The sequence below is a fragment of the Mytilus galloprovincialis genome, chromosome 7 (assembly GCF_965363235.1).
Source record: "Mytilus galloprovincialis chromosome 7, xbMytGall1.hap1.1, whole genome shotgun sequence".
In the NCBI taxonomy this organism is placed as follows: domain Eukaryota; kingdom Metazoa; phylum Mollusca; class Bivalvia; order Mytilida; family Mytilidae; genus Mytilus; species Mytilus galloprovincialis.
The window spans coordinates 45,995,929-46,047,012 of NC_134844.1; the positions used below are offsets into that span (position 1 = coordinate 45,995,929).

The window sequence follows — 51,084 nt, forward strand, 5'->3', positions numbered from 1 at the left end:
TCTTCGTAAATATAACTCTGCATTTAATTCAAGTAAATTTAATCTTAATTTACCTTGTTTGCCTTGGATTTACATTCATGATTTAAGATTCTGTTTTGACAAATGTTCAAACGAAAATTGTACAGTGGATGCCGGAATTATGGGATATCATAGTAATGAACACAGTGTTATTAAACGCAAGAAAACTATGTACATTTGCACTGAGGTCTCATATTTGCATTATCTCGTTGCCAAACTTATCCATAACGATAATGAATAATATCTGGGAGTCTGGTACGTCAGAAAAATATACTCGATCTGAACATGAATGAAATATTTGCCACTGTACGTAAGGCTACAAACAAAACCAATCATTTTCCTTCTTCAAATTATATTAACAGTTTAGTCAGTATACCTTTCCAAGAAGAGAACTTCTCATACATGTACTTTTCATTTTAAAATAAAGTATATGAATCAGTGATGTGAGTGTTGGATGATGCCGTTAAATAGTTTTGTTTAAACAAAAACCATCATGAACTACTGACTTAAAAAGTAACTTTTTGTGACGGTTCATTATTCAATAATTTAAGTTTGGATGTAACGGGTCTTCTGTCGTTATTGTGTTATCAGCGCCCATAGACATAAGTTAGTCATGTGACCGTAATGTCATCATCGTTTTTTATGGTTTGGCAAGGTTTAAAATGGAATTTAGAATTAAATTATAAGAAATTACTTAATCATTTTTTTTCTGTCTATTCGAAATAACATAAAAAATGTGGTGCACACTATTAAAAAACCCGCTTCGCGCATTTTTACATTAAAAAAAGCAAAATGATCAGTGTTGGCTGATGCAGTCATATATGGTCAGATTTGGTTGATGCTGTCAAATATGGTCAGTTTTGATTGATGCAGACACATATTTTTGTTACATGAGTCAGTCTGAGGTATGAAAACTACTGATGTTTGTTCAATTTCCAATATTGCAGTTATTTATATATACTACAGTAAAAAAAAAATATAACTGAAGTACTGTGCAACTATATAGACTCACATAAAAAAAGCAAATATGGTCAGTTTTGGTTGATGCGGTCTAAAGATTTTATTATACAACTCAGTCTGAAGTATGAAAACTACTGATATTTGTTTACGATTCAATACTTTGAATAAAAAGAGGATATACTGGCACTATAAATTCATGCGAACAAAATTTTGAGGTCATTGTTATCCAATATTGCTATAACTTGTACATATTACAGTCCCTCTTGACCTAAAATTATAACTGAATTACTGTACAGCTATATAGATTTGCAGAAAGAAAGAGCAAATAAGGTCAGTCTAGATTGATGCGGTCAAAAGATTTTATTACACGACTCAGTCTGAAGTATGAAAACTACTGATATTTGTTTACGATTCAATACTTTGAATAAAAAGAGGACATGCTGGCAGTATAAATTCATGCGAACAAAATTTTGAGGTCATTGTTTTCCAATATTGCTGTAACTTGTATATTACAGTCCCTCTTGACCTAAAATAATAACTGAATTGCTGTACAGCTATATAGATTTGCAGAAAGAAAGAGCAAATATGGTCAGTTAAGATTGATGCGATCAAAAGATTTTATTACACGACTCAGTCTGAAGTATGAAAACTACTGATATTTGTTTACGATTCAATACTTTGAATAAAAAGAGGATATGCTGGCACTATAAATTCATGCGAACAAAATTTTGAGGTCATTGTTTTCCAATATTGCTATAACTTGTATATATCACAGTCCCTCTTGACCTAAAATTATAACTGAATTACTGTACAGCACCCTTTTTATGGACGATCAATGCATTTGAATGAGGACAATAAATTTTAGTTGGACCCCCCCCCCCTCCTTTTTTTTAAACTGCTGGATCCGTCCCTGGTGGTTTGGGCCGGAATAACGTATAACATTAAGGTCAGATATTTTTGTTATGTAAAACGAGTCATCCTGACTCCCCGAATGACAAATGTAAAATAAATGAAATAATAATGCCCCCCTCCCCCCCAATATTAACGGCTTAATTTATGTTAAAAAAATGAAAGAAAAACAAATAATTTATGTAACACATCAACAAAAGAAAATCACTGAATAACAGGCTCCTGACTTGGAACAGTCACATACATGCAGAATATGGCGGGGTTAGAACCGGCAAAATAGCAAAAATCTTTATAATATTAATCGCTATTTTGCCGAAGCCTTTATATTTAGACAAAGAGTTCTTAAATTTAAACCAAATCAATTCTAGCCGTAGAATTTATAAATCAATTTTAGCTGTAGGATTTATAAATCAATTCTAGCCGTAGAATATATAAATCAATTCTAGCCGTAGAATTTATAAATCAATTCTGGCCGTAGAATTTGTAATCAATTCTAACCGCAGAACTGTTCTAGAAGTAGAACTGACCAAAGATTTGGTCAGTTCTAGGTAGAACTGTCTAAAACTGTTCTAGGGTAGAACTGTCAGGATCAGTTCTAGGTAGAACTGTCCAAATCAGTTCTAGGTAGAACTGACCAAATCCTAGGTAGAACTGACCAAATCAGTTCTAGCTAGAACAGTTCTAACCTAGAACTGAATAAAAGGTGTCAGGCTGACAGTTCTACGTACTGTCCTAGAACAGTTCTCCTGACAGATTCTGACAGATTTAATGAGAGGATAGGAGTGATCTCCACTGTAGCTAGAATATATTGAAAATGTTAATTGATAGCCTACCGTCACTCGGTTAAACGAGGTAGTGGTCGGTTAACGTACCTGCATGTGCTGCTGTATTGTCTGTTGGTATGTTAATCGGGTTGGTAATAACGTCTGTTAAGAGTAACACGCACAATTTAATGTTAAACTCTGTTAAATATACAAATTTATGGCGTATTATTAGAACCAAATCAACAAAAGCAAAGTGTCTGCCAAAATGATATCTATCATAGAATATTTTCAACCTGTAAAAACATTTTATAGTCTGCGCAGTTTACAGCAAAACTAAAATGCGTCGCGCAATTTTGTGTATTTATGCTTATACGCATAAAAAATCTTTATATATAAAACGGAAAAACAAATTTTTGGTTATCATTTAAAGGACGTAAAATAGTACTATGGTTCTCAAAAATACATTGAGATTAGTAAATATGTCATACCTGTAATATAACGTGAAAATTACCACATTTTAGTAAAACAATTAGAAGGAATAAAGTCTGGTAATGGGTTGGACAACTTAAGCTTTGTCAGTTTAGAGTTATTTAGCCACGACAATAATTTTGCTAACTTTTTAGTTTCCCATTTGAAGCGTCACTGATGAGTCTTATGTAGACGAAACGCGCGTCTGGCGTATAAAATTATAATCCTGGTACTTTTGATAACTAATTAAAAGGTTAAGAACAAGATGTACTTGAGTAGAAAAAATGGCAATACCGTGCAACAGTATTTTTCTAGTAAGAGCATTTTAATTTTAACTTTCTGTTCACATTTTATTGGTGGGTGTGTCGCTTCAATATAGCGTGATATGGATTGGCCGCTGGAATATGTTTGAATTCATTATTAACATTTTGAATTAGCCTTATTGTTTGTGTCTATATAAAGTCTGCAACATCTATGAATCTGTCATGTGTTGCAATGCAGCTTGTTAAATCCATCTTTATTTTCTGTAACTGTGATTTTTATATTTTCTCTTAATGCTAAAATTTAAAAAAAAAAAACATCTTACTTACTGATGTTTAGTTATATTACGAAGTTTATCTCTGATTTATATACTGGTTACCAATGAAGAAGACAAATTGGTGTCATTCATAACAATGAAAGAGAGTCCATACGATATATGCGACCATTCGTGGATAAAATCAATATGACTTTAATATTACACTTTTTGAAATAATTTTATAAAATTTCAATTTCCGTTTTCTTAATCTATGTTTCATGGCTCATGTGTTGTTTCTATATTTGTCAGCCACTCGTCTCGAGCCTACCCATTTGTTCCGATAACATACCATATAGCAATCAAATTATACTTTTTTTGCTATTCACAACTCCTAACAGACGAATTAAAAGATTAGGTTTTATATCCAACCCATTAACAGATCAGGTTTTTAATAAAATTGATTTATGTACAGATTTTCATGTTGATTTTTCAAATCATGATACTACTCTGGTTAACAAACATAATGTGTGTCCTTTCTCTATGTTCCAAATATTGCATGCAAGTAAATATAACCAACTTGTCATTTTGTGTACATTTTGTGTTTGTGAAATGTGTATAAATTCATTAATGAGTGACCCACCTTTTCATTTTATTTATCGTTTATCGAAATAAAAACAAAAATAAATTACACCGCTGGATTCAGTAAAATGAATTGTTTTGGCAGACATGAACAGTTTTTATAATAAAAATATATTTTAAAAGTTATACAATTATGCAATGATTTTCACGATAACATCTGAATAACAGACTTTCGCGGACCCGATTAACAGACTACCCGCCCATATAGCCGGATACGCAGGTAGATTCACCGACCAATCTCTATGAGTGACGGCCGTGTATAAGATTTAATTCGGGTTTTTTTCGGGAAATATAGACAGCCTTATCAATAGGATTATGAAACAAACAAAAAAGGGGAAAATACATCAACGAAAATACAAAAAAAAAAGAATTGCAATAGAAAAATTGAATACATTTTTTTTTTACAATTAACATTAATTTTATGATAATGTTCATAAAAATTATCGAGAGAAAAAAGTAAGTAGACTTATTCAAGACGATGATGAGCAAACACTAGTTCTTTACTATCATTTGACTTTGCTATAAATATTCGATTTGTGTTGACGTTATCAACATAATATCCACAGTATATACCTGATCCCAAACACTTCTACATGTGAGGACTGAAAATGATTGTTACATTTCTACAATAATGATAACTTCATGTTTACCAATCAATATTTTCATTTAAAGTATAGTTCAATTTGCAATGTAGTATTCGTGTTTTCAGGTAACAGCTTAGAACCTCACAATGGACACCGTTTCTCAACGAAGGATAATGATAACGATGATTACTCTGGTCACTGTGCTAGATTGTATCCGGGAGCATGGTGGTTTGACGCCTGTATTACATCTGATCTGAATGGTCAGTATTTTCTGAGGACACCAGATTCTGCCCATCGAGGTGTATACTGGCGTAGTTGGAAAGGATACAGCTATTCTTTGAAAAGATCAGTGATGATGATGCGTAGAGTGTTAACTTGAGATACACACACAATTAACATTTCGAATAAATTAAATAATGAGTATTACAATTTAGAAGTATATAGTATGTGCCTCCTTTTTAAGCACAACTCATCAGTAAATCAAAAAGGCTTCAGATAAATTTCTTAAAAGTATACTTTAATTAATGATGGTTTGTCCCCGAGTGTATTACAACGTATCAGCCTAAAAGCTATTACTTCGGTTAAGGACACAAAAAACGAGGAATCTATTCTTTTCAAATTTGCTATTCGAAATCATTCTAAACGTAAGAATGTATCTCCCTCAAGCACATTTCAGATTTCTTTCCCTGGTTTGAATTCATTTTGTGTTTTATCATGAAGTATTATACTCACTTCAGCGACGTTTGTGTTAGGTTTTACACTTTCAAATGGTGAAGAGAAATCAAAATTCCGTATTACAAATTTGATGCAATGAAATAGGTTAATTTGATTATTTTCTATATGAGTGCTACTAAAATGTTCAATTACTGATCTCGAGAAAAGCTTTTACAGACATCTTTTTGTTGTTGGGATGTACACGCAACCGGCCACATCCACTTGTACTTTTGTTCATTTGGTGAGTTAAGCCTTTTTCAACTGATTTTTATAGTTCGTTCTTATGTTGTACTGTTATACTGTCCCATGTTAGGGGGAGGGTGGGGATCCCGCTAACATGTTTAACACACCACATTAATGGAGCCTGTAGTTCAGTGGTTGTTGTTTGTTTATGTGTTACATTTTTGTTTTTCGTTCATTTTTTTTATATAAATAATTCTCGTGTGAATTGTTTTACATTGTCATATCTGGGGCTTTTATAGCTGACTATGCGGTAAGGGCTTTGCTCATGGTTGAAGGCCGTACGGTGACCTATAGTAGTTAATTTCTGTTTTATTTTGGTCTCTTGTGGACAGCTGTCTCATTAGCAATCATACCACATCTTCTTTTTTATATCATCATAATTTCGTTTCATACTATCACGGGTATTTTCCAAATTTTAGTAGCCTCAGTTCCATTCTCTTTATTTGTGTCCGACTGAATTGAAAACAATGATATATCTCACTCTTTACATATCTACATATCAAAGCGCCTGTGTATCAACTTAGGATCTAAGATTCTCCTAATTAAAATTGAGAAGGGAAATGGGGAATTTGTCAAAGAGACAACAACCCGACCACAGAAAAAATAACAGCAGAAGGTCACAAATAAGTCTTCGATGCAGCGAGAAATTCCCGCACCCGGAATACATGTGTCCTGCTGAACTAATTCTTCATGTTATTCTCAAAACTTCAGTTGAAACGGTTAACCAACACGCTAATTAAAGGGGGTTTTGCTCTTTCTTCGTCGACTTATTACGATACTTCATAGTAAAATTAAAACTGGCCAGCTCGACGCTATCACTACCTTTTTAACCTGTTGCACGTTGCTGATACAAATCGGGGTTACCTTGTCAGTATAGTAGCAAATGAGTTTATACACACAAGCAAATGCTGCCGCTTTGAGTTTTAAAAAAGGACGTTCATTTTACCATTGTCTACATAAGAAAATGCATGTTCCAGTTGTTATCTATTCGTTTGATGTGTTTGAGCTATTGAATTTGACATTTGATTAAGGACTTTCCGTTTGGAATTTTTCTCGGATTTCAGCATTTTTAGGCCTTAACTTTTGAACATCAATAATTAATCCACGTATCACAAACATATATCTCTGTTAGACTCAGATTGTCGTACGATTTCTTATCGATGTCTATTCCTCAAATAGACGTCCACATCTGACTTCCAGTTCTATAAACAGTGTCTAGTATGTGTGTACTCTAATCGACGTCCAATATGATGTCATGTATTGCCAAAAAAAGATGTCCGAACGATTGTCGTCTTCTCTTATAAATGTCCAATATCAATGATTATTAAACTACTGCAGATACAAATATATAAACGTAAAATTTATGCCTTTAGATTTCTCCTTTGAATTGTTTTGAATTGTTATTTCGGGGCCTTTGATAACTGACTATGCAGTATTGGCTTTATCCATTGTTGTAGGCCGTACGACGATCTATGGTTATTAATTTCTGTGTCACTTTGGTCTCTTGTGGAGAGTTGTCTCATTGGCAATCATACCACATCTTCTTTTTCTTTTTTCATATGTATGGGATTTTTGATCATTGACAAACGACATAATAGATAATTTTTGGTCTATTTGAAAGGGTTCTTACAACTACTCAATTTTCGTCTTTATGCAAAGCTGTTTGAAGAAACTTACTTTATGCATTACAAATTGTAACGTCTTAGTAGAAAAAGAACAACGAATCAGTGACATCTCTTCAAAAGAATCAACTACAATAAATAAAACAACTTACATTGATAAATGACAAGAAGACAACAACTGGCATCTAATAACATATGAACATGTTTTAGGATATTTATCCTTAACTTGTATGCCATTTTTAATCATATCAATTAATGCCAATCGAGTATACATCAATGTGAAAACAACCCAACACCAAAAAAAAAGACATATAGAGGGCAATATCTAGTCTTCCTTTTGAAGAAGAAAAAACTTTTGTTTTGACAGTATCATAATTCTGTCAGATAGTTTCTAAAGATTTCTAGGTTTTACACATGAAGTGTAAAATTCTATATTGGAAATAATTATATCAAAACTTCTTAACAAATACGATGGACGTAAACCATAGCAACCACTGTATTAACAGCTCTTGCATTGGGACAGCCACATACAACATGTGGCGGGGTGAATCATGTAGATGAGTGTTTAACACTCCCTTAAGCTACGAAAAAGTGGTATAACAGCTCAACATGAAACGGGACTGTATTTTCGGTTCTACCATGACGCCATTTGCAAGTATGGTCTTTAAAAGCGATGATAGTCTGTCGGAAGGTGAACGATAAATAGCTGACCAATGTTCAGGGAGATCAATGTACCTTTCACGTAGAATTCACCCTTGTAGATTCAAATAAAGAGAAGGCTTATGATTTACAAGGCAGCACTTGCACCCGTAAAATTGAAAGGGATTAATATAAGATGTAATCATTTGCTAAAATCTTATGTCGGGTTGTTGTCTCTTTGTCTAAATTGTAATAAAAAATACACAAAACACAGTATAGATTACGAACGAGTATTATATAGAACTATCCATGCACATAAAAAATACAGAGATTATCCGAATATCAATTACGTCCTCTTGAAATCTTTTACTCAAGCTTCTACTACTTACCAAATGGTAATAACACGTCTTCTAAAAAGAACTGACTGGGTTAACAAAGATTTGAATCAGTTTATTTACCATTAATGCTTTGCAGGTTTCATACACAGGCTTGGACTAGATTCTATGTCGCTTTCTGTTGGTGTTAATTAGAATTTTTAAGCAAATTGCATGTCGTTGGCAAAAATCTAACTATACCTTGTAAATAATACTGTGTCATTCCTGGTACAGCTCAGATTATTTGCATTTTTGATTGGCATGTTTATTCCGATGTTCTTGTTACTGTAAGACTTTGATTCAAGCTTGATAGCCATAATTTTCAAACTAAGATATTTCCATTTCACCTTTGGCACCTTCGTTTGTTTACTAGACACATTTTAACATGTTTTAGTAATACGAAAATAGTGGAAAGATACTAAATGGACATTCAAACTAATTAGTCGAAAACTAGGGACAACGCTATGGGTACAAAACGAAAAGCGAAGAACAAAACTCATGTCTGTTTAAAAGGGAATCTTAATAAAAACCGTGTATATGTATTTATAAAGGAAGCTGGTAGATTGTTATTTTCATAAAAGAAATGTTAGGAATACATGCATCTTCACGCTATTATGGTACCTTTTCAAAATTATTGCTTCAATGCTGAACGGTTTACTTATATGTCCTCTTTTAGTGTTGTTTTTTGTCTGTTGTACTGGGCTACATTATTTATTATGCTTTGTGCCCTTTTTCAAGTATCTTCTAATATTGCATCCACTTCTATGTTTTTATTTTCGATGTGATAAAAATTTGACTTTACCATAAAAAAAAAGGTGTGGTATGATTGCCAATAAAACAACTCATCAAAAGAGACCAATTGCCACAGAAATTAACAACTATAGGTCACTGTACGGCCGACAAAAATTGTTAAAGTCCATATCGCATAGTAAACTATACAATGTAAAACAATTCCAACTAACAACTTTATCAATATACAAACATTTAACGAAAAATCAATATTTAACATATCAACAAACGACAATCACTGAATTAAAGGCTGTTGACTTGGGACAGGCACATATATAGTTACAGAATTCGGCGGGGTTAATCATGTTAGCGGGATCACAATCCTCTCCCTAACCTGGGACAGTGGTGAAACAGTACATTCACTATTAAATAAAGAATATACATAATGTAGTAACTTGTAAATTAAAGAAGATGTAAAATATGTACAGTGGGAACCATCTTTCATTATAAACATAGTTTTGTATAAGGATGAGGTTCATGGAAGATAGAATAAAAGGGGCAGAGAAAAGTGAACTAACCAATCTAAAAAATGACATAACAACCATCACAAACTCTAAAAGAGAACAATGGCTAAAATTGAAGAAAAAAAGAACACGCTCTCTCCCATTTAGACTCTTATTAGTCTAAGCGTATTCACATTTCAAAAAAATATTATCACGGAAAAGTGTTAACAAAATGCTTGATATTTTCCTTTTCCAATGATAAATAGATGTCCACAATTTGAAATAATATGTAATATACATTTGAAGTTAAGCTTCATTCAAATAATATGATCAACATGTCTGTATATATATATCGCAAGCAGATAAGATAGTAAAGTATCACGTGATTGTTTTACCTGTTTTATCTTTCTGTTTGATACACCCTATTCAAATAATGAGATATTGATTCTATTCACATTATTCAGGTAATTACATCGTTTCTTTTGTTGTAATTTGATGAGTTAAAATAAGAAAATTTTACTATTCAAACTTTTTTCTGTTCATATCAGAGAATATTTTCTGCAATGAAACATGTTACAAAAAATAACACACAGATAACGATACATTATGATTTTATTTTCAAATAAGTAATCGTTTTTTGCGTTTGGGCTTAATACCCACAGCTTTTGTGTCATTGAAATACAGAATATGATAAATCCTAGGTACTCTCTCATACATAAAAACACTCAATATTAATCGGAATTAAACATGTCATGAAATCAGGTTGTATTGACTTTTTAAAGTGCAAACGTGGACAGACCATAGCATGATACAGAGTTATTTTCAGGTCAAGGAATCCACCATGTAAACCAGCACCTTTGTCTGTCAACATTAACGTCGACTGAACGATGCTTGTTATGCATCTAGATGGAACCATTGCTATATTGACATGATCGGCCACTAATAGAATCAACATCCATTTGTGCATATCATGGTTAATTTATATGTGGTATATATATTTTTTGAAAACTGAAAACAGGGCTTTGCTTTCCTTTGCACCCCCTCGGTGGTCTCGGGGTAGCGCATTATTCTTAATTGCATAAGGTCATGGGTTTCTACCTCAGCCGTGACAATTTAAAATTGTAGCTTACCTCTCAACAAGCTTGAAGCATTACGGAGTAAGAGCATAGTTTGGTCTGCTCGAAGTCGACCCTTGTAACGACTTTTTTTTCTGCAGACTGCTGACTTGTAAGCTAGCACGTTAATTATTCGACTCACAAGGTTGCTGTATAACAAAGCAAGGTAAATTTTCATATTACATAACATGTTTTCGTCCTGAATATCCTTATCAATTTGATGCTGGACATTAAGCATGGCTAATCATCATCTTCATCACATTCCTTTGAAAATTTTGACCATGCAAAAAAAACCGAGTCTTTTCGGGAACCTAATTTGTTCATGATTAATAAAATGTCTTAAATATCCTTATATTTTTAAAAGCAGGAAATATATATAAAAAAAACTTTTGACATACCTTAAGGTTGCATTTCTGTAAATATAGACAATGGTTTCTCATAGGAACTCCCTTTGCGGCTAAAACTGTGCCAAATAAAGTATACAGTTTCGTAAACAAATCATCTCCTAGAATTGAAAGCTGATAAGCACAACTGTTTTTTTTAAAGGTCAAAACATTAGGCTGTGCAGCATATTTTCAACATTTATATGCCCTGAACTTGTAAGAGTTTATATTCATAAAAATATTCTTTACTACTCCGACTACTTCCATTTTTTGACATACTACAGAATCAAATTCTCACCGCAACAATATGTTTTATACTGGTAACAGTCCCAAGTTATATATCTATTATATGAAACATATATACAAAGTCCAACCTTAAACATTAAAAAATATGTATCCTTTTTCTGTAGATGATGGCAACCTCTATACCTTCATGTGGTATATGTGAATATCGACAAATTTTCAAACTAGCCTCCATATGGTGTTCGGATTGCGATGAAGGCCTATGTCTAGACTGCAAGGAGCATCATGGGATTTCTAAAACAACAAGAAAGCACGGTACTGTACCGATATCAGAATATCAAACACTGCCTGATTATATTACAAATATTGAAAATATACATACAGAGCTACAACAAACTATAAACACCATAGCAGACGCCAGAGGATGTTGCTTATTGCCTGATTGTAGGATGGTATTTACCTATCCCGCTCTAAACAAAGTATCCGTTGTTAAACAAGATGGGTCAGTTGATTTTTCTTTGAATGTAACAGCAGCATATGGTGTAGCGTATACCGATGAAGATAACACTGTGGCGATATCATCCTGTTGGAATGATATTGGCAATCAAATAACAATAATTGATTTAACAAAACGAAAGGTAAAGAAAAAGTTTACTCCTAGTGGGCAAACCATGGGAATTGCAGCAACCTATAGAACATTGGTTTATCACATATACAACAACGCGATTCGGGTCATTGATCTTACTAACGAATCAGCACGTGATTTAATTACTGAGAACATGGACACGGAAATCAACATAACAGTATCTGGGCACAAACTTTATTATTGCAGTTGTATTCATCACACAGTAGTGTGTTGCGATCTGAACGGCACAAAGCAATGGTCATTCAAGGATACAAATCTTTTAAAGCATCCATATGGGATATCTATTGATAATGATGGTAATGTGTATGTTGTAGGGCATGGAACGACGAATGTCGTAGTTATCACACACGATGGACAAAAACATAGGGAACTCCTATCATGGAAAGATGGCTTAACATTGCCATATGCAATTAACTTTGGACGTGCAACTAACCATTTATTAGTTACAGCTAATAACTGTACAGTATATCTGTACAAGATATCCAGTGTTTAAGTAAATAAACACGTCATAGATTGTTCAGCTATAATATAAGTGAAGAGTTTCATTTCAATTGCAAAGTATAAATGTTCCGGACCATTTGAGTATTTGGACCATACGTGTGCGGTCATGACCATATGAGTAAATGCGTATGCTCCGTCCGGTCTGTCATATGAGTATATACCCGTTTGGTTATTAACGGGCCAGACCCTGAGAGTATTTGGACCATGAAGGTATTTTACAAATATGCATTACAAACCTTTGAACTTTATTTTTAAAGAAAAAACCACCTTGGTTATATAAAGGTGTATCAATGTTTTGATCCAAAGGTTACATCAACATTAAATAGTGATGCCACAGTTAGTTGTTATCGCTAATTGTATTCATGCATGCTTACTACCACACGGTATCATAGCTTTTCTACATTTGCACGTCCTGGTTGTGTATGATCCTTTGAAAATACACCTCTTGCTTGCAAGTGAACAGATAGCCTTCTTAGCAGCTCCTTGCAGAGATACCGAGGTCTTTGAACATTTTTATGTGTATACGGTGATTTTAAGAAGCTCTAGATCTCCAATATCGTAACATGACTGTAGTATACCATATGCACAAGACAACTTAAATAAACTTTGGTCTTTGTCGATGTCGTCATCTAATTTACACAATAATCGTTGTAAATCAACAGACGCCCTGTCAACTACCGGTATACGTAAAGTAACAAATTAGCCTTTTACAAGATGTGCATTTGATTTTGACATCTTCTTGTGTACTTACATATAGTTTTTTTAATATAGTGTTTATATTTTTTCTCCACAATTTGCCTTATTTTGTCATGTGTTGAGTCGCCATCTGTCAACGATAGTGATTCCGATACCGTGTCAGATTCTTCTGTCAAAGATCATTCAAGATTATGCAATCAATACCTGTGTCTATATCAATCCGCCTACGTTTTGCTTCAAAATTACGAATTCATTATATATAGCTACTTGACCATGATAGTCTATGCTATGAACTATCTATAAAACAATAAATTGGAATCATTGTCCGTCTGAGAGTCTATGTATGTCTGTGAATCAATGTCGGTCTATGAATCGTAGTCCGTCTGTTAGTCTATGTCTGCCTGTGAATCAATGTCGGTCTGTGAATCATTATCCATCTGTGAGTCTATGTATGTCTGTGAATCAGTCGGTCTGTAAATCGTTGTTCGTCAGTGCGTTTATGTCTGTCTGTGAGTCAATGTCGGCATGTGCGCAATTGTCCGTCTGATAGTCATTGTCCTCATGTAAGACACAACTCATTGGTATATCCTCGCTTATTATTGCTATTTATTTTAGGTATTTTTGACATATAGCTCTTCATCGGTTTCGGTACTTATACATCTTCGGACTTCTAATGTTTGCCTTTGAGTGTTCCTTTGAGAAATTATTAAACATGTTGCTTTCAATTTTAATATTAACCCTTCAATGGCTTTTCCGTTCATAAATTCGTCCGTTGCGCTAGTTCCTACAAATACCCCATCGTTTGCCATTTGATCGAAGACCGCCTCATACGGGGTTACTTTTATAAGTACCTGCATGATGTTGCATGTTTAAAGAGCATTGCACTTCGTACAAATGTTTTGCAGCAAGTAATCTATGAAATGAATTATGTACTTGCTCTACAAGAACTTGAGTACGAGGATGTCTAGGCCTACAAGTTATAATCTTGACATTTCCACCGGGCCAAATCGTAATTGTTGCTCTTAAAATATCATTGCAGAATTCACAAACACTGTCATGTTGTACAATGAACGGAATGTCAATGTTAAGAATGATCTCAATCGGCATATATAATAAACAATTTGATATTATCAGAAATTGGTATTATCAAATTTTTACGCGATTTTCATATTTTGTACAATTTGCTAGGACCAATGGAAATAAAATTCATAATCCAATAATTTTGCTGAAATTAAGATTAGACTTTGTGTGAGTAACCTTAATACACCCTTAATTTCACTCGAATGTCGAGCCGCATATTACCTATGACAAAACACTACTTACCCAGAGAGTACAGATCTGAGTGTTTCCAAATGTCAACCCAGACATAACGACCATGTTTTCTTTCTTTCATGAAATGGTCTGTAGGTCAGATCTTTGGTTGTTTTTGGTTTTTATGCCCCACCTACGATAGTAGAGGGGCATTATGTTTTCTGGTCTGTGCGTCCGTTCGTTCGTTCGTTCGTCCGTTCGTTCGTTCGTCCGTCTGTCCCGCTTCAGGTTAAAGTTTTTGGTCGAGGTAGTTTTTGATGAAGTTGAAGTCCAATCGACTTCAAACTTGGTACACATGTTCCCTATGATATGATCTTTCTAATTTTAATACCAAATTAGAGATTTTACCCCAATTTCACGGTCCACTGAACATAGAAAATTATAGTGCGAGTGGGGCATTCGTGTACTGAGGACACATTCTTGTTTCAAAATGTTAAGGTACATGTCTTATTTCCTTGAACTTTTAGAATATTTTCTCTTGATGTTTAATCAATATCTTCTTAATATTTCATTTTCAACCTTCTGGTAGAGAGGAGTGTAAGATTTGAGTCATCATTGTGAATTTGATGTAAAAACAAGATTTGATTAATTTTAAGTTTCCAAGTCTTAGTTATTTACATACAAACACGTGCGAACAATTGAGTAGTGAATAAAAAGATTTTAACTGGGAAATGCTTTTTATTCAATGACATAATCACTCTTAGTGTATGTGAATAAGACACAAAGACACCAGCATACTTGATGGTGGTTAATCAAGAAACACGTAACGTAAGAACATATATCATATCCAGAACAATCTTGTGTCGTTATCGTAGCTGGTTTACAATCATTCAGTTTCAATGGGCTTACTGCTTTGATGCAATATTTTACATTAAGAGTTAATTTTGGATGTAATGAGTCTTCTGATTGGCTGACGTTGTTTTATTTATCAGCTCATAGACATAATGTAGTCATGTGACCGTGACGTAATCAAAGTTTTTTCATGGTTTACTCCGGTTTAAAATGGAATTTAGAATTAAATTATAAGAAATAACTGTTATATCTTTTCTGTCTATTCTGAATAACATAACAAATGTGATGCATACTTTAAAATAACACGCTACGCGGGTTATTCAGTGTGCACCACATGTTTTATGCTTTTTCTTCATAGACAGAAACTATTTTACAGTCGTTCCTTAAATAAATGAAATATTAGTGTGCTAATATGAAGGTCGAACAGTAGAAGATTTACCTATTGGTTATAAGAACTCATCTAAGATTGAATACTTGTTGCATTTGAAACAAACTTCTTGAGAGGTGAAACCAATTACTTAGTTGAACAACTAATTTACATTCAGTAATGCCAAATAGGACTGGTGGTAAAAAAATGGCAATGTATACTTAACGTACATACATAGAATGGTCCGAACTCCTTTTCATATGTATTCGGAATTTCAGTTGTGTTACACGCGTAGTACTAAAACGTAAAATAATAAAAAGCCGAACTCCCAGGAAAACTCTTAACGGATAGTCCCTAAGCAAATAAAAAAATCAAAAGCTCAAACACCCAAAACAAATTGATAACAAATGTCATATTACTGACATGGTGCATACATTTTCTTATGTGGACTAAACCTCGTTGTATAACTAGGTAAACCTCTCACTTGTTTGATAGGTCCTTACAATTCCATAATGTTAACAACCATTTGCGAACAAAACAAACAGACAAAATAGATAAAAATGTCAAAAATAGGGGTAGAGCAATCAACATTGTGTTGTAATTCTAATCACTTCAAAAACAAGCAAAAATGTCAACAAAGACAACCAAAAAGATATAAAGACAAATCAAATTACCAAAAAAGAAAAAATATAATCCCATCGTCATGTCTATGGCATGAAAAACACCTGGTGATTAAACAGCATAAGCATCTCTGTGATTCCTTTCATAGATACAAGAAGATGTTGTATAAGTGCCAATGAGACAACTCTCCATCCAAGTCCTTATTTGTAAAATTAAACCATTATAGGTAAAAGTACGGTCTTCAACACGGAGCACAGGCTCATATCGAACGGCAAGCTATAAAGGACACCCAAATGATAAGAAGAATGATAAAAAAGGTACACCAACGGTCTAATCTATATACAAACAAGAATGTTAGGTTCTGTGAACCGTGAAATTGGGATAAAAACTGTGATTTTGCATTGAAATTAGAAAGATCATATAATAGGGAACATGTGTACCTAGTTTCAAGTTGATTGGACTTCAGCTTCTTCAAAAACTATCTTGACCAAACACTTTAACCTGAAGCGGAACAGACGGACGGCGAACAAACGAACGAACGGACAAACGGACAAACAGACCCTCAGACCAGAAAGCATAATGCCCTCTACTATCGTAGAAGGGGCATAAAAATGAAATCACTTACGAACATCACCAACAAACAACAGCAACTGAATATCAGGTTCCTGACTTAGGACAGGTGCGAACAAATGCAACGGGTTTAAACGTTCTAATAGTTCTAATAATCTCCTTTACCCGAATTAATCGTGTAAGCTCACAACATAGAAAGACACACTATAAAATATCAATTGAAATGGATCAACTCAATTAAAGACATATTAACAAAAACAAGTTAACATACACTGAACGAATAGATTTACACAATGTAGAAACAATAAAAAAAGATGCGAGAGGGTAAACGATATCAAAAAGACAACCATAACCTTGGATAACATGCTGCCAAATAAAATAATGTACACAGATAAATAAAAAGGATATACAGTTACGGAATATGGAAAAATATTTCATAAAATAGATAATTCTGTTGTTCAGAACAGAAGTGAAAATTTGTAGTCATACCAAACTCTTATCTAGCTGGTATATATTTTTAAAATAAGAGACGATAATTGAAGCTAAATAAGTAAACATTAAATAACAAAATACAATACAAATTGTATCAACTGGTCAAATAAACACGAAAGTACGATTTCAGAGTACTCACAATTCCTGAAAGCTAGTTAAAAGCCAAAACCACATGATTTAAAAAATGCATGAATCAGAGACTAAAATCAACTAAAACACATCCAAAAGATTAAGTTTTAACGTCTAAACAGTCAAAGAAGACATAACTTGTGCAATGCCAAAAGTAAAAGTATCAAAAGGCAGTACGATAGTTGGGAGTTAACCATATGGAAATAAGTATAATTTAATACATAGATAGAGTAATCGCTATATACAAAATTAACGTTGATGTGTGTTTATACATCCAAAAAAAATAAACCCCGTATGAAAAGAATACAAATTTAGTTTTATGTTTTAATTTGCTGATGACAAAATCGATATCTGTTCCAATGTAGTCTGTATTCAAAGATCTACTTACAACATTGGTAAGATAACCTTTACTAAAAAGTTTGTTGAAAGGTTTAACACAGATCACAAAGTGATTTCCGCGCTTTTAGTACAATATTACCATAAAATTTAGGATGTGAAATACCGTTTAAATTAGTATCCTACAGGTACAGGCAAAGTAACTATTTATCTTTGAAAACATTTAGTAAAAGTTTTAAGTAATCTATGGTTACGAAATACGTGATTTAATAATTTACTAGCGATGAAGTGATGATGTACATTTCAAATGAATCCTGTAGTCCGATATTGTCTACATATTTGCATATTTAAGAGAAATCAAGCAACAACAATTCGAAAAAAGATGATGGGTTTCAATTATTGATAAAACAAACCAATCAATAAAAGTACGAGTAAAAAAATTACCATGAAGAGTTATATTGCGAGTCCGTACTAGTCACATTACTAAATGGAGATCCAAACCATTAAAATACAAAAAAAACAAAGATATGACTTATGAACAAGGTAATCACACCTTCAGGCATATTTTGTTCAGATGTTGTTAAATAATTGTATTCATTATATTCAAAGCCAGTGAAGGTTCACAGATGGAAATGACATCCTGGTCTTTGTGACGCAATATTGATACCATAGTAACAGCAAATGCATTTTAAACAAACACTTGATGAAGCGTATCAAAGTGGATGTCTTTGAAATGCGGAGGCAAACAGACGGTGTTTTCTTATTATTTTTATTAATAAAAACATGAAGATTAACAGATAAATGTTGGATTGAAAAGACTCGGATAATGAGTGACTATTAAGTGAATGATAAAATTGAGAATGGTAATGACGAATATGTCAAAGAGATAATAAGCCTACCAAAGAGCAAATAACAACCAAAGTCCACCAATGACAAACTAAATGCATTCAACAGAGTATGCATCTAGTTCAAGAACATTGAAATCATCATATTATCAGCCCGAGACAGCTCTGAAGTCAGACGTTATCATACAACTTTTAAAAATTTTAGTCCTCAGTGCTCTTCATCTTCGTCCTTTTTTTTGGAATGCTAGCGTCACTAATGAATCTTTTGTAAACGAAACGCGAGTCTGGCGTAAAAAGAAAATTTAATCCTGGTATCTATGATGAGTTTATATACATTAAAGATTATTATCAACTACGTGCGTATGTATGATTCATCTGCATGAGACTTGTATGTGAAGATTGACTATTATAGTAAAATATCATTCGAAAGGTCACATTTACATTAATAAAGGCTGTATAAAATATCAACACAAAGTGGTGCCTAATATGCTTTTGAATGAAAAGAAACGTACTTTTTCGAAGGATTTTCAAATCATGTTAACAGTGAATTTAGACCGAAAGGACTACTTTAAGTTTCATATCATAAGCAACAATATGTTGACTTATAGGACGATGATATGATTGGAAATGAAGCGTCGACCATTAAAGGTATGCTGCAATAGATAAAATCATCAATTATACCATGCTTCTATTAAACCAAAAACGTCAGACACGAGTCAAATGAAATTATCTTTTACCAGGGCTTAAACCTCGGTTTTAACTTCAAAAGGTTATATTGTAAAATGAAGAAAAAACAAGTACGGACAATATGTTGTTGGTTGCTTTTTGTGTTAATTTTGTAGATTTATTTCTTCAAAGGAGTTGTGTTCTTGTTGTTGTTGTATCTGTTGTGCTATCCGGTATATTGTTTTTTTTACTTTAAGTAACTCGTGATATTCCTTTTTTTGTAGCAAACACATGTCAAATGTAAACAGTAAATATTATCGCCAGTGATATTTTACGTCAGTACCTGAGTTTAAACTACTGAGCTCGTGGACGATGCAGTACGACATTCTGCTACATATTTTAAGGTATATTTACTGTATCATGTGTATATCTGTTTAAAAAAAGCACAGTTGGGCTTTTTCTTTGGTGGCTTTAATGTGAAGGTTTATATAAAAGGGACATATAATTAAATATATAATGGAAAAACTTATGCTGAATATTTTTATTCTACAGGAATATAGTTATTAATTAGTTTCCAGTCGTCTTCGGAGTTATGGTAAGGGGTAGAAAAGAGCAAGTTGTTTTAGTGACAACGTCGGTGAAGTGTCAACTGCCTTTGATAACATATAACGTTTGCATTATCTGGTATATTGATTGCAATATTGATTGTTTGAAAATGCAAATGCATAATTAGGGATATATTAGAATAGGTCTAGACATTGTCATAATATTTGTCTAATATTAGTCAGTATTCAAACTGCTTACACAACAAAAATTTATTGTTTCCCATATGCCATTTTATTTATTTTGCTGTACATAATATTGTTGTAGAAATTGTATTGCCTATCCAATTGTAGACTGTAGATTATAACAATCTAGTTGTTCTTACGTCTGATACCATGGTTAAAACATTCAAATATAATCGCACTGTGTTGCAAAACTTCATGAACAATCTAAAACTCTTGATTCACATACATTGACTTGTGTCCACCTGCCAACAAAAAATGTATAGTTGACATATATGTCCATTTCATAATTGTAAATTTTCATTCGAAATGTTTTAGAATGCTCAAGACAAAACAAAAATCAAAATGGGGGTAGCAAACTCATTTCCTTACCTTATATGCTGTTAAAATTATAAAATATCTTTTATACCACTCGCAATGGTTTCTAAAGTTGCTTGGTTTTTACATAGTAATTGAGGCCATTAATATCATAACTTGAGTATGTATACGCGTTCTCAAACGGTCTGCGATATCTGGCGACTAAGCTATTATACTTTAAGATTTTATTGAACTCGGACAGTATAGATATATGATATTTTGTACAATTTTTGCATCAGAATTTGCTCAATGCTCAGTTATATTATTGACTCGTACATATCTGTATATAAATGCTAGTTGGAAACTTATAGAATTGAGTTGCAGTATAATTGCCTTTTTAGCTCACCTGGCCCGAAGGACCAAGTGAGCTTTTCTCATCACTTTGCGTCCGGCGTCCGGCGTCCGGCGTCCATCGTCGTCCGTCGTTGTTAACTTTTACAAAAATCTTCTCCTCTGAAACTACTGGGCCAAATTAAACCAAACTTGGCCACAATCATCATTGGGGTATCTAGTTGTTTGAAAAATGTGTCCGGTGACCCGGCCATCCAACCAAGATGGCCGCCATGGCTAAAAATAGAACATAGGGGTAAAATGCAGTTTTTGGCTTATAACTCAAAAACCAAAGCATTTAGAGCAAATCTGACTAGGTAAAATTGTTTATCAGGTCAAGATCTATCTGCCCTGAAATTTTCAGATGAATCTTACAACTCGTTGTTGGGTTGCTGCCCCTAAATTTGTAATTTTAAGGAAATTTTACTGTTTTTGGTTTTTATCTTGAATATTATTATAGATAGAGATAAACTGTAAACAGCAATAATGTTCAGCACAGTAAGATTTACAAATAAGTCGACATAACCGAAGTGGTCAGTTGACCCTTTTAGGAGTTATTGCCCTTTATAGTCAATGTTTAACCATTTTTCGTAAATCTTAGTAATCTGTAACAAAAGTCTTCTCCTCTGAAACTACTGGGCCAAATTAATCTAAATTTGGCAACAATCATCTTTGGGGTAACTTATTTAAAAAAATGTGTCTGGTGACCCGGCCATCTAACAAGTTGGCCGCCACGGCTAAAAATAGAACATAGGGGTAAAATGCAGTTTTTGGCTTATAACTCAAAAACCAAAGCATTTAGAGCAAATCTGACATGGGGTAAAATTGTTTATCAGATCAAGATCTATCTGCCCTGAAATTTTCAGATGAATCTTACAACCCATTGTTGGGTTGCTGCCCCTAAATTGGTAATTTTAAGGAGATTTTACTGTTTTTGGTTATTATCTTAAATATTATTATAGATAGAGATAAACTGTAAACAGCAATAATGTTCAGCAAAGTAAGATTTACAAATAAGGCAACATGACCGAAATGGTCATTTGACCCCTTTAGGAGTTATTGCCCTTTTTAGTCAATTTTAACCATTTTTCGTAAATCTTAGTAATTTGTTACAAAAATTTTCTCTTCTGAAACTACTGGGACAAATTAATCCAAACTTGGCCACAATCATCTTTTGGGTATCTTGTTTGAAAAATGTGTCCGATGACCCGGCCATCTAACCAAGATGGCCGTCACGGCTAAAAATAGAACATATGGGGAACATGCAGTTTTTGGCTTTTAACTCAAAAACCAAAGCATTTAGAGCAAATCTGACAAGGGGTAAAATTGTTTATCAGGTCAAGACCTTTCTACCCTGAAATTGTCAGATGAATTGGACAACTTTTTGTTGGGTTGCTGCCCCTGAATTGGTAATTTTAAGGAAATTTTGCTGTTGTTGGTTATTATCTTGAATATTATTATAGATGGAGATAAACTTTAAACAACAATAATGTTCAGCAAAGTAAGATTTACAAATAAGGTTTTCATGACTGAAATGGTCAATTGACCCCATAAGGAGTTATTGTCCTTTATAGTCAATTTTTAACAATTTTCATAAAATTTGTAAATTTTTACTAATATTTTCCACTGAAACTACTGGGGCAAGTTCATTATAGATAGAGATAATTGTAAGCAGCAAGAATGTTCAGTAAAGTAAGATGTACAAACACATCACCATCACCAAAACACAATTTTGTCATGAATCCATCTGCTTCCTTTGTTTAATATTCACATAGACCAAGGTGAGCGACACAGACTCTTTAGGGGCTTCTAGTTTCTTTTCCTTATCTTATCAATCTTCAAAAAGAATATTTGCATTTTAAGAATATATCTAATACGTTTGTTATTTGACGATACTACCAAACAACTTATATGAAAACGGAAACCAACGCAGCACAACCAATCAGGCAGGACACGGGCTGACTTCAATATTTAAAGTATATGAAACTTTAAATTTAACTAAACTGATACATATGTTTTGATAACTAAATGGCTAATTCTTATTATAAAACTTATGTATATCTCTTATATCTGAAGAAAATTCTGTACTCTGACCAAATTTTAAAGACGTTTCCTTTTTTTTTTAATTGTTGGCTTCCAGACACCAGTTCGCCGAGATGTGTTTCGTATGCAGCTACCTCAGCCTAGCCTTTCTCGTAAACATCTGGTGGTGGTAAAAATCAGGTACAAAGGGGAAGATCAAATTGGTAGAGACAATCAATAAACTTTCGCTCCTTCAACGAAATATTTTATTGTTCGTTTTACACACGTGCTTACCTGGACATCCATGCTTCTCTGCTGGGTGTAAACAAATGTGACAATCGGTAAACTTTGGCTTCAAAACACGACCATTAATTAGCTGAATTAATTGACCGTGTGAAATAATGGTCTTATACGTAATGAATTCGTAAAAAATAATAAAACCGTGCACAGAAGACTGAGTATATGACAAATGCATGCATTTTTCCCGCTGCAAATGTTTGCACCTGTCCTAAGTCAGGAATCTGATGTACAGTAGTTGTCGTTTGTTTATGTAATATATACGTGTTTCTTGTTTCTCGTTTTGTTTATATAGATTAGACCGTTGGTTTTCCCGTTTGAATGGTTTTACACTAGTAAATTTGGGGCCCTTTATAGCTTGTTGTTCGGTGTGAGCCAAGGCTCCGTGTTGAAGGCCGTACTTTAACCTATAATGGTTTACTTTTTAAATTGTTATTTGTATGGAGAGTTGTCTCATTGGCACTCACACCACATCTTCCTATATCTATTGGTTCAAAAATTGGATAAATATTATTTTCACCAGTCACTTGTGTCATAGTTTAAATCTAGAAGCCAATTTGAAGACTGGCTGATAATTGTTATTTTTATTTATAGAAAAGCGTAACCTAAACAGAAATTCTGCAACAGGTAATTATATAGGAGTCGCCAATTTGGTAAAATATTTGACCATTACAAAGTAAGGTAAACTATGATTGTAAATTTGAGGTCCGATGACAACAAAAATTAAAGACAAAAGAGATGGTTTGGCTTCTCTATTGTTTACTTACCATTTTTTTAAGCATCAGTTAACCATAGAGTGTATATCTCTAGGTTATTACAACAGTTCAAAGCATGCTTTTCCTTTCATGATTTCATAGATAGCGTGTGTTGCTAACATGGACGCTATTAGACAATTGGAATCAATTTGTAAAAGGGAAGTCGACCCTTTTTAAAGTTTTATGTAGACATTAACAACCTAGACTTGTCACTCAATTTCTACTTAAATGCACAAGACGACAGTTGCAACATATGAATCAGTATCGCACCACGGGTAAATTATCACGTTGGGGTTTGTCTAAATCCGTCACGTGATGACCCCCTATGGATCGTAGGGGGATTGTAAATTTCATACGGGGTTTATGACTACTGTTAAGGGTGACATCATCTATTAATGTTGTTGATATTCATTGTTTATTTTTCTACAAAACGCAGCAGAAAAAGCACCGTGTGCGATAAAGTCGTTATACGGTTCATAACTGACCCCCTACGGACCAGAGAGTGCATAAAAGTCATAGGAGATTCGACCTGCGGCCTCACCCACTACGGATTTTATTAACCCTCTATGGATCCGTATGTGGTCAGTAGCGAACAATATAACATATAGGTACCCTTCATGAGCATCTGCGATCAAATCCGGGGTTTCTTGTACTCAACTTTAATTTTCAATTGTGTTGGTTTATTTTGATATTTGTCTTTTTGTCGTGTCTATTTTTTATTTTTTTTTATTTCTTTTTAAATGACGTTGTCAGTTTTACTTCCGTTCATGATATTGGATATCCTGTTTATATCTCCCGCCTCGTATTGGTACTTACAGCAGAATGAGTGGTTTCCTTAATGTTTATATTTATTAAAGATTATAAATGTTACATTTTGTTTTTTCCTTTTTACCACTAAATATATATCTTAGAATATAGTTTAATACCGTTTTTCTTGTCAAATTGTTCGTGAATTGTAGATTTTGGCTTTAAACTAATAGATTCATAGATTGAGTTTGATGCTTCCGGACTGACATCGTCGTAAACATTTGATTGTCTTTCTCTGGTCCCAGGTGATTCATATGTTTCTTTATATCTACAAAATATGTTTTATGACTTATAATGGTTCTCTTTTACAAATTGTGACTTGGATGGAGATTTGTCTTATTGACATTCATACCACACCTTTTTATGTCTATTTTATTTTTTATTAAGTATTATACACTATAATTTGCGCAGTTTCTGTTTTCAGATAGATTTGCTTTTTTGATTATACACCTGTATATTTTTACTCTTTAATATTAGTCGATACATGTTTTCTATTTTCTAATAGATTTACGAAAAGTAGCTGGAGGAGATGTGTTTAGCCGAATCTTTTTTATCAGTTATTAAATATCTCAACTTGTCGTAAGCACCAGTTCCTTTTGATTATCTGTTACCTGCTTTACTAGATAAGTCTTTAGGCTGCAAAGGAATACTATTTATGCGTATCCTTTAAATGAGTTTTCATTGAGACGACTATCAACAAGCGATGAAAGGACGTGGATGTAAGCAGCTATCGGTCATTTTTCGGTTTTCTTCAAAGAGCAAATCATACACATAAGAGTATGATTTAAAAGGCTCCGACATGCATGACATTGTGATATTCTGATGAATCAATAGTGATAATGCGTAGTTTTTTTTACCACACTCTTTTATATTGTTTGACAGTTAAGTAATCATACGGGGTTTTTTTCTTTCTTAAAATGCCCAGTACCATGTCAGGAACATATCCATTGTTATATTATAGTTCGTTTCTGTGTGTGTTACTTTTTAGTGTTTTGTCCTAGTTCTCTTCGTATATTTGATGTGTTTCCCTAAGTTTTAGCTTGTAACCCGGGTTTGGTTTTTTTTTCTCAATCGATTTATGAATTTCGAACAGCGGTATACTACTGTTGCCTTTATTTATGAGCGTCTTTTTGCAGTTTTTTTTTTTTTTTTCTTGAGCTTTACATACTGTGAAGATACTGTTTAAATACAGTTGATAATTAAGCATACCTGTCAGTTGCTGTTAATTTTTTCTCTGAAACAAAGAAATGAAATAAGATTGATGTTACTGTCGTTTATACTTATATATTCGATGTCGACACCACCTCTGTTTTCCTATTGATATAAAAATATATTATGATATTATTCTATTTTGGCCTTGTTATTGGTCCGAGGCTTGCTGTTCAGCTTGCCGAGGACCAATAACAAGGCCAATACAGAAATACACGTTATAGTATCTTTATTAAATAACTACAGTGTTACAATAATTTTTTTTATTTCATTTCACAAGAGATAAACATCTTTACCTTGAAGTAAAACTATCAAAATCTCAGTTTCTTAATTTTTTTAAGATGCAATATATAATGATATGGTGCCATTTCCAGGTGTCTTCAGCATTTTCTCATCTGATGAATTTTTCTATCCTTTCCAGTCACTATAAAGTGTTACGACTTAAATTCAGACGCAACACATAAATAGTAATTGGAACTGCCATTGCATGTGTTATGCAGAATCAAATTGAATATATATGTGTATTAAAAAAAATAATGTAGGAATTGAAAATGATACAAATATATATCAGCCAACTGACCAAAGAACGAAGATTTGCACAATTACAGAATGCATATGCCTGGTTCGGGTTAAAAAAATAAATGCAACAGTTTTAATACAAAGTAAACAGTAAATCGATTTGTACCATCGTAAAATTATGAGGTCGACACTTTGTGATAATCTACTCGTTCTCCAAACCTGAAACAATTAGACCGTCTGCTTTAAAATGCTTTTTAAATGAATGTGACCGTCTTTAGCCTGGAATATATGCCATACTGAACGTTTCAGCCTGTTTATGACAAAAGAAAACTGCGTCTTCAAAACAACTGTTTACTTTCAGTTTGTGTTTATCGTGACTTTCGTTCTGAAATCCTGTATTGGCCGAATTAGAACTCGGCCAATACAGAACAAAATCTGTATTGGCCGAGTTTTTCTGTATTGGCCGAGTTGACACCTTTATATTGCATATGCAGTTTTCATTATATTGCGTCCAATAACAGTGTAGTTAATTAATAATTTGTAGTATAACTTACCTGTTTTAACTATATTTTAGTATTTCCATATTCGTTTGACTTACCTCCTTTCTGTCCTTTTGATCTAAAGATATATTTTGTAATTTAGCTTACCTGTTAACCTCTTATGTTGTACTATAACAATTCCCAATAACAAAACTATAACAAAAGATAGAATTCCACCAGTTACACCACCTATAATGTAATCATGTGATGTCTCCTTTGTCGGGGTTACTTGAAATATATAAAATACATTACAAAGCAAGCATTATTTATTTTTGTCAGTCTACGATTTATCTCTAATTGAAAAATGTTTGGGTGTGTCTCATTTGTTCATTTCTTATTATGATTATGATATCTCTATAACAACATATTGTTACATAAGAAAATCAACCAAGTCAGGAAAAGACAGTTATTATCCATTCGTTTGTAGTTGGTGTGCTTGAGCTTTTTATTTTACAGTTTGATTAGAAACTTTCCGTTTTGAATTTCCTTCGGAGCTCAGTATTTTTGTGATATTTCTTTTTATAGGTTCCAGAAGTTAAAGGAATATGCAAGTATGAACAAATTATCAACGAAACAACGGTCGGTATCGCCAGCAAACAACCTGTCATGTTCTGCGTTGATTATATCAGTTTTCTTTTGAATTTTAGGTTGTAATCTTATTCCCGTATCCCCAACATTGTTCTTGTATATTCTAAGCTTGAAAAACATCAAGAGGTTATATTTAATTCCGTTATTGCTTCAACTTTAACAAAATCATATGAATTGAAAATGTAATTCAAATCAACAGAAAAAAGACATCCATTTTTTGTATTCGATGTGGTATTATAGCAGATTTAAACATTGGCAGAGAAATGCAGCGTTATGTCCATATGTAAGCATGTGTGTTGACAAAACATCATAGCAAAGACAAACGGAGTTTAAAAGACAAAACATTACAATGCATGACAATCACGTATTGACAAAACATCACAAAGTAGACAAAATGGAGTTTAGAAAGTCAATAACATGGTTTAAAAGATATAACTGAAGTATCCTATAAAACATCATAGCATAGAATAAATAGAGTTTAAAGTCAAATGATATAAGATATGAATATGCTATGCTGACAAGACATCATAACATAGACGAAATGGAGTCAAGAAAGCAAAATATTACAAAAATAACGCATGTGTTAACAAAACATCATGATGTATACAAACTAGAGTGAAGAAAGTCAAATATTACAATTATAACGCATGTGTTTACAAATCATCATGATATATATACACTGGAGTGTCAAAAGTCAAAAAGTACAAGACATAACTTACCTGTGCTAACAAAACATTGAGTCAAATGTATTTAATAAAACTCACGTGTACTAGAAATACATCATAGCATATTCAGAATGGAGTATAGAAAGTAAGATATTATACGACATGACACACGTGTACTGACAAAACATCATAATGTTTACCAAATGGAGTTTGGAAAGTCATGTTTTACAAGAAATCACTAACGTGTACTGACGACAAAACGTGAAAACTCGTAACTCGTGTTGTTTCTTATTTATTATTTATAACTGTTGATGTAAATGTCTTTTGGTTTTGTGAGTCCTTGTTTACTACTTGGTTTTGATTGCTATTGTCTCTATCAAATACATACAAAGGCAATATTCATTATGAATAAATTCTGGTTCAGCTATACTATATTCATTTAGAGCATTTATTGATGGGATTTTATGATTAAAACAAATGTTCGACTTCATTATGTGTACGGTATTATATTATACTTATCTTCAACTTCATTATGTGTATGGTATTATCATATACTATACTTGGTTTCCAAATTTCCAAAATTTTTGTACATCTATCCACTTTCAATAAGTTTTGAAAACAACCGATTCCAAATATTTTTATCATTTGATCGAAAAGTAGACAATTAAGATAACATTTCGTTGTTTGATTGTTTAATAACTAAGTTGCTATTTAGATAACCATGTAGATATTTTCATCTACAATTTAATAGCAAACTTTCATTCCGACACAGTAAGATCTCTAGCATACATTACCTGTTATATGTTTGATGTAGACTGTGACACTATCATTTAAGGTATGATTCATTATATCTTCGACTTTAAGATGGAGGGTAATGATGTCACCATCTTTTATTTCAGATGTAAGACAGACCGACTGGTGCGAAATCTCTTTAAGTTTTCCCGTATAAACGTTTTCACTATTTCTTATGAATGTGAAATAAAAAGCAGTCAATCCATTCACGTTTTCGGTTCCATCAATAGGTAACACTCCTATCTCCTGGTCGTAAATCTCCTTCACTGATGTAGTAGCGACCTCTGGAGTTATTGGACCAAGAAAGTTATTAAATTTAAATTTGTTGTTGAAAAACCTTTTCTGCCAAGAGATGCATAATTGTGAAGAATTATTATGGTTCATGACCTCGGTGATGTTAAATGAATGATCAGGGCTCACAACAATCATAGAGGAATTATCATACAAAACGAATCTTCTGGCTCGCCTTATGTTATTAGCTCTATCCTTCACTGTCAGTAATACAGCATACAACATTGGACTTTTCGATGGTAATTCTAAATTTACATTTGTTGTATTTTCAGATGGATAGATATTTATGATACGGATAACTTTGTTGTCTCTTATCTGGACTATTGGAGATATATGTTTGACCTCATAAACAGCGATTTTGTAGCTCTCTATTCCTGACGCAGTATTAATATTTGGATCCATCCATCCGTTAAACTGGACAGTTATGTTTCTAGACAATGATAATCTTCTCGACAGTATAAGTGGTTCATTTCTGCAAGAATTGTCTTCTGCACAGTGTTTTGGAGGAATGTTATCATAAATGTAGCATAATGTATGAGACGTGTCAGTTTTATCGTAAGGAACCTGTCTTTCTGTGTTTGTTGTCAGGTCTGTCGAAACAAAATATCCACCAGCTTGGACACGAAATGTGAGACATATCCTATAACAAATATCCGTTTAAAATTCATGACTGTGACAAACATTAAAAATGCAACCTTATTAAAGAAAAAGAAAATAAATATGGCAATTAGAAGCAGTTTTGTAGAGCTTAAATTTAGATTTGACGATCAATTTTTTTCTGACACTTTCAACTTGTACTTGCAATTTATGTATACTGTGTGAAATTAAGATAGATAATGTTTGCATGTTAAATCAATAAAAAGGGAAATATGTCTCTGAACAAATAACAATATTTAATTGGTTATCAAAGGTACCAGGATTATAATTGTAGTACGCCAGACGCGTTTCGTCTACATAAGACTAATCAGTAACATTGAATTTTAAAATGCAGTTTTAATAGTAAATGTTAATATACCTTTCTTCATTTTGTAATGATTCCTGTACAAATATTGATGCATTGTCTTTTTCATAAATTGGTTGAGGATATGTTGATAAAGAATCAGATTTATATCTTGTAGTACCTAAATCTTTCTCGTTTCCTATAAATGAGACAAGTTGTGTTTTGTATACAAATAGAATTGTAATGAGTGTTTTTAATGATTCATAACTATCAATTCATAAAGCGCAAACACGAATTGCTTAAGTTTGAAAATTTCTTTCTACAAAAAAAATTAATTTTCCTTATATTTTGTTGTTTCGTACGAACGTGCACATTGTCTGCTGATTATCGATCGGCTGTAAACCTGATCTTCACACCAGAAACTACGTTTATGGTTTTAACATATTGCTGATCTTTTGTTGTTTTTCCTAAAATGCATATCGTATAATTTACTTGGATTTGTTCAAGTATTGTCTTATGATTGTAGTTTATGAGGGTCTTTTGAATAGTTTATGTTGTATAGTTATATATATCATAAACAGTTGGCAGTGATACAGTTTTTTTTATTCGACCATACATTAATTTTAAAATTGGAGAATGGAAGTAGGGAATGTGTCAAAGAGACAACAACCCGACAATAGAGAGGACAACAGCCAAAGGCCACCAATGGGGCTTCATTGCAGCCAGAAACTCCCGCACTAGAAGGTGTACTTCAGCTGGCCCCTGGAGTTATGTCTTGTTATGTTTGACTTTGTTTTATCTACGTTCTCATGTGGACCCTAAACAAATATGTATACTAGTTCATTAATAATGGACGTCATACTTAAACTCCGAATTATACACAAGAAACTAAAATTAAAAATCATACAAGACTAACAAAGACCAGAGGCTCCGGACTTCGGACAGGCGCAACAATGCAGAGGGGTTAAACATGTTTTTTGAGATCTCAGCCCTTCTCCTATACCTCTAGCCAATGTACAAAAAACAAACGCACAACAATACGTGCAGTAAAACGAGTCCGATGTAGTATACTTTGTTGGTTATTTTTATTAATATAACGCTTTTCATTTACGATTCCGTCTATTGCTTCTTACTTTTAATGTGTTTATGCATCCTTGATTTTAAAGTGTTTTGCGTTCCTAATGACTGATACTTACAATATACTCTACAGAATTCTAAACTGACCTGAAACTGTTATCTTCTTCATTGAGATTTCAACATCGGTAACACCAAAAAGTTCCCTGGAGATGAAATTTGGCCTTGAAATAGTTACTTTTATTTTGAAAACTACCTGCAAATTGATTGTAAAATGATCCACTTGAAATCTTCCATAAAAGTCCTTTTGCTGAATACATTGAACTGACCCGCCGTTTGAACTACTTTTAGAACCATCTTTAGCAACTGCTGTTATTTGACAATAATCTAGTGTAGGTTTTATGATTGCTGGAAAAGAATATCAATAAGAGCAAGTATCAGTGTTTAATATTCGAAGACATACGGAAATTATTGCGTCTATTTATTAATGCGATTTTTTGATTTTAGACTACAATGCTATTTTAATTTTTGCGATATTGAGAAAAATCCTGTTTAATTCTTATAAAAAAAATCGAGTTTGAATTATTGGGATTATATTAGTTATTAAAGGTACCAGGTTTATAATTATTTACGCAAGACGGGCGTTTCGTCTTTATAAGAGTCATCATTGATGCTCAGATCAAAATAGTTTTAAAAAAAACAAGTAAAGTTGAATAACAATGAGGACCCAAATTTCAAAAAGTTGTGCCAAATACAGCTACGGTAATCTATGCCTGGGATAAGAACATCCTTAGTATTTCGAATAATTCATTTTATTTGCAGACAGTTAATTTATAAAAATGGCCATATGGTTGGTTATCATGTCAACACAGCATAATCCTGTCGCACAAAACATCGCAATAATTTCCGAATGTACAGTAGTCTTCCACGAAAGTTTTGAAAAGCAGTGTAGCATCTAGAAATTTTGACAACTATGGTGACTGTTAAAAGTGTGGACGGAAAGAGGCTTTGAGAACTAGTGACAGTTAAGTACTGCTCTGTATTTTGCATGGCACACATGCATAGAAACTATCAAATTGGCTTTCGGTCTTTTTTGCTAAGAATTGAAACATCTGTCAACATGCTTTATTCATTAATGTATTGCAGAAAATTGTAGCAGGAATAAGATCGAATAATAAATAATATTAGACAGAATCAAACTAAACATGTAACTGCTACGAGTAAAATACGTACTGAGACCAACAACAACGAACATAAACTGTTCCTGTGAATTTGTTCTGCTGCAACTGGTATTATTTACAAATACCCTTATCGAACATCTTATTGTATTAGTGATGGTCAAGTATAACTATCGGATCTTATTTTCAAAATAACTTTATCGCTATCAAGACGTTTACAAAATATATTCAACTTGAAAGAACAAAGACTTTCAGACGTCCTTTCAAAGGGTATAAAGGGTATATAAGTTTCGGCAAGTACAAAGTACCACGAAAGAAAAGGAAAAACTATCTTCTTGTACACTTGGTGAAAAATATAAGATATGCATCTGATGAAGAAAATATACATGGAGGGCACTTTTTATCAATCAAAAACAAATGCAAATGTTGATACAGTAAAACTGTACCATGGGTAACTGAAAATAGAAATGTGATGGTCTCTCTTAGTTTCCCTTCCCTTGACAACATGGGTTGTCTGTTTGGCTGTGCAGGACGTATTAAAATGCAGCTGTGTACGGTCACAATTTTAGATATTACATCCGATGCCATGTTATGTAAAGAAATTACCACGCTATTTGCTTGCTAAGAACGTTTAGAAAACACTTTGATGGGTACCTAGGTGGCATGATGCAAGGCAATTTCTGTCCATATTCGATACATCTTGCTTTGCCAGACAAAATTTGCCAGACCTTTATCCCCGACGGCCTGTATTGTTATTATTATTGTTAATTTGTTCTCGTCCTGAAAATTCATTGATATTTTAAGCTAGCTATTAAGCATTCAGTGTTGTCAGAATTGTCAATGAAAGTGATACATTATACGTAACAACCTCTTACAATTGGATTAAACGATAAACGTGGATGTCTTTTTTACTTTGTTTATGGTAGGTAAGAACATCATTTAAAAATAGCAATCATTGCCATCACTGTTTGTTAAAGATATATTTATACATTGAATGCTTACGTTGACAATTAGCGGTTAATTCGCTTTTAACTGTTTTAAATCCATTAATGCAGTTACAGTTGGACGCAATTTCATTTCCGCAACTTCCAGGCCAACACCAACGATTTCTAGTGGAGCATTTATCTACAAATACATATAATATATATATGTATCAAATACCAACCTTTTTTTTGCTCTGTCATCTCAGTATTATAGTCCAAGATTCAAATCATAAATATAAGAAAAAATATACAAAACATTTTTTAAACCTTCATTAAACGCGACATGACCTAGGCTGACAACAAACAGGACCAACTGAAAATGCTAATAACTTTTTTATTTATTAAAAGATTTATGTTAAATTTGAAATATAATAAAATTTGATCATTTAATATATAAATTAATGAAAAAATAGAGAAAAAAATAAAAATTCAGAAAACGTGACCTTTCTTACGTTGCCAATAACCTGACCAACAACAGCAATGACCTGACCGATGACATTTCTGTGTTATTTTATATTATTAAAAATAACAGGAAAATATATGTGTTTTGGGGTAAAAACTTGACCTGACCAACATTGACTGTGTCCTCGTCTTTGTACTCCATTACTAGTAATGGACTTCTGGTACTACATAATACTTTTTTATATCTTATAAAATTTGCTTAAAATTTATAAAAAACATTACATTTTAAAACAGTTTAAGGTACTTTTACGAGCACCGGATTATTAAAACTTGTTATGGTATTGAGTTGTATGTTGTATTTAACTGTGTTTTAAATTATGTTGTATATAACCGGTTATAATTTGACACGTTTGATCACAAATATAAAGTAACACACAAAAGGTGTGATTGAAGTAGGCCATAAATACATGTACATTTTTATAGGTTGTTTTTTTTTTTAATATTTTCTTACAGTAAATAATTATTTCTAAGTACTTTTTAAGGCATGCCTGAGGATTATACAGGAAATCTTGGTAGTTTTAAATATTTTCATAAAAAAACAAATAAGCATTTTGCGGACTACTTGAGGTATACCCGAGCCCCTGCATGCACGATATTTTGTCAGTTTAAAAAAAAATGTCATAGGATATAAGTAAACATATTCGAGGACTTAACTTGAGGGTTGCCAAAAACTTGTCTTAGTTTTAAATGTTCCCGAAAGTCAATACATTTATCGTTTACAAATATGATTGTGAAGCATTTTATTTTTTTATTTTTTAAAGAAAGCAACTTGTTTTGCTATTGCTCATAAACTCTCTTAAAAAATCCTGATTGCCGGCTTAAACTTATGGAAACCTTACCTCTGCAGTTGTATCCTATTAACTTGTAGTACAGACTGTCAGTACATCTGACACACCATTTGTTACTGCTAGAAGTACAGTCGATGTCGGCACAATGTGGTGGATACGGTTGTAAAACGCTGCAATCTATTAGTATTCACAGTATAACAAGTACATTTAAACCACGATGTCGTTGAATATAAATTGATAGCCTATATTTGAACAGGTCATGTCTTATTTGACTGTCCATGACATTAATTACTATATTCCTGGGACGTGTTTTAGTTTATTTTCGTCTCTGATGCTTGTTTTTTTAAATTATTTAAGGTTATTGACTTGTAACTAGCTTTCAGTTTTTGCGAGTACTCTCAAATCGTATTTTCGTGTTAAATAGACCTATTGATAAAATTTGTTATGCTTTTTTGTTATCTAATAATTTGTTATTTAGTGTTATATATACCGGTTTTTATAAATATCCCCATGATAAACGATACATTAGAGCAAACAGTTTACAAGTATTTCTTACTTGCCGATAAGGAAGGGGGAAACAACCACATGACATCTATTTTTCCTAAACAACGGCTAAAATGATAAAATATTATATGATATACTGCATTACACTTTACCGGAAAAAAAGCGTATATAGCCAGGCTTATTGAATTAAACTTTCCATCAGACTTGGGGTCAATTACATTGGAATGTAATTAATTAAATTACACATTACATTGCAAATATGGTCAATTACACTAATTACACATTACACAGTTTTTTAAATGTAATTAATTAAATTACAATTACTTTACTAAAGTAATTAATTACATTACACATTACATTTCATCATAATATTTATTAACCAATATTATACATACATGTATGTTTAATGTATGTGTAAAATATTCATGTAAACATAGTATAAGCGTTGCATTTGATAATCATGAGTAATTTTAATGTTTTGTCATTTAGTCTGCATCTCTCTGGTCTGTACACTTTGACAGCCATTCTAAAAAGTATTTCTATAGGAGCTAATGTGGCATATATCGCTTGATTAGAACATGGAGGTATTATACTTCCATAATATGTAGATGTGTTGATAAAAGAGAAAATTAGTTCCTATCAACTTGCCAATACATTAAGGGGTATTTTGACATCTCAGAAATAAAGTTATTTAAATAAAACATAGCATGAATAAAGAAATTATAAATAAATTAAAAAAAATTCACTTAATAATTATTAAAAGGTATGCAAAAATTAAAACTAAAGCTAGTGTATGTTACACAGGTGAACTATGACGTAGGTAAGTACATCTCATGGATGTAATTTTTAATCACCTAGTTAATTGCGATGAGAACATGTTGTGAAAGCAAACATATTCTATATAATATAAATGTAATTTCATGGTAAGTATATTTAACCAAATTCATATAAAATGTATATAATGTCTATATCTAAGCAATATTTTGCTAATTAGATAAAATACATGTAATAGTGGCATTGCCCCTGGACATTTTAATCTGATTAATTGCTGTTTATTTTTACAGCTGTTAATAATTTTTATCTCTATAATCCTTTTGTGTATACTAATTTGACGAAATGATTGTGTGCAGTAAATTTAAATTCTAAATGAACTCTCATAAAGATTTTCACACATTTTTTTGTTTTTGTTTAACATGGTGATTTATTACTTTTCAATCTATTTAGTTAAAGATCTTTCTTAAAAACATATGTATTTTTTTCAAATCATAACACTACTCAGAAAAAAATTATGTTGGTCAAATAAGTAATATAAAAACTTTAGAATAAATTACAGAAAGTATGTGATATCAATATTTGAAAAATAAATATAATTTTACAATTTATATTATTAAACATAAATCCTTATCATTAACACCATAAAAGTACATGTAGTTGAAATGTAATTCAAAAGTAATTGAGCATAACATGCTTTTTTCATTGTAATTAATTAAATTACATTACAAGTAATTAAAAAAATGCTCAATTACACATTACATTCAATTACATGGAAAATTGTAATGCATTACACTTAATTACCATTACATTTTCAATTACCCCATCCCTGCTTTCCATACCTTTATAAATTGATAACCGCCATGGTCCACCGCATGATTCTCGGCTTTGTCCACCACAAGGCAGAGTACAATCACTTTCACTTTGCTTGAAATAACCTGAAATCTTTCTTGGGTCATCACTGCCACAGAAGCAATGCGTCTTAAACTTAATATAATGATATCTAATTATGAACATTAATTAGATTATATATGTTTAGCCAAATATGACTTGGAACTATAAACTTTATCTTGAATTTATCAACTTTAATCTTGAAATTTCCAACTGTAATCTCGTAATTAACAACATTAATTCGTGTGGCATATTGTGGAACTATATCCCTCTTCACTAGTAAAACTTGTAACTTGTATCTTCTCTTTAGAAAGAAACTTCTGATTGACTGGCAGGTGGGTTGCAATTACACTGACACAAATGAAGAAATGTAGAAGTTCATGTACATGTAACGAATGGAAAAGTAAATGTCACAAATCAAGAAATTGCATTTTACGAATTTAGAAATTGCATTTTACAAATTATGAAATTGCATGTTGCTAATTTACAAATTGCATGTTACTAATTAAGAAATTGCATTTTACAGATTAAGAAATTTACCATTAGGGCGGATATTCCCTTTTATATATGTTTACCTCTAATCCGCTGTAAATAAAATTCCGCCTTTTACAGAATCGCAAACATTTGTCAATTGTCTGGTCAGGTTGGTTCCATGAAGGATTTGGAAAATCATACAAACGAGATTCATCATCAGAAAAACATCCAACATAAGCTGTAAAATATGATGCAAATATATCTACTACATAATATCATATCTGAAGTCATTGTGTTTTTTTTTTATCTTACTGAATGATACAAAGAGTGCATTAGATTTTTAAACAACGAATTGACAACAACCCAAGCAGACTTTTGTGGACCTTATGCACGACATCAAAAGTTCAATGACGGATAAAAAGCTTAATTCACATAGTTTTTTCACTGATCCCCCCTCCCCCTTTCTTAACTTAATTTGGGAAAAATTGATTGACCCATATAGATATATGTAAAAATCAATGTCGGATAACCACATGTTGCAGCAGTTCAGCCCCCAACCCCCAAACTATTTGAAGTTTTTTTATCTTACATTGATCTTTTGATGTCGTCCCTTATAACCACATATTATTGATGTTTTGTGTTGTTCATGGTAGTACAAATAAGATTATTAATCGTTATTCTAAAAGTAAGGAGGAATATTTGTCACTTCACGTAGAGTTGATTTTATTTATGATTCTTGTTTGCTAAACATCCTGTTGCCAAATATACAATGTCTCATTTTAAGTTTTGTACATGTAGGACAAGAAAATTAACATGATTACAGGATCGGAAAAATTTGTCGACCAATATTAAAGAAGAAACATTTACACTGTCACATAAAAAGCAGTCTCTTTCCCATACGAATTCTACCTTTTGACCCTTCAGACGTATCAGAGACGATGGTAGTCAACTAAGGTTCAATGCAACTTATTTAATGGACTTATTCAGACACATCATGGCTGAGCGTTTATACATCCAACACAGCCAAACGAGCGATCTTCTTTAAACATGGTTTAGCATCTGAATGTGTGATATTCATATCATAGGGATTTCTTTTGGTGCTAAGTATATTGTTTTAAAACACCCTTGTCTACCCTTTCAAAAACAATCAAATTCGTTTCTTTGAAGAGATTATAACTCAATTGTAAACACTATTACTTTACTCTTTGCAAACGAAAGGGTTGAAAATAAGTAAAAACAATATAACAAATATTTATCCTGTATGAATAAGACAATTAATGTTTCACATTTGAAATAATTTGAACTATATTTTGTGGTAGAAGTCAAGCAATACCTCTCGTCGCCTTGCAAATCTTTATGCACATTTCTGAAAGAAAAATAAATTTGTAATAGAAAGAAAGTATACCTAACGAGTATTACTTATTAATTAGCTAAACATATTTTTTTTTAAGACGTCAAAGGAGAAACTAGAAATAACGGTTTAGTTTACGCCAAATAAAAAAATTTCAATTTTGTAATTATTAACTCTTTTTCGAGATGGCGATTGTCCTCTTGCAGCATATATGGCCATTTAACAACTTGTTTGACTGATTTTAGCCAATGAAGCCTTGTATTAACACAAAAGATAATATAAATAACATGTTAGCAGATCTCACAGACTCTGAAATATTTGTTTGCAAGTGTAATCGTTATCAAAACTATTCTGTACTATAATGTTTCTCGACGAGAAAAAGTATAATACTTAAAGTTTAGTCTTCCTTCTTATTAATATGTAGTCAATAGAACTAACGCAAATGCATATTATGTTATTGAGAGGTTATTGTTGTTATGTCCGTCATATTTGGTTTACATAAATTGTTTTGTTTTAATCAGACCGTAAGTTTTCTCGAGGAAATCGTCAAAACTTTTCTCATTTCGACGCTATTTAAATCTCAATACACTGGCGTAGCACACGGTACGGTTGGTACGGTTCCAATCGTACCAATATTTACTGCAGGTACGGAAAACTGTACCAAAAAAATTCAAAATATTAAAAATAATATGCTAGAATAGTATGCAAACTTCCATACAATAAATGTTTTACATTTACCTCTGCCTGTTTTCTTATAAAAGAAAGAAAAAAGTCTTTTAACATTAAAAGTACTGAGCACTTCAATGTACGTAACCGCAGTACCATTATCAATTTATTGATTTGCAATCGGAATTATTTAAGATGCTGTTGCGGATAATGTAGGGTGTTGTTATTCGTTCATGCGCCAATCTGACACAGACTGAATAAACTGAAACTGGTGGATAATCTGAATAATGCTATAGCTAGCAACAACCGCCAGCTAATTCGGAAAATCTCCACATGATGTTTCTAGTTCTTTAAGTTTAATGCATCAGTTTGGAACAAAATTCAAGGTCGAAGAAGCCAGCAGTTTTTCTTTTGATTAATTGTTGCAAGTTTAGATTCCAGATGATGTTGATATAAACCTCAAAGCATTCAAAACAATTGGAAATAGTAAAATTATTGTTTGCACAATGCCATATCCTTAGGTATGCAGGTAACCGATATATGTAATGATTTCACTCGTTGTTTTTTTTTAATAAAACCACCACAAGTCAAGTTCAAAATCAGTTGATTGATGTTTTATTTTCTTAACGTGCAGTTGCAAATATTTCAAGCATAATGTCAATTGAAATCAGAGGTAAGGGATTTTTTTACAATGTAAGATACCGTATTACAAAATTATAACCTTATAAATCAGGACTCAGGAATTGTTCTTTAAAAGTCGGGATTGGTTATGTTCGAGACTTCGTAAGACCTTTAAATCCATACTCCTTACTGCACTGTGGCTTTGTTTGAGTGCCCTTCCGTAACATAAACCCCGAACATAAATAACCATTGTTTCGCATATCTGTACTTCACCGGGAGTCAGTTTTCGTGAGACCGCCAATTTACTCGTTCCATTGTTTATTACAATTTATAGAAAAACTGAAGGAATGGTGTAGACTTTATGTTTGTTTTTTTTTTTTTTTTGTATTTTCAAAAAAGAATCTCGATCAAGGGACAAAAGACAAACCAGAGAACAAATAAGACACACGAGGACAAACAACACCATTCGACATTGAAAACTTAAATCAAATTAAAAACACGGACCCCTTAAAAAAAATCGTGCGACTTAAGGTGCTCCAGAAGCGTAGGCAGGTCCTTCTTGCAAGACAACCGTTGACCAAAATATCACGGTAATCGCTCTCTAGTAAATGTGCATATGACAAAATCGGACAGTATTGTTTTCAATTTTATTTCTATTGTGCGTTATGGGGTCTAGAAAGGTGTGTAGTCCCCAAAACACGTTGTTTCTGGGCCAGCAGTCCTATAATAAAATACTTCTAAGGTTCATATCATTTACACTCAACGTTTTTTTATCAAGTATTTTTTTTTTTACTATCAATGTTTAACCCGAGTTGGGGTGCAACTTTGATAGTAAAACAAATCCTATACTATCCGAATGGGGGTTCAACATTGATAGTAAAAAATATCCACTAAAAAACGTTGTATGTAAATGATATGAACCTCGGAAGTCTTATATTATAGGACTATAGGCTGAAGCGTATGTGTGTGAGGATTGCCGTAGTTTTTTTTTTTACACATTCCCGATCCTCGTTCATTTTTCTATTCACTATAGCTCAATAGTTGCTAGCCGCACTTTGATTGTTTTATTTTAAAAATAATAATATTAAGAATTTTGCGCAATGATTTGTCGAGATGGTATAGTATGACAGTATTGTTGATCATTGTTCTCATTTACCAATCTTGCTATGTAAATGACACAAAAATTATCAAAAATAGAAAACAAACTACAAAACCCGCAATACACAGACATTCATTTTTTTCAAATTGTCTTGTAAAAAATGCTGCTGTTCAAAAACATTTTTTATTGCCAGGAAACACTCAGAAGGCAGGATTTTAACGCTATAAAACCCAGAGCTTCTGGGGGCCCCCTGCCGTAATGCACTTCGTGACCCATATGTATAATTTGCCGAAACCATACCATTAGTTTAAGGCATGATACGCCTATGGAATAAATGGTATGAGTGTTGTTAAAAGCCAATTGCAAACGATATATTGTAACATGTGTAATTTCTTATATTCATGTCGTTTAAACTAGAATTTTTATGCTATTGTAACTATTATATTTATTTATGTTGGTATAATTTCTGTTATGTGGCCTGATAGTTTACAGAATAATCTTAGAACTGTGCATTTAGAAATCACTGTAACAATCACAGATACTGATAGAATTATTGGAACTTTCCATTTAACTGACTTAACGATTCCAGAATTATCCTAAGAAAAAATGCGTTATTTAAACTTCTACATTTTCCCAGAAACTTCCGTTATAGTTTTCTAGGATTTTAAATTTATAGAATGTTCTAGAGTTTTCCGTGATAACTATATATATATATATATACAGACAATGAAGTTAAACTTTTAGACTTAGACTTATACATCGATAGACCTAAGTATAATATTCACAGCATTTGGATTGACACTTTTATTCTTCAAAGAGCATCATACTAGATTGTGACCTCAGTAGTGGAAGTAATATTCTGATTGGATTCCGAAAAGTGTTCCAAATACAGATAAAAAGATTGGACTTATATTTTGACAGTTTAGTTGACAGTAATATTTGCGTAATACTTCTTGTAAACGTTTGTATAATAAATATTGTTAAATTTTATTATTGATTTGTGTCTTTTGTTGGCTACAATTTAAAGGTAATTTCTGGCCGTAACAGAGTGAATAAATGTCTCATTGGCAACTTCACCAGTTCTTCTTTTCATAAGAATGTTGTTTTAATTTTTCTTCGGTAATATCGTACCAACAAATGTCAAGTTTGGGATTTGTTCGTTTAGTGAAATAACGCAGTTTTGCTATTGTTCGTTTTATTTTAGTTTTACGCATCTTTGCTAGCCAGGGGTCACGGAGTAGAGGGAACTGTATCGTCATCCTTTGCGAACAAAGACTTTTACGAATTATGGATTGAATGCGCATGAAAACTGGTTTAATCTGTTCCACATTGTGTGCCTGTAGAAAGTCAGACTATCTGGACCATTTCTTGAAGTCGGGAGTTGGTGGTTGGTATGACTTGTTTTCTCTCTTTCAATTTAATATGAGGCAGGCATTACCTGTGAATGGGGACGAAGTTTGTTAAAAAAAAAAATTTTGTAACTTAAATATTTGTTCAAAAAAGAAACGGAAATACCGTAACGTTTCCGATTTTGGTTCTGTTGTTAGGGATTTTACTTGTGACGTTATTTAAGATATGACGTCATGTTCAATGTAAACAAAGAAACGCAATGCATCAGGTAACGTTTATTCATACCAAAAACAAAGAATGATTAAAAATGAAATATTGGTATTGTGTTCCTTGAGTTCCTATATTTTACTAGACTAATCAAAGTCTCACGACAACAAGACCGGAAGAAGGAAGTAGAGTTATGTGTTCTGCACAGATCCGGAAATTAAAAAACACGACAAAAAAAATGAACGATTTTGAGTTCATTAGTACAATGAAAAATTCGGGAAATTTTCCCGGATTTTTTTTTTTTTTTATTGAATTTTCTACTGTAATAGGGGACTTCGTCCCAATATTACGTTTGAACACCGATATACTACTGTTGCCTTTATTTAATGTACTATGTGGTAATCTTAGCGATTGGTGTTATCCTTTTGTGTATTATAGACATGTTTGATATCTGTTATCATGTGTAGCGTGTCATTGAGATAAAATAGATGAATATTTAACTTACGGTATCCAAGTATCAAAAGCCATATCTTTACACATTTATCTGTAGTCGTCTAAAATTAAATGTAATGACAGATTAAAAACAACTATGATGTCTTTATAAAATGATAGGAGCCTATTGCAGATGACTTACGAAAATTAAACGGGAAGGAAGGTACATATTATATGATAATATATTGACAAGTCTTCACGTCTTGCTATCTCGAACATTATAATACATACCTTTTAAGATAACATTAATCTATTCTTGCTACAGACAGGAAGAAAATACATTTTATTGTGGTTTTTTGGCAACCAGTCGATATATGGGTTTATTAGTATACGTTTTCAATCCTTTGTTCAAAGGTACGAGATAACATGTTTAGATAAATACACTATTGTTACGTGAAATTACGTGGAAACTTTGGAATTTGGGTTGTATACTAGTACAATACACTGTCCGTTTGTAATATTATAAGTGAAAGGTTTGTATAAAATTTAAGTTATAGATAATGCATATTTTAAGGTTTTTCTTGTCGAAGAACACACCGAGGTGTGTTCTATGACAAGAAAAACCTTAAAATATTCATTATCTGACTTATATACCGTAAAAAAAAAAATATAAAGATTTGCAAAACTTAGTATTCTATTTTACCGACAACACTAAAGTGGGATATTCCTTTCTAATGCGTTCATGTTTTAATACGCCCTACGGCTCATTTAGAATGTGAAAAAAAAACTCACTAATGAATCTATATATAAACCTTTTAAAAAATATTATCTATACACAATAAAAATATTACTGTAACTGCATGAGGTAAGACACAAATGTATTGTTACCATCCGATAACGGTGTATGACAAATACATTGTAAGTAATTTATTGTGCCACTTAGTTTATGGAAAAGGGGAAGGGGTATGTTTTTTTGTTCTATTTGTAATGTCATTTCTATCGCGGAAAAGTGGTTATTTTTTTAACAATTTTAATTGAATCGAATGAAAAATTTAGAAAGATTGTCTTTTGATCGAAAAGCAATACATTTTATTAACAGATAATCAGGATATAATTATATACCCTCCGCACCGACTCTTTTCTGAGTTACTTTAATGTTATTCAATAGAATATAAGATTATCATATTAGTTGATTATTTGATAGAGTAAAAGGTATACATAAATTTTAAAAAGTTAAGAACTGACACGAAGACGATTATAAATACATGTAGGTCACAGTATGATTTCCTATTCAGCGTTTATGTCCTGAACATGCATGAAATATTTGCCACTGGACGTTAAGCAAGCAACCAAAAATCAATCAACCTATTCAGGACTCAATAAGATTTTCAAAATCTAACACACGAATATGTTAAATCTGGCTTTTTATTTATGAAGGTCTATATTAAAATTCATCTCACATATATAACAATGTTTCTTTATTGTAGCGATAAATTAACAAAACTTCACGTTATTTGTTTCTAAAATTAAAATGCGGGCAATGAAGTTTTTTTTTTACATCAATCATCGATTGAACTTTAGAAAATAAATTTCCAAATCGGCAACAAAAAACTATCAGATGAACAAAATTTTGAAGTTAATTATAGATTGCATTTTTATCAAGGAAAATAATGACCTCACACAGGTCATTATTTTATGCCTTGAAGCATATTTCATTGAAACATGGTATCGTCCGGGTTGATTCTGAAAAAGAATAACCTGTCTTTCTGAAAGAAAATAACTCCATATAGGTATATAAATCCTGGTAACTATGATGAGTTTATTATTGTTAAGGTCTCTTTCACCAGTGTAACTACAAAATGTTTGAAATTGGTGAACATTTTTTTATATCTGAATGTTGATTCTTATTTTCAAGTAAAAAAAAAACATTGGTAAACGTTTACAACACAGCATCCCTTCAATACAGTTCTGTAATGCATCTGGTTCACTCGAAATCGCATAATAAATAGCAACTATACATACATTAACATACAGATCTAGATTGAGTTTTTTTAATTTCTTTATTCTTTATTGTTTTAGATATTTTTTTCATTCATTCTTTTTCCATTTTGCCAATTATTCTGTTACCTTTTTAATTGAAATCTACATTATTCTCTATTCTTTATTTGATTGGCCTATTTTTTTCTCTAATGTTTTGTTTTGACATTTAGTCTCATTTTTTAAAATGAACTATAGTTCCTTCAATGAATCTCAGATGGTCTGATTTATATGAGATAGTTGTACCATTGGCAATCAAACCACATCTCTTGATTTTATAGTGTTTAGAAATGTAAGAATCACAAGGAAATTATTGTTTTTGAAGAATTATTTCACAATTTTTTAACGATTTCTAAACAAATTATAAGTTGAACTACATGATATGGGTATAAAAAATATAGAGATGCGAGAATGTTTTAAATGCATTTTTTGGAAATCTATAATATGAATGTATAAAAGGCTCCACATTAAAATTTTGATTAATTCTTTCCATGCAGTTAATTGGAATATTGAAAAGACAAAAAAAAATATAAAAGTGTAACAGTTCTTAAAAATGGTCTTAATAAATTACAAACAACCTTACTTAATAAAGAGATAGACCATACAATTCTAAGGGGACAATAAAAATCCAAAGAACAAGAAAAAACATTAAAACCATAACCAAAATATGACGAAAATAATACGAAATCTACAAAATTTACAGGTTGAAACCGAGCCAAAAACATGGAGTGAAGATTGATTTCTCAATAGCTGTTAAACACTACTATTGTTCTATTTTGTGGCGGACATATAGGTGAAGAAAACTGGAATGCCTGAAGAGAATCACGAACCTTTGATGAGAAAACTGACAAACCTTGTCAACTAAGATTGAAGTCAAGCGAGCTTGGCACATACAAGATCCTAACTCACAACCTCAGTGTTGACACTCTGATGATACAATAGATAGAAGTAAAATGATCGTTGAACCAATGAGGTGTTTAAATATAACTTTCTGTGTTAAGGAATCTTGTATTTAAGTTTCTCTAATTCTTCGTCAATTTATCCCTTTCTGTACCCATTGTATAAAAAAATGTAATCAACGTGTGGTTCGTTTTATCTCAGTACTTCATTGGTTTAAATCCGATTATGACGTCGAATTTTCTTGCTTTTCCTTTGAATTTTCTATTGTGACGGCATGAAAGAAGACATCTTTTTGCAGATCATTCGAAAAGTAGGAATAAGTTTGCCTGCATAATGTTAGAAAATCATTAGAGAAAGATTCCACCGCTAAATCTTTTGTGACACGATATTTATCCACTATCAACAGTTAAATTTTAAATATTTAAAACGCTCGGGCAAGCCTGGCGTTTTAAATTAAAAAAAATTCAACTGTCTCGAGCGGGTAAATATCGTATTACACGCGATGCAGTGGTAGAATCTATATATAATATATTTTCAATCATTCATTATAATTGTCGGGTATGGTGGTGTTCTAAATATTTTGATTTATTTAAAGCTATAGTACTTTTCATCATGCAGAATTATTCCTGGGTCATTATGAATTAATTGTAGGGAAACATACTCGATAACATTGATTGTAACAAATATAGATTATCTTCACAGCCTTAGTTTTATAATAGTTTAAAAGCAGATGATTTTAAAATACATGTTATCTTGAAATTATCTGTGTCATCGACAAAAAGTACATAAAGATTTTATATAAATTAGGTTGATCAAATTTGTTTGTATAGCTTACCATATGCATATTGTCGAATGTCAGTTCATGTACCAAAATCATTTACTATCACAGTATCCATAAAAAGTCGAAATGGGGATAAAATAATATCATTATTCTCTGTTTTATTTTCATGTTTACTTCCCGATTTAATTTTGGCATTACACTGGATCCCAAAAATAACTGTCACATGTGGTAGGTGTGATTCCCGTACAAATGAGCAATGCATGAGAAAATGGAAACCAGTTTGAAATTAATGTAAAGCCTTTGAAATCTGAAGGATTTACATGTCGTTCAAATTCGGGATATGGTTGGTGATGAACTAGCTATTGTCCTCATAGCCAGAAAAGAAGAGAAGAGTATTTTTTATATAGAAATTTAATAAAAAGAAGATAGCATATGCGTAAAAGTTTATTGAACTTTCTCCTTTTATTCAAATTTTCAAATAATCTAAGGATGAGCAAACCTTTTAAATGTTATTTTTCTAACCTGCAATAATTTAAGAACCAAAATGTTAATTGCGTTGAAACCTAACTGTGTGATAACTTGGAAAGAAAGTTTTTTCATAATTATATAGTATAAATTGTGCATGAATATTCGTGACTATTGTCTCGAGTAGTAAATCAAAATTGCGTGATCGAAACACGAAAACAAGATAATGTGTAAATTTTTAAAACTTTTCAATAATAGAATTCAACTCTGTTATCCCGCGTGACTTTTTGGGTGAGCATGGTTACGCAGCATGAAGAAGATGAACGGGAATAATAAGGAAAGTTAAACATCTTAAAGGGTTATTAGAAACACCAAATCGTTTACTGTGCCTTCGTCTATTTTCATGGGCATCAATTTTCGTGGATTGGGGTGGGGGGTTATGATTTCGTTTATATTTGATATATTGGCTATGCCACAGTCTGCATACAATCTTTAAGAAAAAAGTATATTTTAAATTGAATATCTAAACTCAACTTTGACATTACCCACAAAATCCGAGAAAATCCGTATTCAGCGATATAAAAATGAATCCACACTAATTGAGCACAGTCGCTGAATTATCACGAACCATGTCTTTCCTTTTCCTTTCATTTCTATGTTTTATCTTTTCCAGATAGTCAATAGGATTTATGACAAAATATAGATCACTTTTATCTTCACGCCATTAGTTTATTAATCAGTTTAAAAGCAGATTGCTTTAAACTACATTTTATGTAAGGGATATAAGCCGATAACAGTCCATTCTGTAAAATATTGGACAGGTCTGAGGCCTCAGACCTGTCCAATATTTTACAGAATGGACTGTTAGAGGCTTATATCTTACTTAAAACATTGTTTAACACGTCGATAAAAGTTAAAATAAAAGAAAAGCCAGCAAAGATTTATTTTCATCAAGTATGAAAATTGTTTTGTGAATAAACTTTCTTTACATTAAAATATATCCTACATGTTGGCCCCTTTAAACAATAACTGAACTTAATACAAATAGACAAAAAGAAAGTACAGCTGAAGGTAAACAACATGTATTGCTACATGAAGAATAACAGTAAGACACAGGGTATGTGTATCGTAATTTTTACGTGCGCAAGGACTACTCACATTTTCTGCTCATAGTGTCCGTGGATACCATTACATACGGTTTGTGTTTCAAAATGGATAAAGTGATGAAAGTATATTTTAAATGCAAAAACGAAGAAAAAGATGTCGTTGCATGTATTAGTGATTGTGTTGTTTCAAACTTTGGATTAAAATCAAATGTGTAATTGGAATCTATTCAGATACAGTATTCAGTGTGGATTACAAAGAGGATATAGACAAAGCAGCTAACAATGGTTAGTTTTATATATATTATATTTCAAAATGTAGTCCTCCTCTTTTAGTTTCTTGTTTCTTCTTGGGTTTTATTTTTACCAAGTGAATGAAAAAAGAAAAAGAATAGGATATGAAAACAGGTTCTTGTTGAACCATATCGAGTGCACCGCAGTCGATTTTAGTACAAATACATATTAATTAATCTGAACAAATGAAGAAATAGCAACATGCAATCAGTTATATTCTTTTATTGGATTTTTCAAGAGACTGTACCCAAACGGTACCACCTGAATACACCCCCCCCCTTTCTGTTTTTTTTTTCTTTCTGCAAGGTCGTGTCGCTCTTTTTTTCGTTTATTTGTTTATTGAGTCCTTTGTGTTTTTGATAAATGTTACCGAAATATATTCTTGTCTCGATCTTCTTTTGAAAAAAAAATCTCTCATAAAACGATCACTGCAAAAAAGTGCGAATCGGAAACACGATTGGTTTGTTTGACAGATAAAATGAGGTAATGTGTTCCTTTATTCTACTTTCCATATTCATCGTGGTTCATGAGCGAAGTGTAGCATTATATTTATATTTAAGCAATAATATCAGACTTAAAAAAACAATATTTCTTAATCAAATTAGAAACTTGAATATTATTAAAACTATTATAGTCCCCTAGTTCATGAAGGAAGTTCAAAATTCGCACTTTCTACACAGGATAAGGTTTAGTTTGTTCATGGCCCTTGTATTGTAGCATGATCTATCAAATTAAAAAATAATTACTTCATTGCTTTATTCATTTTTAATTGTAGTTGAAACTGATGTTAGGAAGAATAAGAGCAACACCAGAGGTCAATTTTGATAGTCTAAAGACGGATGAGGATAACTCTTTTGAAAAAAGAAATAAATTCATAAAATCCAAAGAACAAGACTTTCAACGAGCATAATCAACTTATTGAATTAGTCTTAAAAGAGACAACCCCAAAACACGAGAAAATGGCTGTGATATTAGTATTGGATGTGTTAAAAATCAATTTGAAAGTGATTTCTTTTCCTCAAGAAACCGTTTTGATGAGTGACAAAGTTATTGTATTGGAAAGTGACTTTAATAAAATGTTTTTATTTAACTGTCATTTGTTCTTTGGTTGTATTTAATGTTTACAAGATGAAAACAATTGGGGTATTAATAGGTTTTTTATTTGAGTAATTTAACTATCATTTACCTGTAAGAATCAGTTATGCTACCTTTAGCTGTCCAATATTTTTAAGAAAGAGGAGGGCTATTCTTAAAAATATTGGACAGCTAAAGGTGACATAATGGTTTCTTACAGGTAAATGATAGTCCAATCGCTGAAATAAAGAACAGGTAAAACAATAGAATGACGTCACAACAATGTTTTATCTTGAAGTCATATGTTTCGTCGTCAAAAAGAAAAGTGCATATACATTTTTAAAAAGAAAATCTAAAAAGCTTACCATGTTGTCAGTTCACTTAACAATAATCATTAATTATAACAGTATCCATAAGAAGTCGTAATGGTGATACAATATTATCATTATTCTCTGTTTTATTTTCCTGCTTACTTCCTGATTTAATTTTGGCATTACACTGGATCCCAAAAATAACTGTCACATGTGGTAGGTGTGATTCACGTACAAATGAGCAATGCATGAGAAAATGGAAACCAGTTTGGACATACAGTATATCCTTTGAAATCTGAAGGATTAATCAATGATCCAAAATCGGGAAATTGTTAGTCAGACGTCTCGGGGGAACAATGAACTAGCGATTGTCCTCATTGCCAGAAAAGAAGTGTGCTCTATTTATATATATATAAATTTATGGGGAAAAATAAAAATAATACTGTATGTGCGTTAAAATGCAGTCGATTTTTTCCTTTTATCAGAACTTTGGCACAGTATACTTTCTTACTAGCTTACAAACAAAGAACAAAACCACATTTTGCATTGAAAAAAAACTGTGTGATATTTTTGTAAGGAAGATGTTTTATATTAATATAGACGCATCAAATGTTGATAAATTTTCGAAAATGAAGTTATCTCAAGCGGTAAATCAATTTCGTGATGGAGACACCAAAACAAGGTCATGTATAAATTTACATTTCCGATAATTCAATTCAACTCCTAAAAGTGTCTGTCACCATATATGTATCGCTGCATGAAGAAGGCGAATGGGAATAGTTTGAAATGCATATGACAGTTCGTTTCGTTTGATGTGTTGGAGCTTTTGATTTTGCCATTTGATAAGTGACTCTCCGTCTACAATTTACCTCGGAGTTCGGTGTTTTTTATTTAACTTTTTGCACGTTTACTTGGTAAACAAGACATCGAATCGTTTACTATGCATTCACCTATTTTTCTGGGCACCAACTTTTGA

General features: G+C 32.2%; 1 protein-coding gene across 2 annotated transcripts; it reads right to left on the bottom strand.

The window, feature by feature from the left end:
• Nucleotides 1-20,210: 20,210 nt before the first annotated feature.
• LOC143083107 (uncharacterized) lies at nt 20,211-50,250 on the bottom strand. Of its 2 annotated transcripts, none has more exons than XM_076259338.1 (14): nt 50,163-50,250; nt 43,217-43,265; nt 38,751-38,783; nt 37,519-37,655; nt 36,895-37,039; nt 34,829-34,954; nt 33,547-33,669; nt 31,517-31,774; nt 30,368-30,491; nt 29,064-29,992; nt 27,125-27,244; nt 25,959-25,983; nt 24,869-25,017; nt 20,211-20,426 (listed from the first exon to the last, which is right to left on the bottom strand). In XM_076259338.1, the coding sequence occupies exons 1-14, from the start codon at nt 50,163-50,165 to the stop codon at nt 20,389-20,391; spliced, it is 2,259 nt and encodes a 752-aa protein (XP_076115453.1). In that variant the 5' UTR covers nt 50,166-50,250; the 3' UTR covers nt 20,211-20,388. The 2 variants fall into 2 exon arrangements, with proteins under 2 accessions (XP_076115453.1, XP_076115452.1); XM_076259337.1 differs by lacking the exon at nt 50,163-50,250 and adding an exon at nt 46,916-47,054.
• Between the last annotated feature and the right edge of the window lie 834 nt (nt 50,251-51,084).

What these genes read in the sequence shown, in the direction of transcription:
- LOC143083107 (XM_076259337.1), bottom strand. Translation starts at nt 46,957, where the DNA reads ATGATTTTGGTACATGAACTGACATTCGACAATATGCATATG. An exon ending in GCGGTTATCAATTTATAAAG is followed by an intron (nt 34,955 to 36,894) that starts GTATGGAAAGCA and finishes GAATACTAATAG; the next exon opens with ATTGCAGCGTTTTACAACCG. An exon ending in AATAGGATACAACTGCAGAG is followed by an intron (nt 33,670 to 34,828) that starts GTAAGGTTTCCA and finishes ATGTATTTGTAG; the next exon opens with ATAAATGCTCCACTAGAAAT.